The sequence below is a fragment of the Haliotis asinina genome, chromosome 9, assembly GCF_037392515.1.
Source record: "Haliotis asinina isolate JCU_RB_2024 chromosome 9, JCU_Hal_asi_v2, whole genome shotgun sequence".
Taxonomy (NCBI): Eukaryota; Metazoa; Mollusca; class Gastropoda; order Lepetellida; family Haliotidae; genus Haliotis; species Haliotis asinina.
In genome coordinates this window covers 32,122,153-32,194,241 of record NC_090288.1, presented here as the reverse complement: position 1 = coordinate 32,194,241, position 72,089 = coordinate 32,122,153, and the positions used below count along the sequence as shown (strand labels likewise).

Genomic DNA, 72,089 nt, shown 5'->3' with positions numbered 1-72,089 from the left:
TCAAGCTATATGGCGGCGGTCTGTAAATAATCAAGATTGTGAAAGCAAGATGAAAAATAAGCATCAAGAATCACACTTCTCAAGTGAATAAATTTTTGTGTGCAGATTTGTTCCCTTTTGTTGCTTTTAACAACATTCCAGTGGTGTCTCACGTAGTATCTAAGTGCCATGGCATGACATGGCGAGCCAACTTTTAAACCACTAGACTAGACCTACACCAGGAAACACTATCCAACATTCAAATATCTGCACGGGTGTATATTTTGAAGGAATGAGTTTGCTAAAACGTCATATCCCATTGTCATATACACGCATATTTTCCTCAAAATATAGGTTAGAAACTTACCTGCCTGGTTGTCTGCTGACTTGTTGAGAGTCGTCCACTCCTGTCAATGGAATGTCTTCTTGACAGTCGTCCAGCCTCTGGTGTCCAATTCTGCCCCAAGGATGATGGCGTCCTCAGTCCTAATAGTAAAGGTAAAGAATATTTCTAATCATTAATACTTACTACACAGATTATGAATGTGAAGCATATCCTGAATTGTGATAAGAAGGGCATAGTATCTCCTTTGCAGGACTTAGTGTTTCTTACGTAGGACTTAGTATTTCGTACGTAGAATTTAGTATCTGCTACATAGGCCACAGTATCTCCTGCGTGGGACATTTTAAGTATCTCCTATGTAGTATTTAGTATCTCCAGAATAGTATATTGTACGCTAGGCAACGATATGAGTCCTATCTCCTACACTGATCTTTTCACCATATGTAGGATGTATGAATTGCGGGGTAGGAATTGATAGCTCATATTATTGCCTACATACGACATAGTATCTCCTACATTGTACTTAATCTCCTCCACAGGACTTGTATCTCATACTTAGGAGCTATTAGTTCCTACATAGGACATAGTATCTCCTATCTGCGGCATATTATCTTCTATGTTGTACTTACTATCTCCTATGAAGGACTATTTCCTACGTAGCACTAAATACCTCCTGTAGATGATCCATGTATGTTAATATACACTGATCTGAACTGGTCAACTTATAGCCCTAGACATGCAAACCGTCTCCTGTTTTATTGTTTCAGTCTACAGTTATGTGTTTCATTTACAATTAGAGTCTACTACCATATGTTTGCATTTGCTATCAAAATCTACTGTTTCCTTCACTATTAGAGTCATACGTTCAACTAATTGTTGCACATTGCTGTCATGTGTTGGACCAACAGATAGTGAACTGTGGCAAAATTTCCACTTGCACTCACTTGATAGCCATCCTTAATAATCTGAACCTTAAGAGGTGGCAGACAGATATGTGCTACGTAGGTTTCTACTCCTACATAAACCACACATATTATGCATGCAAAGCAAATAAGTCAGATCATAGAAAAGAAGATTTAACCTGAATATCAAACTAAAATATTGCAATACTTTACCAGCAGGTGGTCCCAGTCGGCTAGTACACTGCCCTCAAAGTGACCATGTGGGACTTGCTCTGTCTAGGAACTACCTATTGAAGGAATTAATGGTGGGTAAGCACTAAGTTATGCCATCTCTGTGACAGCATCATGCAGGGCATGCATGAGGGGGCCCTATCTACACTAACCCCTAAACTACCAGTCAAGTGCAGTCAGCATTGGGTCTACTGGGGGTGCTGAAAAGACTGGGGCACAGAGTGTGCCAGCCCTAACTAGCTGGTCTGTTGCTACAACAACCATCCTGACTGTACAATCAGGCCCTAGCACCGAACCTACTCCACAGTACCATCGGCGGGGGGCTACGCGAAAGCGGAGACACTGTAGAGCCACCATTAGACAAAAACTCATCCCACTGGTCACTTGGAAAAGCAGTGTACTGAAGTCCGTGTAGAGTCCAGAATGTGTCAGGGTTCCTGGGTCTGAAAGAAACGAGTCATGCATAAGCATCAGGAATCACTCTTTCACCTGTGCAGATTTGTTTAATAACAGTGAAGTATATGTGGCTTTAGCAATATTCCAAGGGTGGGCATCAGAAGTGTGTGTCACACATAAGATATAAGTGGGGAATGGAGTCCTGGAACTCGGCATAGTGAGCGAACGCTTCAACTACTACATTACATCTCTGTTTACATGCAGGAAATAGTATCCATATTTCCCATCCATCTCTGCATAGGTCTATCATTTGATTGTTTGAGAAACTTGCCTCTGTTATCTGTAATATAACTTAAAACATTGCACAAAGCGTAGAGGTGAATAAGGGTACATTTGATGTTTTCTTGAAAAGATTGTTTGAAAGTTTTGAAACACTTGCCCATCGGGTCCTCGGTTGCCTTCTTGGCAGTCGTCCTGCCTTCAGGAGAGCCCTTGGTCCACTTCGGTCCATGAGATGTCTCCTTGGCGGCCGTCTTGCTTCCTAAATGTAAAGAAAGATTAAATAATTAACATCACTGATACTTAGTACGTTTTTAGTGAATACCAAAAGTATATGCTGAAATGCGAAAAGAGCTCTAACATGAAATATGCCATATAACCGTGCACAGAGCTTCAAGGTGAATACGGGTACATTTGATGTTTTCTAGACACTTACTACATTTTCAATGAATACCAAAAGCATATACTGAATCGAGAAAAATCTCTTATCTGCAATTTAACTTACAACCTTGCACAGAGCTTCAAGGTGAATAAAGGTACATTTGGTGTTTTCTTAAAGAGATTGTTTGAAACACTTGCCTCCCGGGTCCTCGGTTGCCCTCTTGGCAGTCGTCCTGCCTCCAGGAGAGCCCTTGGTCCACTTCGGTCTATGGGATGTCTCCTTGGCGGCCGGCCTGCTCCTAAATGTAAAGAAAGATTAAATAATTAACATCATTGATACTTACTACATTTTCATTAAATACCAAAAGTATATGCTGAATTGGGGAAAATGTGTTATATGTAAGATAACTTACAACCTTGGACAGAGCTTCAAGGTGAATAAGGGTACATTTGGCATTTTCTTGAAAAGATTGTTTGAAACACTTGCCTCCCTGGTCCTCGGTTGCCTTCTTGGCAGTCGTTCTGCCTTCAGGAGAGCCCTTGGTCCACTTCGGTCCATGGGATGTCTCCTTGGCAGCCGGCCTGCTCCTAAATGTGTAGAAAGATTAAATAATTAAGATAATTGATACTTACTACATTTTCATTAAATACCAAAAGTATATGCTGAATCGGGAAAAATGTGTTAACGTAAGATAACTTACAACCTTGCACAGAGCTTCAAGGTGAATAAGGGTACATTTGGTATTTTCTTCAAAAGATTGTTTGAAACACTTGCCTCCCGGGTCCTCGGTTGCCTTCTTGGCAGTCATTCTGCCTTCAGGAGAGCCCTTGGTCCACTTCGGTCCATGGGATGTCTCCTTGGCAGCCGGCCTGCTCCTAAATGTAAAGAAAGATTAAATAATTAACATCACTGACAGTTAGCACGTTTTTAATGAATACCAAAAGTATATGCTGAATCGGGAAAAATGTGTTATCTGTAATATAACGTACAACCTTGCACAGAGCTTCAAGGTGAATAAGGGTACATTTGGTGTTTCCTTGAAAAGATTGTTTGAAACACTTGCCTCCCGGGTCCTCGGTTGCCTTCTTGGCAGTCGTCCTGCCTCCAGGAGAGCCCTTGGTCCACTTTGGTCCATGGGATGTCTCCTTGGCGGCCGTCCTGCTTCCTAAATGTAAAGAAAGATTAAATAATTAACATCACTGATACTTGGTACGTTTTTAGTGAATACCAAAAGTATATGCTGAAATGCGAAAAGAGCTCTAACATGAAATATGCCATATAACCGTGCACAGAGCTTCAAGGTGAATACGGGTACATTTGATGTTTTCTAGACACTTACTACATTTTCAATGAATACCAAAAGTATATACTGAATCGAGAAAAATCTCTTATCTGCAATATAACTTACAATCTTGCACAGAGCTTCAAGGTGAATAAAGGTACATTTGGTGTTTTCTTAAAGAGATTGTTTGAAACACTTGCCTCCCTGGTCCTCGGTTGCCCTCTTGGCAGTCGTCCTGCCTCCAGGAGAGCCCTTGGTCCACTTCGGTCCATGGGATGTCTCCTTGGCGGCCGTCCTGCTCCTAAATGTAAAGAAAGATTTAATAATTAACATCATTGATACTTACTACATTTTCATTAAATACCAAAAGTATATGCTGAATTGGGAAAAATGTGTTATCTGTAAGATAACGTACAACCTTGGACAGAGCTTCAAGGTGAATAAGGGTACATTTGGCATTTTCTTCAAAAGATTGTTTGAAACACTTGCCTCCCGTGTCCTCGGGTTGCCTTCTTGGCAGTCGTCCTGCCTCCAGGAGAGCCCTTGGTCCACTTCGGTCCATGGGATGTCTCCTTGGCGGCCGTCCTGCTCCTAAATGTAAAGAAAGATTAAATAATTAACATCACTGATACTTAGTACGTTTTTAATGAATACCAAAAGTATATGCTGAAATGCGAAAAGATCTCTAACATGAAATATGCCTTATAACCGTGCACAGAGCTTCAAGGTGAATATGGGTACATTTGATGTTTTCTTGATACTTACTACATTTTCAGTGAATACCAAAAGTATATGCTGAATCGAGAAAAATCTCTTATCTGCAATATAACTTACAACCTTGCACAGAGCTTCAAGGTGAATAAAGGTACATTTGGTGTTTTCTTAAAGAGATTGTTTGAAACACTTGCCTCGCTGGTCCTCGGTTGCCTTCTTGGCAGTCGTCCTGCCTCCAGGAGAGCCCTTGGTCCACTTCGGTCCATGGGATGTCTCCTTGGCGGCCGTCCTGCTCCTAAATGTAAAGAAAGATTAAATAATTAACATCACTGATACTTAGTACGTTTTTAATGAATACCAAAAGTATATGCTGAAATGCGAAAATAGGTCTAACATGAAATATGCCTTAGAACCGTGCACAGAGCTTCAAGGTGAATAAGGGTACATTTGATGTTTTCTTGATACTTACTACATTTTCAGTGAATACCAAAAGTATATACTGTATCGGGAAAAATCTCTTATCTCTAATATGACTTGCAATCTTCCACAGAGCTTCAAGGTGAATAAGGGTACATTTGGAATTTTCTTCAAAAGATTGTTTGAAACACTTGCCTCCCGGGTCCTCGGTTGCCTTCTTGGCAGTCGTCCTGCCTCCAGGAGAGCCCTTGTTCCACTTCGGTCCATGGGATGTCTCCTTGGCAGCCGGCCTGCTCCTAAATGTAAAGAAAGATTTAATAATTAACATCATTGATACTTACTACATTTTCATTAAATACCAAAAGTATATGCTGAATTGGGGAAAATGTGTTATATGTAAGATAACTTACAACCTTGGACAGAGCTTCAAGGTGAATAAGGGTACATTTGGCATTTTCTTGAAAAGATTGTTTGAAACACTTGCCTCCCTGGTCCTCGGTTGCCTTCTTGGCAGTCGTTCTGCCTTCAGGAGAGCCCTTGGTCCACTTCGGTCCATGGGATGTCTCCTTGGCAGCCGGCCTGCTCCTAAATGTGTAGAAAGATTAAATAATTAAGATCATTGATACTTACTACATTTTCATTAAATACCAAAAGTATATGCTGAATCGGGAAAAATGTGTTAACGTAAGATAACTTACAACCTTGCACAGAGCTTCAAGGTGAATAAGGGTACATTTGGCATTTTCTTCAAAAGATTGTTTGAAACACTTGCCTCCCGGGTCCTCGGTTGCCTTCTTGGCAGTCATTCTGCCTTCAGGAGAGCCCTTGGTCCACTTCGGTCCATGGGATGTCTCCTTGGCAGCCGGCCTGCTCCTAAATGTAAAGAAAGATTAAATAATTAACATCACTGACAGTTAGCACGTTTTTAATGAATACCAAAAGTATATGCTGAATCGGGAAAAATGTGTTATCTGTAATATAACGTACAACCTTGCACAGAGCTTCAAGGTGAATAAGGGTACATTTGGTGTTTCCTTGAAAAGATTGTTTGAAACACTTGCCTCCCGGGTCCTCGGTTGCCTTCTTGGCAGTCGTCCTGCCTCCAGGAGAGCCCTTGGTCCACTTTGGTCCATGGGATGTCTCCTTGGCGGCCGTCCTGCTTCCTAAATGTAAAGAAAGATTAAATAATTAACATCACTGATACTTGGTACGTTTTTAGTGAATACCAAAAGTATATGCTGAAATGCGAAAAGAGCTCTAACATGAAATATGCCATATAACCGTGCACAGAGCTTCAAGGTGAATACGGGTACATTTGATGTTTTCTAGACACTTACTACATTTTCAATGAATACCAAAAGTATATACTGAATCGAGAAAAATCTCTTATCTGCAATATAACTTACAATCTTGCACAGAGCTTCAAGGTGAATAAAGGTACATTTGGTGTTTTCTTAAAGAGATTGTTTGAAACACTTGCCTCCCTGGTCCTCGGTTGCCCTCTTGGCAGTCGTCCTGCCTCCAGGAGAGCCCTTGGTCCACTTCGGTCCATGGGATGTCTCCTTGGCGGCCGTCCTGCTCCTAAATGTAAAGAAAGATTTAATAATTAACATCATTGATACTTACTACATTTTCATTAAATACCAAAAGTATATGCTGAATTGGGAAAAATGTGTTATCTGTAAGATAACGTACAACCTTGGACAGAGCTTCAAGGTGAATAAGGGTACATTTGGCATTTTCTTCAAAAGATTGTTTGAAACACTTGCCTCCCGTGTCCTCGGGTTGCCTTCTTGGCAGTTGTCCTGCCTCCAGGAGAGCCCTTGGTCCACTTCGGTCCATGGGATGTCTCCTTGGCGGCCGTCCTGCTCCTAAATGTAAAGAAAGATTAAATAATTAACATCACTGATACTTAGTACGTTTTTAATGAATACCAAAAGTATATGCTGAAATGCGAAAAGATCTCTAACATGAAATATGCCTTATAACCGTGCACAGAGCTTCAAGGTGAATATGGGTACATTTGATGTTTTCTTGATACTTACTACATTTTCAGTGAATACCAAAAGTATATGCTGAATCGAGAAAAATCTCTTATCTGCAATATAACTTACAACCTTGCACAGAGCTTCAAGGTGAATAAAGGTACATTTGGTGTTTTCTTAAAGAGATTGTTTGAAACACTTGCCTCGCTGGTCCTCGGTTGCCTTCTTGGCAGTCGTCCTGCCTCCAGGAGAGCCCTTGGTCCACTTTAGTCCATGGGATGTCTCCTTGGCAGCCGGCCTGCTCCTAAATGTGTAGAAAGATTAAATAATTAAGATCATTGATACTTACTACATTTTCATTAAATACCAAAAGTATATGCTGAATCGGGAAAAATGTGTTAACGTAAGATAACTTACAACCTGGCACAGAGCTTCAAGGTGAATAAGGGTACATTTGGTGTTTCCTTGAAAAGATTGTTTGAAACACTTGCCTCCCGTGTCCTCGGGTTGCCTTCTTGGCAGTCGTCCTGCCTCCAGGAGAGCCCTTGGTCCACTTCGGTCCATGGGATGTCTCCTTGGCGGCCGTCCTGCTCCTAAATGTAAAGAAAGATTAAATAATTAACATCACTGATACTTAGTACGTTTTTAATGAATACCAAAAGTATATGCTGAAATGCGAAAAGAGCTCTAACATGAAATATGCCTTATAACCGTGCACAGAGCTTCAAGGTGAATATGGGTACATTTGATGTTTTCTTGATACTTACTACATTTTCAGTGAATACCAAAAGTATATACTGAATCGGGAAAAATCTCTTATCTCTAATATGACTTGCAATCTTCCACAGAGCTTCAAGGTGAATAAGGGTACATTTGGAATTTTCTTCAAAAGATTGTTTGAAACACTTGCCTCCCGGGTCCTCGGTTGCCTTCTTGGCAGTCGTCCTGCCTCCAGGAGAGCCCTTGGTCCACTTCGGTCCATGGGATGTCTCCTTGGCAGCCGGCCTGCTCCTAAATGTAAAGAAAGATTTAATAATTAACATCATTGATACTTACTACATTTTCATTAAGTATGAAAAGTATACGCTGAATCGGGAAAAATGTGTTAACGTAAGATAACTTACAACCTTGCACAGAGGTTCAAGGTGAATAAGGGTACATTTGGCATTTTCTTCAAAAGATTGTTTGAAACACTTGCCTCCCGTGTCCTCGGGTTGCCTTCTTGGCAGTCGTCCTGCCTCCAGGAGAGCCCTTGGTCCACTTCGGTCCATGGGATGTCTCCTTGGCGGCCGTCCTGCTCCTAAATGTAAAGAAAGATTAAATAATTAACATCACTGATACTTAGTACGTTTTTAATGAATACCAAAAGTATATGCTGAAATGCGAAAATAGGTCTAACATGAAATATGCCTTATAACCGTGCACAGAGCTTCAAGGTGAATAAGGGTACATTTGATGTTTTCTTGATACTTACTACATTTTCAGTGAATACCAAAAGTATATACTGAATCGGGAAAAATCTCTTATCTCTAATATGACTTGCAATCTTCCACAGAGCTTCAAGGTGAATAAGGGTACATTTGGCATTTTCTTGAAAAGATTGTTTGAAACACTTGCTTCCCGGGTCCTCGGGTTGCCTTCTTGGCAGTCGTCCTGTCTCCAGGAGAGCCCTTGGTTCACTTCGGTCCATGGGACGTCTCCTTGGCGGCCGTCCTGCTCCTAAATGTAAAGAAAGATTAAATAATTAACATCATTGATACTTACTAAATTTTCATTAAATACCAAAAGTATATGCTGAATCGTGAAAAATATGTTATGTGTAATATAACTTACAACCTTGCACAGAGGTTCAAGGTGAATAATGGTACATTTAGCGTTTTCTTGATACTTACTACGTTTTCAATGAATACCAAAAGTATATACTGAATCGGGAAAAATCTCTTATCTGTAATATAACTTGCAATCTTCCACAGAGCTTCAAGGTGAATAAGGGTACATCTGGTGTTTTCTTGAAAAGATTGTTTGAAACACTTGCCTTCCGGGTCCTCGGGTTGCCTTCTTGGCAGTCGTCCTGCCTCCAGGAGAGCCCTTGGTCCACTTCGGTCCATGGGATGTCTCCTTGGCGGCCGTCCTGCTCCTAAATGTAAAGAAAGATTAAATAATTAACATCACTGATACTTAGTACGTTTTTAATGAATACCAAAAGTATATGCTGAAATGCGAAAAGAGCTCTAACATGAAATATGCCTTATAACCGTGCACAGAGCTTCAAGGTGAATATGGGTACATTTGATGTTTTCTTGATACTTACTACATTTTCAGTGAATACCAAAAGTATATGCTGAATCGGGAAAAATCTCTTATCTCTAATATGACTTGCAATCTTCCACAGAGCTTCAAGGTGAATAAGGGTACATTTGGAATTTTCTTCAAAAGATTGTTTGAAACACTTGCCTCCCGGGTCCTCGGTTGCCTTCTTGGCAGTCGTCCTGCCTCCAGGAGAGCCCTTGGTCCACTTCAGTCCATGGGATGTCTCCTTGGCAGCCGGCCTGCTCCTAAATGTAAAGAAAGATTTAATAATTAACATCATTGATACTTACTACATTTTCATTAAGTACGAAAAGTATACGCTGAATCGGGGAAAACGTGTTATGTGTAATATAACTTACAACCTTGGACAGAGCTTCAAGGTGAATAAGGGTACATTTGGCATTTTCTTCAAAAGATTGTTTGAAACACTTGCCTCCCGTGTCCTCGGGTTGCCTTCTTGGCAGTCGTCCTGCCTCCAGGAGAGCCCTTGGTCCACTTCGGTCCATGGGATGTCTCCTTGGCGGCCGTCCTGCTCCTAAATGTAAAGAAAGATTAAATAATTAACATCACTGATAATTAGTATGTTTTTAGTGAATGCCAAACGTATATGCTGAAATGCGAAAATAGGTCTAACATGAAATATGCCTTATAACCGTGCACAGAGCTTCAAGGTGAATAAGGGTACATTTGATGTTTTCTTGATACTTACTACGTTTTCAATGAATACCAAAAGTATACACTGAATTGGGAAAAATCTGTTATCTGCAATATAACTTACAACCTTGCACAGAGCTTCAAGGTGAATAATGGTACATTTAGCGTTTTCTTGATACTTACTACCTTTTCAGTGAATACCAAAAGTATATACTGAATCGGGAAAAATCTCTTATCTGTAATATAACTTGCAATCTTCCACAGTGCTTCAAGGTGAATAAGGGTACATTTGGCATTTTCTTCAAAAGATTGTTTGAAACACTTGCCTCCCGGGTCCTCGGGTTGCCTTCTTGGCAGTCGTCCTGTCTCCAGGAGAGCCCTTGGTCCACTTCGGTCCATGGGACGTCTCCTTGGCGGCCGTCCTGCTCCTAAATGTAAAGAAAGATTAAATAATTAACATCATTGATACTTACTAAATTTTCATTAAATACCAAAAGTATATGCTGAATCGTGAAAAATATGTTATGTGTAATATAACTTACAACCTTGCACAGAGGTTCAAGGTGAATAATGGTACATTTAGCGTTTTCTTGATACTTACTACGTTTTCAATGAATACCAAAAGTATATACTGAATCGGGAAAAATCTCTTATCTGTAATATAACTTGCAATCTTCCACAGAGCTTCAAGGTGAATAAGGGTACATCTGGTGTTTTCTTGAAAAGATTGTTTGAAACACTTGCCTCCCGGGTCCTCGGGTTGCCTTCTTGGCAGTCGTCCTGCCTCCAGGAGAGCCCTTGGTCCACTTCGGTCCATGGGATGTCTCCCTGGCGGCCGTCCTGCTCCTAAATGTAAAGAAAGATTAAATAATTAACATCACTGATAATTAGTATGTTTTTAGTGAATACCAAAAGTATATGCTGAAATGCGAAAAGAGCTCTAACATGAAATATGCCTTATAACCGTGCACAAAGCGTAAAGGTGAATAAGGGTACATTTGATGTTTTCTTGATACTTACTACGTTTTCAATGAATACCAAAAAATACGAAACGTATGTGTTGAGTTTTTGCAGAGCTTGTGTCCTATGAGTATAGGTTGTTAAACAAACAACAAACAAAAACAAACTAGCATTAAAATATTGACACAGTTCGCTATTTGTTACGAGGGTGGGGTGCAGAGAAAGGGAGAGCCAGGTGTGAAAGACATGATGGAGACGGCACAGCACGGGCTCATGAATCAATAATCTTGTCGGCACTTATGCGGGTGCTTCTCGAACACCTTGCTGTCCTATTCTCTACCCCCTCGTAACAAATAGTGAACTGTGTCAATATTTGCACTGGCTTGCATTTCTACTATCTATCCTGCCGTATAGCCAAACATTTCTCAACTTAATAACCTTATTTAATTCATAATCGGAACCTTCAAAGGTAGGAGATAATATGTCCTACGTAGGTCTCAACTCCTACGTATGCCCTACGTAGGAAATAGTGACACACAGAAACATTTCACCGTGGCCCTGCTACCCTCCCATAGATTATGACTGAGTGAGTGTAGATTTACACCGCTTCTAGCAATATTCAGGCAACATCACGGCCGGGAACAACTCAGAGGCTTCACATATTGTACACATTTGGAAAATCGAATCACGTTCGTTTTAGGGAGCGAACGCTTTAACCACTTAGTTGTCGCACATTCCGCCATTTTGAATGCAAAGCAAATATGTCGGGTCGTGGAAAATAAGATTTAAAATGAATATCAAAATGAGATAATGCAATATTTTACCAGAAGATGGTTCCAGTCGGCCTGTACACTACCCTCAAAGTGACCATGTGGGACTTGCTCTGCCTGGGAACTACCTATTGAAGGAATTAATGGTGGGTAAGCACTAAGTTATGCCATCTATAGACAGCATCATGCAGGGCATGCACGAAGGGGGCCCTATCTACACTAACCCCTAAACTACCAGTCAAGTGCAGTCAGCATTGGGTCTACTGGGGGTGCTGAAAAGACTGGGGCACAGAGTGTGCCAGCCCTAACTAGCTGGTCTGTTGCTACAACAACCATCCTGACTGTACAATCAGGCCCTAGCACCGAACCTACTCCACAGTACCATCGGCGGGGGGCTACGCGAAAGCGGAGACACTGTAGAGCCACCATCAGACAAAACTCATCCCACAGGTCACTCGGAAAAGTAGTGTACTGAAGTCCATGTAGAAAGGGGGTGGAGGGACGTAACACCAAATCCAGAATGCGCCAGGGTTCCTGCGTCTGAAAGAAATGAGTCGTGTATAGGCATGAGGAATCACGCTTCAAATGCGTGTTCAATAACAATGTAGTGTGGGTGGTTTTGAGCTTTCAGCAATCAGAAGTGGGCACCACACATAGTACCTAAGTGGAGAAGGGAACCCTGACATTCGGCATGGCGAGCCAACACTGGACTACATCACCTCTCCATTTACATGCAGGAAATAGTATCTACCTATCCCATCTATACCTACGTTGCTGTAACTGTGAGGGAATGAGTATGCACAATACATTCAAAAGTCATTATCGTAAACAAACATGTTTTCTTCAAAGTAGAGTAGAGTTTGAAGATGTTACCTGCCTGTTAATCTGTCTTCTTGGCAGTTGTTCTGCTCCCAGCACCATTGCGTCCACGGTCCTAGTGAAATAATGAATATTTCACATCACTGACGCTCAATCACTCATCATTGACACTTACTACACGGTTTACGAATGCGAAAAGGTATGTTGCATTGTGAAAATAACCACTAACCTGGTGTATTCTTGGTCGTCCTCGGAAACCTGGTTGAGAGAGTAAGTACGTCCGCGATTTGTGCAAGAGTCGGTGCAAGTGACTCCAAGCGTGGGTCGGTCACTCGCTTACAACAAAGAGTGCAGTTGTAGATCACAAAGGGCAAATTAGACATCTTACATAACCTAATCCCAGTCGCCAAACCCGAAACAAAGGGCAACAATTACTGAAAAACACCTCAGTGACAGGCGTCTGCACAGACATTTTTTTCCGATTTAACATGAAGCCGAGTAAGATCTGATAACAATTTCCCTTATTATTAAAACACAAGACAACAACAACAACAAAAAAATGAATTTATGAATTTATGTAAGCAAATGTAATTAACACATAAGAAACAGTTAAAAAGATACAGGTGTCATGTATTCAAAATTTAAATTACAATTCAAAACAAAACTGACATATATGTATTGCTGATTCAATACGAATGAAATAACGGTACCTGCGCAGAAATGTCGCACCGAATGCAGTAAAGACGTTGACTGTCCATAGAACTTAGAAATGTAGCTGTTCACTATTTCCTGTCAAATACTAGTATATAGTCCCAAGACCGGTTTAAGAATCACAGTGAGTTTAGTTTCACGCCACACTCAGCAATATTCCAGCGATACGGTGGCGGTCTGTATATAATCAAGTCTGTACCAGACAAGCCAGTGATCAACATCATGAGCATCGATCTGCGCAATTGTTAATCAATGTCAAACAGGTCAGCGAGCCTGACCACCCTATCCTGTTAGTCGCCCCTCACAAGCAGAGTCGCCTTTTGTGGCAAGCGTGGGTTGCTGAAAGCCTATTCACACATAGTACCTAAGGACCTTCACGGATCTTAAGAATCACAAATTGATTTTCCCCTAAATAGACACCTAAAAGTACATTTTATTTCATTTCTAATAACACTGCAGAAACAGAGTTCATCGAAAGTATTCGTGGTGGTTACGGAAAGGGGCGGATGGTGACGAATGATGGAGTGCGACGAGTCTTCTTGGAGGTTACAATAAAGGGCGAGTGATGCCGAATGCGCTCGTTGCACCATTTCCTACTTTGGGGGCGATGGGGTCACGCCGAAAACCCGGGTTCGATTCACCACGTGGCTGAAGCCCATTTTCTTGTGTCCACCGCCGTGATATTGCTGGAATATTGCTAAAAAGCGGCGTAAAACTAAACTCACTCACTCACTCCTACCCGGAATAACACGAGTTGGTCACGAATGTTCTTGGAGGTTACAGAAGGGGGCGTGTGATGACGAATGCATGGCGTGCGCGCTTGCAGAAACGAGTTCGTATTGTTCCAGATGAGATATTTGACATGAAAGCATATATGTATGTATTTATATGAAAGCTGTAAAATATTCTTTTTTTTCAATTTTACTGTCACTCTTTTGAGATGGAAAGGCCTGTTGTACCATGACAATGAATATGTATGCTTATTTTGATGATGTTATACTCACTTATAGGCAATAAATCATGCAAAATTTGTATAGAAAGCAAGACAATTTAAACAGTATTGATATGGTGCTACCAGATTGCCATATTGTATGTTGTAAATATATGACTGTCATCACCAAAATGGATGGACTGGATACCATCACAGAACTAGAATACTAAAACATATTTTTTTGAAGTGCCGAAGTATTTTTGAAATGTTCCTAACCAAAATAAACGGCTGAAAAGATAATGTTCAGTTTTTATCTCAGGGTGTGTGTCTTGCAAATATAAGAACGTTTCAATAATTTTTTTCATATGAAAATGAGAGTGTTTTGTTGTCATTGAAACTTCATTCTAGTAACACACCAAATTCGGTTGAAAATTTCCCATAAATAAAAAAACGACATATTACACTTATTTTCATTTCGACACCAACATGTTGTTCAAGGAATACAATTACTAGTGTTCCCGTAGAGAAACGGCGTTCAGAAAGTCGTTTGAAACGAAGTTAAAAATCCGATCCGCTTTCCGGCCACTGCACAGTGTCCAGTCCTTCACCAACACACAAGGCGACGACCAAGTGCACTGGTGGCGTGCTAAACATAAAGGGTACCCGGTACTACCGATCATCTATCTTTACATCAATTCCGCACCTCCGAGCTCCCATGCGTTAACAGTAAAGAGAGGTACGTGTCATTTGAAGTTCCGTTAGAACAGCAGGGGTAATGTATATCATTTGACTAAATATACCATAAATAAAACAAAAATACTTTTCTGAAACACAAAGCGGAAAATACTACCTACTGAGAGGCAGGGTGCCAATTTTATTTCCAAGAGCTCATGGGTACCTTGGACGAGCAGAGAAGGCAGTGGTACGCGGGCTTGCTCTCTGCCATGCCTTCCGTTTCCTCCACCAAACTTCGTGACACAACTTCCAGCCATCGCATGCTGTCGTGAAGGTCTCGTCGTGAGCTGACCACGCTTGCAGGAGACGGGCTCCATTTCCTTTCATTTTCTGAAGTTTTCTTGGCCTTTCGCAATTTCGATTTCTTTCCTCACCAGCATATCCACTTCTCTTCTTTAGAATTAGGGGTATGCTCCTTAGCCCTCTTCCTAGGACCCAACCTTTCTACATTGAACCAATTCATCGTTTACTTTCGAAGTTTGTGAGTGAAAAAAGTACGTGTATTAAAAGTCGAAAATAACAAATGGTCATCCATCCTCTATATTCGATACCCTAAACCTACCTATAATTGGTGGAAAACATCTCACTAAGTGGAATACATTTATCGACCTGGCACAAATGTGACTGACGTGTTCAGTGTAATGCAATCTTACCACAACATTACATTTCGTCGTCAGGGTATCAATGATTAATGACAGGTTAACGTAAATTTCATTGTATAGCCTAATACAATACTTATATTAGATCACATACCTCAGATATTCTGCCTGTTTGCCTTACGGAGCTGAAGTTTGGTAAATCAAATGTATTTTCTGCTCCCTTTTTTCGTGGTCTTGTCAGTAGCACAATTTAATCTTGTTTCGTTAATATGTATTTAGCATGCACATTTATGCCCATTCATATGCCCAACTTTATAGACTACTTTTTAATATTTACCTTCTATGTTTAAACTGCAGTATTTTGTTCTCCCTTAATGTTTTCCAGCTCATTGCAAATCTGAAGAAAGCTCATGAAAATAAACGGCAACCACCCTCACATTTTCAATTACAACCAAGGGGCCTAGTGATTAAAGGTTTCGTTCGTCACGCTGAAGACGTGTAGATATCCGTCAGAAAAGCACTTAGATGTAATCTCGTAAAACAAGATTTCCCAAATGTTTCAAAATGACAGTTGATTGTGGACATTATGAGTTAAGGAAATGTACTGGTCGATCTTCTGATGATGACGAAACTCAATTCCATTTAGATTCATTTCCATTTAGATGGGCCTACAGCGACATGGTTTATGTCCCTACTACAAACACGTGCACGGAGGTTCAACTGATACAACGTTTCTACTACCTATCACAGCAAGTACATTGATGTTGACACGAATGACAATCATGTTATGATTGCCTAGGCCGAACATTTTGCAAACGTGGAATCAATAGGTGTGTGAGTTTAGTTTTACTCCGCACTCAGCAATATTCCAGCTATATGGCGGCGGTCTGTAAATAATCGAGTCTGGACCAGACAATCCAGTGAACAACAACATGAGCATCGATCAGCGCCATTATGAACCGATGACGTGACAACCAAGTCATCGAGCGTAACCATCCGAACCCGTTAGTCAACTCTTACTACGAGCATAGTCGCCCTTTAAGGCAAGCATGGGTTGCTGAAAGCCTATTCTAACCCGGATTCCATTCAAACCTCTTGAAAAGGGAGATTAAGCAGGTGTAACTGGGACAACTAGGCTACGCTCCTTGTGGGCTACCAGAAAGATTGGCTTTTTATGTTAACCCTATCAGTCTATCGAGCTGGACACCCTCTCAGTAGTCACCGCAATGGGAGAGGCTTATGGTTACAGTTCTTATACAATCTTTCCACTGTTTTCAAGTAGTGTTTTGAAATATACCATCTGGTCAATGCAGGTGACACCACTCAGGCTATGTTTATGTTGTCAGACACCCTTCAGTTGGAGGATAAGAAACAGATACAGTAAGAAAAGACGTGAAAGCGCTTTCTGAGACTATGCATGAATTTCAAGTCAGCACACAATCGCAACCACTATCGGTCGTCATAGATATCAGGAAAATGGTGGATCAACAAATGCGTCCACCTTGCACTGGTACTTGTTTCAAGTGTCAAGGAACAAGCCACACTAGTTCACAATGTAACTCACCAGAAAATCTCAGGGGACGATCGGATCTCACTTGCCAGGATTGTCATCAAAATGGACAGCAAAGAAGTACAGGCTTGTGGCTGTCAAAAGACCTCGGACATTGAAAACTAGACAGTCCAAAGGAAGCAAACCAGACGCACACCACTGCATGGCATCTGCGCAAGCGCCAGTTCTAATCAAGGTCAATTTTACGAGTTATTCTGTTCCAAGGCTGAATAATGCCTAACCAGGGTGTGACCAAAACGTAGCATTTGTTTGCGGTTTGTTTTCAGTGGATGTTGAAATAACTTTGTTAGGAGTTATGTTACTAGTAATCACTTTCAGAATAACCATATTAGTCAATATATATTGTTCGGTATGCAAGCTGACCCGGCAAGTGATACAGCAAGGTGTCGGTGTCGGGATCGAGCCCATCTGTGACCGGGTGTGAAAACCTTGGAGTCATCTTTGTGTGCAGACTCTTTCAGTGTATGACCAGATGGTGGCCACATGAACACATGTATACACCTTGTTGCTGGTACAGAAACGTGTAGTCAACTTGGACAAAGTACTGTGACTATGTGTCTCAGTCCACCCAGCTGTGAATTGGGTACCTCATTAGGATGTGAGAGCCATAATAAAACACAGTGCGCTTAGTGGCAGCAAGAGTTGTATACTCCCCAGGGAGTCGAGATTGATAATACCATAAGACGCTGAAGCGGACATCCAGTGATCGAGGGAAACAAATACCAGCGCCTTCAGCAAGCAATAGTTGCATGGATATGTGCGCTATATAAATAGCTAACAATAATAATAATAAATAACGATATCTTAAAGCAGGAGCCACGTTAGCCCCAAGTAGGGTTGGGTATTGCGAACATTTTGCGATATATTGCTATCTGTGTTGGTATATTGCAATATTTATTGCAATATATTGTGAAAGTGTAACATGTGGTTTAAGGTCATGAAATTACTGTTACTATAATTTGAAATGACGCCACATGCATTGTCAGGACGAAGAGGTGATTGTACAAGAGACCAGAGTTCCAGATAAATGTTTCTAGCAATTGGGTATTTACTCCCATGTCTGTTTATATATGAGTAATTGTATTTTTTGAGGAGTAACTATCATTTTGTGTACTCCCACTAGTTTAAAGAATTGAGTACTTTTACATATAGTGTATTTTCCTCATTGGGTAATTAACACTCCTGAATATGCAAATATAAATGCTTCTCAACAGACCTAAGTTTTCAGTAATTCTTATATTCCCAAATGTAGCTGGCAGCCATTTTTGAACCGACAACATGAACGTCACGTAACTACTTCAGTGAACTCCAAACAGTGGCTACGGCTATAACAGTATATGTATATATATAGGCATGACTTAACATTTGCTAACGCTGTTGTAGAGTTCGGGCTCCACGACGAATTAGTATATGTAAGCCTATTTAGTTCATTGAGTAAAGTACGCAAGGTATTATAGACCTATTGGGTTTTAAGTAATTCTTATGCATTTTTTGTACTCACAGATTTGTAATTAATTGAGTAAATGTGGTTTTTTTTGAGTAACATAGGCAAATATGAGCCTTATCTGGAGCTCTGAGAGACCAATAAATAAACATAAATATTTGTGACTCATTTTATCCGGTGATTATTACTTTGAAAACTCAACAGTCTAAAACACTTTCCATTCTTTTATCAAGCATTATCAACAATAGACGGTGAACATTACATTACTCCTTTCATGGAAATTATGAGACGTCTTCATGTAAACATGCTGAACAAATTCTTCATTACTCAGAGTGACTGACTATTAACATGTAGCGTTTACACTATGCTCGCTCTATATTTCGCCGTCTTCAACGTTTGCCAAAACTGATCTGCAAGCTCTCTATGACCAACTCCCCAAACCCTGTATTATAATGGGAGATTTAAATGGGCACAACCCACTCTGGGGTAGTGTAAATATAAACACTAAAGGGGAAATTGTTGGAGGACTTTTGTTCTGACAATGATTTATGTATTTATAATGATGGTTCCAGCACATATTTACATCCTGGTACAGGGACTTATTCTGCTCTCGACTTGTCATTGACAAATTCTGAACTACTAAATGACTTCGAATGGTCAGTCCACGATGACCTATGTGGAAGTGACCATTTTCCTACTATATTAAAAGCTATAACTCCATCTGATGTTCCTCCATCATCAAGACGAAATTTTAAATAGTCTAACTGGGCTTTATATGAAACACTGTGTGCTGAAAAACTTACACCTGAAAGTTTTATTGACGTTTCCGATGCTATTAAATGCTTTTCTGATGAACTGAATTCCATAGCTGATGAGTGTATACCAAAGTCCTCTGTAGTTCCACACATAAGGAAACCATGGTTCAACGACGAGTGCAAACAAGCTAGGAAGGCAAGGAAAAAAGCAGAACATTATTTCCGTCGCCATCCTATGGTGCATAATTTAAATAAATTTAAGATTTTAAATGCTAAAGCACGGCGTACTTTTAAACAGAACAAACGCGAATCTTGGCAAAATTATGTATCCAAAATTAATTCTCGGACACCCATGTCCAAGGTATGGAACATGGTCCAGAAAATCAAAGGTAAAGGTACTAAATCTAGTGTCCATCATCTTAAACATGGAGATCAATTGCTTACTGATAAATCAGATATTGCTAATAAACTGGGTGAAACCCTTGCTAAACATTCTTCCTCTTCAAATTATGTACCAAAATTCCAGCAATATCTAAAACAACAAGAAAAGAAAACTATTAATTTCAATTCTGATAATGGGGAAGATTATAATGAAACGTTTTCTATTCATGAACTCGATACTGCACTTGATCAAGCTCATGATACTGCTACAGGAGCTGATAACATACATTATCAACTCCTGAAACATTTACCAGAATCCTGTCTGGAAACTCTCCTAAATATTTTTGATGGTATTTGGACATCGGGTAACTTTCCTCCTTCATGGCGTGACGCCATAGTAGTACCAATACCTAAACCTGAACGTGATCATACGGATCCATCCAATTATCGTCCGATTTCATTAACTAGTTGTGTTTGCAAGACCATGGAACGCATAATAAAAAATCGACTAGTTTGGTACATGGAAACAAATAACCTTATAACTGATATACAGTGTGGTTTCCGCAAAAACAGAAGTACTGTTGATCATTTAGTGCGTTTAGAATCATTTGTTAAAAATGCACTAATTAATAAACAACATGTTGTGTCTATCTTTTTTGATCTAGAAAAAGCATATGACACAACCTGGAAATATGGTATTTTAGGAGATGTACATGACTTCGGTTTGCAAGGTCGTTTACCTCAATTTATAGCCAACTTTTTAAATGATAGACAGTTTCAAGTTCGAGTGGGTTCTACCCTGTCTGATCATTACAATCAGGATCAGGGTGTTCCACAAGGCAGTATTTTGTCTGTTACACTTTTTAGCATAAAGATAAATAGTTTATCAAAAGTTTTAAACGATTCAATTGATGGATCGTTATTTGTGGGTGATTTTAATATTTCTTGTCGTGGGAAAAACATGCATACTATTGAACGGCAACTGCAGTTGTGTTTAAACAAAATAAATAAATGGTGTCTTGAAAACGGCTTTAAATTTTCTAAATCCAAAACTAATTGTATACATTTCTGCAGAAAATATAAACCACATAAGGACCCTGAACTATCTCTAGATGACACTCCCATCAAAGTTGTAAAGGAGGCCAAGTTCTTGGGACTAATCTTTGACTCCCACTTAACATTTCTACCTCATATTAAGTCCCTTAAAACTAAATGCCTGAAGGCTCTTGAGTTCTTGAAAGTTGTTTCCAACTCAAAGTGGGGAGGGGATCAAGCAGCCCTCTTACATCTATATCGATCACTGGTCCGTTCGAAACTCGATTATGGCTCCATCGTATACGGTGGAGCCTGCAAAAGCAACCTTAAACTTCTTGATTCTGTCCACCATCAAGGCTTAAGACTTTGTCTTGGGTCTTTCAGAACTTCACCTATTGATAGTCTCTACGTTGAGGCCGATGAACCATCTCTTACTCAACGTCGTATAAAATTGTCTTTACAATACATTACTAAATTATATTCTAATGAATCTAACCCTGCCTTTAACTGTGTGTTCAATCCCCTTTATGAGGATTTGTATAACAAAAAATCTTCTCTTGTTCCACCTCTTGGGCACAGAATTAAACCATTTATTTCTTCTGCCGGCATTGAGCTGGAAAGTATATCGCCTTTCCGTCTTCTTTCTTCTCCTCCTTGGCAATTGGTTAGGCCACAAGTGGACCTAACATTAACATCATTTAAAAAATCAGAAACAAATGACTTACAATATAAACAAGAATATCACCATTCATACACACACATACTGCATGATACATTTATCATTATTCGATGCTAAACAAAGCTTCCCGTCATGTGAAGGGATAAAATATCTCCAATGTAACGCATTATATCTCAGTTACTCATTATATTGGCTGATACTTTGACCAATCGTATCGTGAGAACCTATCACATAGGAAGGGCAAGGTGATGGGGCGTGGCCTAAATTTCTGAAGAGCACGTTTGGACACTCAAAGTGATAGGGTAGAGATTGATTATTGGCTTTATCGTTGACCAATGACTATGTTGTGTTTCTGCTGTATCAACTACCATGCAACAATTTGTGTATTGTAAACATAACATCAGTTACTTGATGATGTATGAAAGAAACACATAAGACATATGGGAGTAGACTGACACTATGATGAGTGTATTCGTTCTCAGATGGTGAACACACATGTCTTAGTATTTTGGAAATCTAAAGTTCCCGAATAGGACGTTTTGTATCTTAACTGTTCAATATAGTCCCTGATTTGTTATCTATGACCAATCGTATCATGAGATACCTGTCACATTGGAAATGACAGGTGATGGGGCGTGGGCTAAATTTCTGAAGAGTACGTTCGGTCACTAGACAGCTTGGATACAGATTGACTATTGGTTAGATCGCTGACCAATCGATATGCTAGATTTCGGCTTTATCAACTCTAGTCATCATGAAAAACTTTGCGTATCGTGAACATACATAATCGTAAGGATGCCTGAAATGTACACTTTGACGAGTCTTTTTGCTAAGCGCTCAAAGCGCTACAATCCGATTATTTTTACCCCGGATAACCCAATCCAATCATTGAGTAGAGATAGTATTTATTTGCGTATACTTTTTGCGCACACTACTTGTACATCAAACATAATGGCTTGCTGAACATTTCAATATAATCTGTACATTGTTTTGAATAAATATCATAATTCAAGTACATGTATTATAGAATTCAAAAAAGTAACACGATACTGATTTATTGTGATGTATACACTTGTGAGTGAGTGAGTGAGTTTAGTTTTACGCCGCACTCAGCAATATTCCAGCTATATGGCGGCGGTCTGTAAATAATCGAGTCTGGACCAGACAATCCAGGGATCAACAACATGAGCATCGATCTGCGCAATTGGGAACCGATGACATGTGTCAACCAAGTCAGCGAACCTGACCACCCGATCCCGTTAGTCGCCTCTTACGACAAGCTGAGTCGCCTTCTATGGCAAGCATGGGTTGCTGAAGGCCTATTCTACCCCGGGACCTTCACGGGTCTGTTACTTATGTTCTCGTACAGACGGGACTAAAACATTTCACAGAAGCCAGTTTGGTTTGTCATGTGTTCGAACTTAAGAACAAGTTAACGTGTGTCGGTATTACTTGTTAGATATCACCGTATAAATATTACACTGCAGTGTCTTGAACGAGCGAGTAATAATAAGGAAGATCCCCATGTTGTGTGAATATTTAAATCTGACTGCAAATATGTTACCTATTTATGTTGTTACGCTCAGTTTAAACGCAATGTATACATTTCAATATCTCATCACGATGTGGCTGAAATTCTGCTGATATGACGATAAATATTAAATCACTTACAGAAAAACAAATCAAAACCCACCATACCTTACAAAATTTATTTTACAGGCGCTTCCAAATATTTTGGTCTCCCACAGAACCTATCGAATAGTCTGAGGTTTTATTCTTCACCAGAGAAAAACATGATTAGTTACTTTATTGTACGCTGAAACCTTTTTCACCCAGATGTGCCTCTTATTCACCCCAAGGTAAACACTGATCAGCTGTGCAATTCAATGTAGAGAAGGGTGAGTGACGGTCCATTTTCATGCACTGACATTAGTGGAATCGTCTGATAACAACTGTTAGGAAAAGACTGAAGCTAAGTTCTGTAAGCTTCTTTTCATAGTAATGTGTTTTTACCGAAGGTTTGCATCATACACTTCTTGTACGTTGATAGCGTGGAAACCCTTCCTGCACACTTACGCTGACTCTTGTCGCCGGATGGTCTTTATAATGGGTAAAAATGTGCCATCAATGGCACCTTTAACTTGGAGCTTGTCGGCGATCTTTTGTAAATCCGACATTAAGTGCCAAAAGGACGCAGGTTCTAAATTATTTATCCAGTTATAATGCATTTTGGCTCCTAAATGGGTAAGATATATCAATGAAACTGGAAGGGAGGAAGACCAAATGGATACCATTCACTTGAAAGAGTTGCTGCCTCTCCTACAGGAATCATTGGGACGGCGCACAGTGAGACTCGACTCTCTTTCATTGAAAGAAATTAAACAACTCCAGCAAGTTTTGCTGATATGTGTATCTACAGACAGCAAAAGACCACAATATCGATTAGAGTATTATATTGGATCTTGCTTCTAAACGTTTGGCGAGGCAAGAAACCGACTCGCTTGAATTAGACAAAGACCGCATGTTCCTGAATCCAAGTTTTGCGTACATGGGAACTGATATTTCAAAGTGTAAAAACACTCTGATATTAAAGTCACGTTTCCTAAAATATTTCAGATCTCAGGAAATACTACAGTTATCGTTCTCCTATGTAAACACGAGTTTATCTGGATTGCTTAATTATATACTACCCATCAATAGTTTTGGCTCGCTTAAAGCACTCACTATCTGGTCCCGGGGTAGAATAAGCCTTCAGCAACCCATGCTTGCCGTAAAAGGCGACTAGCTTGTTGTATGAGGCGACTAATGGTATCGGGTGGTCAGACTCGCTGACTTGGTTGACTCAGGTCATCGGTTCCCAATTGCGCTGATCGATGCTCATGTGGTTGTTCACTTGATTGGTCCAGATTCGATTAATTACAGACCGTCAATTTCTGAGAAGACCTTCCCTTAACCCTTGCCCCTGCATTTCTTGCGTTTATAATGGGTTAGCTGACGTTTCCTAATCGCTCCACTTGGCAACTCGTAATACTTCTAATTTCTAAATCTCATTACTTCAGCAAGGAAAACATCAAACTTTGTATGACAACATATCAGGTAAACTTTTAACAAAAAAAAAAAATATTAATGCAGTAACATATTAACACACATACAATGTTGACAGCGCTTAACTAACTACCCTAACTCAGCTAGCGCATCTCGATCTTATAAATACTATAGTACCAGCTACCAGAATTTCTAACCCCCAAATTGTTATTAAAGGTCTCTGGAAGTCCCAGCTACGTTTACAAGTTAATTATATAAAATAATCTAAGTCCTGGTGAATGCTCTGCCATCCTCACCTTCAGTATTCCTTGCTGCTAAATATGTCTCCCAAGAGAAGTGCAGGCAGACGCACTGCAGCGTCATCCTTTTATCCTTAATTACAATGCCTAGACTGCTTGAAATGGAATTGGTCTCTTTTGGCATCAAAATAATCACTTGAATCCGCAGTGAATGTGGAATATACTGCTGTTCTAATCAAACACAACAGGCATTTTTTGTTTTAACATACTTAATTCAACATGAATACATACGTGAGACATGTTTGGCATGTGCCAGAATTATTTCGTGAATTCAATTTTGTATGTGTATAACAAAGAACCAAAACAAACAAAAACAAAACCAATATTATTAACCCGCTGCCGTCCCAGCGCTGTTCCACGATGTCCATATTAGGACCGATAAGGGCATGCAACCTTGGATAGTTTTGTGGAACCAGGAATATACAATTACGTTACTTGCTATATTTTAAATTACATTGTTTAATATTTTAAAATTATGTAGATAATTTTTCCATTCCAGATCTTTTTCAGTATTAGATATACAGAGTTAAGATGCAATATTTAGATCTTCAGCAGCATGGGTTTTTTTTTTTTTAAAAATCTGTAATGTTTAGTACAAATTAAACGGAAAATTTATGCTGAAATTAACTCAGTGTCTGCATAATTGATAAAACTGATTGATATCTATACTAATAAAATTACATATTACGAGTCGTTGACGGGTCGTATGGCACTTTAGGCCTAAATGGTCCCGCAAGGTCTAGTGGGAGTAGCAGTAGCTGAAGTTGATATTGATATGGCCATCGGGACGCTGGTCGCCAACGCAAAACAGTCTTCATTGTGATCATAAGTCATTTTGAAAGGGGGTGGCGGCTCGATATCCCTGAACCTCTCCTTGGATCCACGAATGGACTGTGTAGCTATTTATAACAATGGGAAAATAATGGTCCATTTGAAGACATCATGCAAGAAATTTACTTATTACAGGAACAATCTGAACATCAATTACGTGGAGTAAGATACTCCAGGAGTAAATATACTTTCACTTTTCCTCTGGAAGAGGTGTAAATTGACTCTAGGTGTGTAAATACGTACATGAGTATATTCCTTTTGTGACGTTTACAGGGTCAATTTACGTACCAAAAGTAAATTTACTTACATAAGCTAATATGAGAGACGTTACACTCACCAGTGCAGTTGACATGATAGAGGTTCCATGATACTCACTGAAGTAAAAACTTTTTATTGCATTCTTTCAAAGATATTACTAATCGTCAAACTGCCATTAAGCAATAGTAATGGCACATATAAAGGATCTTTAAACCGCATCTCTGGTGGCACATGTATATCTGGAAACAGTCCACCTTGAAATCATTTCTCAATGGACACCAGTGCACACCGGTACGTCAAGGTTGATATTGCTCGACTTGAATGAATTTATTAACCCTTTTTTCTTTCAAATTTATTATCATACCGTATTTTCGTGTCAATGCCTCTTTTTATAGCCGCAATAAAATACACTCGCTAAGTCGCAAAGTGTTCGATAGTAATATTTATCAAATATCACATTGCACTTTCACTATGTTTTCTGGACGTGTCATCCGACGCACACGTTGACCCAGGCTTGGAAAGAGCGATAAGAATTAAAGAAATATCTCGTGCCTGACGACGCATACTGTTTATTCAATGTCTTGGGTTCAGGTTGCTGTGCATTCGGCATGCATCACGTGACGTAGACTTCGGCAGCCATTGGTTGTGAATTATGGAGAACCAATGAAATCAACACTTACAATCAGCGCTATTCAATGAATACGAGACGGCATAAAGGAAAGTTTTATTTGATATTAATTTACTTCAACAATTCTTTTCAGAAGTATTTACTGACAATTGACTAATGCAGATAATTTCAGTTGTTTAAAGTGATAGGTTATGACTAGATATACTGAAAGAAATCATATGAAACAAAAAGAGCAATGTCTATGTTACATTTCCAATTGTTTAATGTGTAAAGATTTGAGATTTATAAGATTCAAGAATAACACCGCAAATGTATTCTTCACATTTTAACTTTCACTCTGATGTTTGAACATCAGAGGATACTGACAAACAAATAAATCACTTTGTTCACGTTGTTGAACATCAGAGGATACTGACAAACAAATAAATCACTTTGTTCACGTTGTTGAACATCAGAGGATACTGACAAACAAATAAATCACTTTGTTCACGTCAACCAGTTCACCTGTGCGTTAATTATATAAGTTAACAAACCACATGTGATGCATGAACTTGCCTATATATACGACTTAGGATGTGTAGTGTTGGCAACATTAATGATTAATTAAAGAACAACAGCCTCCATATTTTCTGAAATATATCAACCTAAGATGATGCAAACTTCAAAAAGATTAACCAATGACTCACATTTCTCACGTGTCACAAATGTGGAAGAATTCAAAGAGCATTAGCTATGGAAGTTATATAAACTCAGGTAGAGTTGTAATGTTGACTGACAAACGCCGACAACAGGTGTAACGGGTAAATTGTTAGTCATGTCTTTGAAGTCGAAGTGTAACATTATTTTACGTCTTGCTGCATAAAAAATGTTACTACAAATGGAAACTGGAACACCTTCTGTGACTGGTCTTGTCAACTTTCACAAAATAGAACTGCCTTTATTAAACCCGGACCCCGGAAAGCCGGATCTGGCCAGCGGTGAACAAAATATTGCAGAGTATGGAAAGGAAGCTTTGACAAATTGTCCGCTTTAATAAATCTTTCTTGGTTTCAAGCGACATGCTAGTAGTAACGTTACTCTGTTCACGTTTGCAACTATAATGTAGGCATCGGTTTCGATAATGGTGTAATATGTGGCAGTTACATTGATAATGAATTGTTAATCCGGACCAGACCGGCTTGTAGGCTGTCTCTGTCGATGCATATTGCTATATATTAGATGTACGAGCTATCAATACCAATCATGCATAATCAATACCATCATCTGAACCTCATCTAAAAAGTATTGCCGTTATCAGTCGCTAAAATGTTGAAATATTTTTTTGAGATCGCCTCGACGGTGTCCTGTTTCTCTGACGCAGGCGATAACAGGAAGTAATATCCAGTAAATACAACATGGCAGCGCTGAGCCCGTGTGACCCATGCAGTTATTCCAGACCAGATCAGTGTGCTGTTGTTCACGCTGATCTCGATATTGCCGTGAATTTCGACAAGAAAATCATCAGCGGAACAGTACATATTACTGTTGAGAAGAAACAAGCAGCAGTTGAAACAATAGTAAGTAATTTACCGGCTTGAGTGACGATGCGGGGTGATGGGCGCAGTTAGTTTAAAAAACGGGTTGTTGTGCACGCTGGAAACAATACTGAACAATACTGATAGCAAGTTTGTGGTAAGATTGGCAATTTTAGAGGCGACTAATATGATGTAAATGTCAATTACACTGGAGTTCGACACATTCTGTGGCATTTTTAATTCAATTCCCTTAGTTTTATGTCAAGAGAGAAATTCTCCGAGTTGTAGTGCATTGCCCACTGTAATTGTCACGGAATTATCATTTTGAAAACAAGAGCTACGTACAGTACTACTACTAATGTAGTTCGTGAAACTTGAGTTTTGTGTGCTTAACATTTAATTTATGCAAATAATTGCTTTCTCGTCGCACTGTTTTCTATTTTATTTTAATTGTGGATTTTTCGAAGTGTACAATCTTTGAAATTCTGAGTTTATGATGGAATTAATGAGAAGAAACTCAAAATTTGAACAATACATTTAGTTATATATAACAAAAGATAAGTAATGACAGAAAAGAAAATGGTTTTATTTTTGTTTCTGGAATGAACTTGAAGTTAAAAAACAAGTCACAGAAATTACAAAAACTACATTATATGAAAAAGACTGGTTTGAGAAAATTTCATTTATGCTAAGTTGCACCATATGTTTTCGTAAATTTAACAGCAAATCCTGTATATGTTCAACATACTTCTTCTACATTCTTGGGTGTCTTAATGCTACACACAGTTCAATTCCATTCTTTTCACAGTTATAAGTCCTGCTATCAGTGATATACAAGTCACCTCTAGATAGGTGAAATGTCAGTGAGGACTATATATTGACATGAATTGGGAAGTTGTAAATTCTAATTCTGAAACTGACAGTCCATGACTTAGATCCAAGAGTTGACCTTTCACAGCTGTAAATTCCTGACAGACAAATTCCTGCCTTATTTAATACGCCTTACATGTTAACATGTCAGTTGTTTTGATCACTTGTGAGTTCATGACACCCTATACAGTTCCCTGCTATGTTTAGTTTTTCAAGGTGTGTTATTGCAGTAATATGTAGACTGTCAAGTATAAAGCTTGGGTTCGATTTCTCACATGTCCGAACATGTGAAACCCATTTTAGATCACAGCTGTCATTGTATTACTTGAATATTGCTAATTGTGGATGAGATTCATGATTCTTCACCAAATACCAGTGGAGACATTGAAACCAGGAGTAGCTTTAGTGAACTTGGTAACTAATCCTGCTTTTGAGTTTTGATTGCAAAGTTTGTAAAATTTAACTTTACTAAACTGAAACAACAGGGAAATTTCAGATCAGAGTTTGAAGTAAAAAAATATATGCCTGGCTTCCATCAAGACCCACAGACTGTAGAAGCTGCAAGCTCATGACTTAAAATGTCTGCACCTGATTTTAACAAAATGGTTGACAGTTACATTTACATCAGGGCCCCGTTTCACAAAACTCTTGTAAGGCTAAGGTCTCATAACTTTACTCGTAGCATTCGTACCTCCTATGCTGTAACATAGGAAGCAGGGATGATACGAGAAAACTTACGAGACCTTAGGCTTACGAGAGTTTTGTGAAAGGGGGCCCAGGACTTCAGAACTCGTACAACCTTGAAGAAATGGGCTCCACATGAAATGGACATGCCATGCACATATTTCAAACACAGACTGGGATGCAACAATTACTGTAGTTGATAAAATGTTACCTGTCCCAAGTTATAAACGACTTCAACATGACGCTTATTGGGTTACATTCTTTTTCCTATGCGGTCTGTTCCTGAGGAATTGAGCCTATGCAGTCTATTCCTGAGGAATTGAGCCTTCCCTGAATGAGAACAAAGACCGAAGCTAGAAAAAAAGCAGCTATGGATAATGACACCATGTGACTGTATTTGAACACTTCAAGTATTTTGTGCACGCTCGTGACAAAGGAAAAGATAGAGGTTATTGTGTGTATTTTCCAGTATTAATATCTTGGTCCTTGATCAAAGTCAGTCTTAGCGGACTTGTTGTTTTTGTTTACCCGTCAACAAGGTTATAAATAATAGCTATTTTTCTTAGCATGTGCCCTTAATAGAAATAGGTGTGCAGGTATCGTTTGCATCAGGGAGTGGTTTATTTCTGAAACTGACTTGTTTGAAGGTAGAAGGTTACACATTGCTTTTGTTGGTGTAATTTTGTGATGATTTTATACATGAGACACGATTGCATGTCGGAGTGGTTTGTCACACCTAGTTGATTGTGTGTCAGTTCCCTGATGGAGGGGAAAGTTGCTCATGATATCAGTCACTGAATTGTCCGGTTCAGTCTCAGTTATTTTTACCATCCTATAAATATTATATTGCCTAAAGATGCTTTAAAGTACAAAGGAAAAAACAGATGTACATGAAATATTTTCATGCCTTGGCGGCACACCAAATATTAAACAAATAATACTTACTATGATTAATTTGACGAACTCAGATGATTCAAGATACTTTTTGGCACCACCCACTATTTATGAAGTTCATGCAGGTAGCAGAGGCACTGTAGGTCCCCATGGTTCCTTCTATGGTGATCTACCTTCAGTTGTTGGTGATCACTAACCCATTTATATTTTGTATTGTTTAAATTAGTTTTCTGCTTTTAAAATACATGCTTGCCTGTTCTAACTCTTTTGTGATACTTTAGTTATTTTACAGTCTATTGATGACTGGTTGTTTAATTGCATATATTTATAGTGTATGTACCGAATTTCTCGTCACTATATATAGTGCCAAGGTGACATTAACTTTTAACTCACTCACTATTAATGAGTGGCACACTCAGTCCCACAGCTTAGCATTGGCGTTTTGTATGTTGGTACTCATACCAGGAAATATTTTGGATAACATTGTGTATGGGTCATCAGATGATAATGTCTGTCAAACCATATCAGTGTCATAGAATTTTTATGATAAGGGTCTCGGGTCCCAATTAGGTTTCTGGTTGAACCCCTATTCTAACTGGCGTGCATATCTGGTTGTGGGGAATTAGCTAAGCAAAGAGTCCAAAGTCACAAGTAGCGAATTTTATAATGTTATTTCCAAGCATTGAGTGGCCACGAAGAGTGGGTACAACCCGCTTGGCTGAAGGCAAGAGTTAACCAGTTTTGGGAGAGTTTAAACCCTACTACCTATAGTCTTTTCGCGATGAAAACATACTGATGAGTTTCATTTAAAGCAAAATAGTAAATCAAATAAAGTGAAATTAAGATGCGGATCTTCATGATTTTACCTTGCCAGTTTCACATTTAAATCTCACAACTTTATTCAGATTTGGTTGAAAGTTGTTTAACAAATGATCATAGTTTCAAATCGCTATTACTCATTTGTATTACAAGGGGGTAAGTGCAATATTTGAAACAGTGAAACAAATGCATGTGAAGTGCGTGATGAGCGTTAACTTTGACCAATTCTGCTTGTTCTCGATGTTTCGTTTGATGTGCATACCTCCCTCCTGACACTAAAAATATGTGAATATTTGTGAAATAAAGGAACGTTCTCACTCACCCACCCACCCAATCACTCACCCACCCACACACTCACTCAGCTTCTCTGTTCACTTATAAGCTTCTATTTTTCTGTTTGCAGCTACTGGATGCAAAGGATTTGACCATCTCTCAGGTCTCAGATAAGGATTCAGGACAGGAACTGACCTTTTCTCTTGGTGAACCCACTGAAATCTTTGGATCAAAGTTGGAGATCAAACTTCCCACTGGAAATGGGAAAAAGTAACTGTTTTTTCCATGATGTATATCTGTGTGACTTAAGCTTAAGTTCAATCAGCTTTAAACTCACCTCAATAACGTACTGAGAACAGAGCTGATCTACAAAACTGTTGATATCTTCACGTTTAACTGTAAAAGATTGATCAAGGGGAGCACGTGTATTTTTTTACGAATGGATTGTCTCCCTTTGACCTCATAACATTTCCTCAATATTTCTGTTGTTTCATATTGATGTATGGGATCTGTGACATGTCAGCATTGCGTTTATCTCATGATAACTTCTAATAACAATGTGCAATGTTTATTAAGTTTGGAATAATTATTCATAAGTATAATTTTTACATTTTGCGTGCATTGATGTAATTCAATATGCCAAAACATCCAATTACAGTGAGATGTGTGAACTTAGCAGCAATGTTCAGAGGAATTTGTCATTTCAGATATACACTGTCAATCAAGTATGCCACCTCCCCCAAATGTTCTGCCTTACAATGGCTCCGCCCAGAACAGACAGCAGGGAAGAGGCAACCGTACCTGTTCAGCCAGTGTGAGGTAGGGATCGCGAGGCAAGCAAATAGTCAATGTAATCTTGTACTGCTCAATGTATTTTCTTTCTTTTTGTATCTTTTTTGATGCTGATTAGCACTAGACCTGTTTTCTTATGACTGGGATTGGGTTTGATGTCTAGAATGCAGGCATTACACAGTTACACAAGTGGACAGGTAGCCAGTGTTTTCACAGGACAAGCCAGTCAGTAGCCAAACAAGCCAGTCATTGGCAGAACTAGACAATCGTTAACAGGATGGAATCACTTATATTATTCATGAGTTGGACTAGACAATCACAAGCTAGACTAAACTACTGTAGGAATACAAAAATATATTGTGTTTTTTCACATTTGTATTTACAATTTTTTCTAAGTTTTGCCCGATTTGGGAAGAAAATAAACTTTTCTGAATATCCTATTTGGCATCTCACTGAATGCCCAGTTTGGACATTAGCTGTTTGCAGTTGTGTAAATTTTTAAGAATACAGAATAACAGCTAAAAACAGTTGTTGTTTTCTCTATTTCCAACAGCCAGTTACTAATCACAATATTAAGTTGTTTCTTTTTTATGAAAAAAATATATGTGTTGACTTCCCAGGGGTTCAAAGTTATTCTTAAATGCCACTTGCCACAGGGCAAGTGACTTTTAGAAAGTAACTTGTCCTGACTAGTTCCCCGTTTGTCCTGATTTTTATAACATAATCATAATAATGTATTAATGAAAGATGAAATTAACATGGTACTTGATGTTAGTGTTTAGCTGACTGCTTGTTGAGAAGTTATCAGTAGCAAAGAAAGACATCTCAACTTTATATGATCATTGTGAAATTTAATAGGTACATTTTGAGCAGATATGTAATGAAATCCAAGTGTATTTGCTGTAGGAAATTGTAAGCAGAAATTTCTAGTAGCCCACAGACAAGTAAGATGCCATTTTATTTGATTGCCTGAAATGAAAATTGACATGTCTCAGGCATCAACGATGGGATTTTTTAACCCCTGCTGTTGCTTACGTTTATGATCTGATTTAGTTGACAGTTTCTATGAAGCTTCAAATGCAAGCAAGGTTTTTTTCCTCCTAAATCGGTCTTGGCAATGCTCTGCTCATAAAACTGTTGCATGCTACTGCGGTACAAGTGGTAGATAGGTATCCAGTATTCTGTACCTGTTATTTGTTACAGGCAATACATGCCAGAAGCCTGTTCCCGTGTCAGGACTCACCTGCTGTCAAGTTTCCTTACACAGCCAAGGTAAAGTATGGCTCACAATCTGTTTGTAACCTTTTGATCAGTATCTGTCTGTCAAGTTGTTAGAGAGTGAGTGAGTTAAGTTTACACCACACTCAGCAGTATGCCAGCTATGTGACAGCAGTCTGTAAATAATCAAGAGGGGACCAGACAATCTGGTGATTGACAGCGTGAGCATCAGTCTATGTAAATGGGAACCGATGACGTGTCAACTCAGTCAGTGACCTGACTACCCAATCCTGTTAGTCACCTCTTACGACAAACGTGCATTACTGAAGATACCGGTACATTCTAACCTGGATCTTCACGGGTCTTCAACTTTTTAATTCTTGTTCCTGTGACACTGAACCATAGGCACTTGAAACAGTCAGGAGTTAATGTTAAAAATATTTTGTTACTATATGGAACTGACCATTAACCATTTTAGTTGACTTTTGTTAAATCTTACAATCTCAAGGTTTGTATTGACATTGGGGTAAAATTTCACCTTGAAAATATAACCCTTGATGAGATGCTGCAGTTGCCAAGGTAGGCAACTAGTTCTCTCCCATAGCATGTGTGGAATTTATAGTTTGTGTCAAATCATTGAGATATTTCTTCTTTCAGCGCATAAAGACGTACATTTTAGGGCTGCCAAAAACATTCTATTTTGTCCTAACCTAAGAGGCTTCATGTTTCAGTACCTATGTTGTGTTTTATGGTTTTCTAGACAATTGTAAGACAGTAGGACAGATTATTATTTTCAGTTAATGTCAGAAATAGTGTGTTTTTCTTACAAAAGTCCGAGCTTAATCAATGTCTTTTTTGGCATTTAGAAGCTGTTACAGATGTCGAAGATATTTTATGGATTTAAATTTCTTTATTCTTTCTCCACACAGAAAGAATTAAGAAACTTAATCCGTAAAATGTCTTTGACATGATAAATGTCATCTAAAAATGTCATCCTGCACATTGTCTATAGTATCAGTGTGTGGTGTTATCAGGTGACTGCCCCACGAGAGGTCACAGTGCTGATGAGTGCAGTGAGGCTGGGGTCGGACCCCTGTGCTGGTGACAGCGCCAGCCTGGAGACAAAGTTCCTGCAGGAGGTCCCCATCCCCAGCTACCTGATGGCCATTGTGGCAGGCGACATTGAGAGCAGGTGGGTCACATACAGCATGATGTACAATAACATTGCAGTCATATTTATGTGTATTTCCCTTACCACTATATCTCTGTAACACATGTATAACATCATGCAGGAGTGCTATGCATCAACCATCAACCATCAAACCAACACTAACCTCTGGAACAGTTCCTGGGTTTTTGCAATTCTTGAATGATCTACCCTCTATTTTTATTCGCTTCGAAAATCTAGGCCTAGATTCTACTTGTGCCTTAAAGTCTCTCTTCTTTCTCCCCTCAATATCTTATGTTAGGTCTCTGAAATTTGAATAGGAACAAGTTTAGTGTTGTCATTCAACTGCAAAAAGGGAAAGGATAGAACTTGAAAGAAGCCTGATTTAATAAAAATGGTCGTTACAGAGACATTGGTCCGCGGTCGAAGGTGTGGTCTGAGAAGGAGTTTGTGGAGGCTGCTGCGTATGAATTTGCAGAGGTGAGTCGCAGTCGCAGTTCTTGAGGAGAATTCAGTGGTTTGGTTCAGAGAAACATCAACCATTCACAAAGCTGTACTATGTTTATGGCATACATGCTTATAAGAAATGTATGTGGCGGAACAAACTGTTTTGGGTGTTGAGCACTTTCTAAATTTTCTGTATGATGAACTGTTTTATTTATGGTTCCTAAAACTATAAGATGCTGTATTTGTTCTGTAAGTGTCATAATCTGATCATCTGTTACTGTGAGTTCACTGTAATATATAATGCAGATTTATGTCCATGGTACAAGGTGACACAGCCTTCGGAACTAGTGACCAACGGACCAAACAATCAATCACATTTTGTCATAATCAAACAGAAGTAGTTTTGGAACTGCTGTTTTCATGTTTGAAACACATGATGATGGACGTTTCCTCGCTTACTGAAAAGGCTTCACTGGAAGACTCCAAGAAGTGTGTGTACATGAAATATTTGTCATCACTTTAAAGTAGTAGGTTGCAACGTGTTATTCTTGTCTGCAATAACCTGAATAAACTCTTTATAAACAAGAACAACCTGAATAGGAACATGTGAAAAGTGACGCTAATCGATTTTGTTTTCAGTTATTGCTCATCAGTTGCGAGATTTCAGCTAATTCCCATCACTGATTTTGATTGTCCCCTTTGTGGTAATGCTGAGACTGCTTTTCGTGAGGGAGACGAGTTCCTTGTGTCAAATGGACTCATCTTGACAATATGACTTTCAAAAGTTTTGTTTCAGTTAATGCATTTGCTTATCACGCCAAATACCCAGGTTCAATTCCCCCCTTGCTTACAGCTTGTGGACTGCTTTTTTGATGAGTGAGTGAGTCAAGTTTAACGCTGCTTTTAGCAATTTTCCAGCAAAATTACAGGGGGGAAAACAAGAAATGGACTTCTCACATTGTGCCCATGTGTTTGGATGCTTGAGAAATGGTGACTGTGATAGTTGTACAGTTCTATCTATTGTAGAGGAAGACAAAGTCTTGTTGCTATGTGCCATTATAGATTATCAGTGCTGAGGGAATTAATTTTCATGAGGAGCTGAAAGGGCAGGAACTCTTTCCATGACATCTTTTATGATGTATTGAAACCTGGATCACACCAGTAACTTCTAGTGTCAGAAATTTGATTTCATGATTGATGATTGGTACATTACAACCAATCAATCATTGAAAAATATTGGTTTGCTTAATTTATCAAATTTTCCTGTTAAGTTTGTTAATGCACAGACATTTTTGGATGTTGGTTTGTTTTTCAAATTGTACAAAATACATTTGCAAATTTCAGAATTAGTAGAATTATTAATACATAAGGAACATAAATTTCCTGGCGTCTTTAAGATAAATTCAGTCATGACTTGGAATGAAGTTATAGTGCTTATGAAATGTAACAGACAAGACAAAGCCTGTGATAAATGTTATTAATGCTAACAAGTGTTCCAAACTTGTTTGTGTTTGATTGTGAGAAAACACGATCGATTGCTTGCTCATTTAGTCATTGCATCATGAATTCAGTCCATCAGTTCACTACAGTAACTTAAAGCAGTGCAAACCACGCATCATATAATGAAACTTTTGTGAAGAGTAAAACAAGTGGAACAATCCAATAAGCATTAATCATTAGGATATGATTCACTCACGTATTCCCTTTATGAATTCAATTTGTTAATTACAACTGCAAGAATTGACTTTTAACCTTTTTTAAAAAGGTTTATTTCCTTGAATTTGATCTGTATCAGTGTAAAATGTATATACAAGCCATGCATTAATGTATAAGGGTTTGGTCATGGAGTGCTGTTCACTATTTTGTGCGTGCGTGCGTGCATGCGTGTGTGCGCGCGTCTGTGCCTGTGCCTGTGCCTGTCTGTCTGTTATTGCATAGCATGGTGTCAGGACACTCTACATTATTTCAGACAGAAGACATGCTGAAGGCTGCGGAGGCGCTGGTGGGGCCGTATGTTTGGAAGCAGTATGACTTGCTGGTGCTTCCCCCATCTTTCCCCTTTGGAGGGATGGAAAACCCCTGTTTGACATTTGTCACCCCAACGCTGCTGGTGAGACTCCTGTTACCATGGTGACAGTACCTGCCATTTGTGCGGACCCAAATGTTTGGGGCATTTTAGAAAAAAATTGCAAATGTCATCTATGAAGAAAATTATGATGACCTTTGTTTGGTGAAACGTAAATAAATAAAATACTTTACCCTTGATTTCATAAATTGTTTAAATACAGTACAAAGTCTTTTAGTTGTGATATTTATTAATCTCTGATTGTGGGGAATGAGAATTAGGCCAGACCTGTTTTATGTCATTTTTTATGGATCAGCCTGTCATATTTTTTCACAAATGAGAACAGAAATACAAACTGATTTTTCCCTGCTCAAAAAAAAAAAAAAATCCTAGTGTTGTTATTGGCCAAAAATGTAAACTTAGGAGAGGGGGTACATTATTGTTTTTTGCCCCATATACAGTTCATAAATTTGCCAGAAGTAAAATACACTCAGTATTTTCAAGGAATATTACTTTGATTGGTGGGTTTGTTTTTATTTCTTTTCTCTCCGTCCTTTAGTTTTTCTGAGGACAAAAATCTGTAAAACAAGAAATAAAATTGTTCTGGCCAAATAATGTGTTACCAGGACAAAATATATTCTTGATTGATGATGATTATTATAATGTTTGGATTGGTAAAGGATATGACACATTCTTTCTCGACTTATGTGTTACACAGGCTGGAGACAGGTCACTAGCCAACGTAGTGGCCCATGAGATTGCCCACAGCTGGACCGGGAACCTTGTCACCAACAAAACCTTCGAACACTTCTGGTAGGATTTTAAATCATTTTATAGTTATAGTTGTGTGAAAATGTTACTGTTTGGTCTATAAGAGCTATGTTATGATGACGGTTTGAGTTAGAACATTAACTGTACGTTGTTGGTGCCCCTTTAGTTTGTCTCTTTGGCCAAAAGAATGAGTTAAAAAGCAGGCAACTGTCTAGAAGGCCTTGTTGTAAGTAAGCCTAGACTCAGTATTATTCGTAACACTTCCATACTAAGTGTGACAAACCCAAGTAGAAGGTCCTGTCAGTGACCAATGACTGCCCGGTCAAATGCGAGATGGCTGAACTGAGTTAACCAATCAGACCACAGCTACTATTTATTCAGTTTGAGACCCGTGAAGGTCTGTGGTAGGATAGGGCTTCAGCAACCCATACTTGCCATAAAAGGCAACTATGCTTGTCGGAAGAGGTGACCAACAGGAACGGGTGGTTGACTTGGTTGACACGTCATCGGTACCCAATTGCGCAGATCGATGCTCATGTTGTTGATCACTTGATTGTCTGGTCCAGACTCGATTATTTACAGACCACTGCCGTATAGCTGGAATGTTGGTGAGTGCAGCGTAAAACTAAACACACTCACTCACTATTCAGTTTCAGTTTCTGAGTGAAGTGTTGGTGAATTTTCTCTTGCCAAGTAACTGACACTTGTCTCTCAGCAAACTTTGAATCTGCATAAAACACAGATATTTGGTGTGCAGTAAATATGTTTAGGGTCTTCTTCTGATATGGTTACTATTAGCAAAATGACATCCTGGAATATTGACAAAAGCACTATATTTAGCAACTGTTTACTTATGATTGTGAATAATGGCACCCTCCATCTGTATTACCACTTGGAGGCAGTCGTGTGTAAAACAGCATTCGGAATCATTCAAATACGAATGTTTTCTTAGTGAAAGTTCAAATGATATGTGCGAAAGTCAACATTTGCGATTTGGTAAGCTTTGCTCTGATAAGTAGGTTAAAAAATTACCTGACTTGACCTGTTACTAATGTTTGTTAGACTTAGTATGGCAGTGTAACGAATCATTCTGAGCCTCAGTTTACTTAGACTGAGGTTGCCTCAGTTGTAGGCTGAAACTGGAAATTGTTCTCGACCTCTTTTGATTATCCTTATTAATTTTATGGAGTAGATACATGTTTTTAGGAAAACAGAGTCAATTGGACATTAGTTAAAGATGAAAGATTATGATGAAAGAGTCCAGCAGTCAGAAGTAGTCTTGTAGTCATAAGCCCTCTATCTTTTCAGTGAAAGTTCTCAGTCATCAACTATGTCCTGTAATAGTTTCTTGTCCTACAGCAGATAGTGTGATATCATGTCTATGATATCACTTTCAAACCCTCTAGTCCAGAAACACTTCTTTCCAGAGGTGAGACACTGTGATGTACACATTCTGTTTGAGGATGTAAGTTTGAATTCATTTGATAACAGAAACAAGCTCACATAACACCTTTTGACTCACAAACAAAATTAAGAAAACACCCTGCAGTATCAGTTTGTGAATATTGGTTGGACATTAATTATACATGTATTTTGAAAGAGGCTTTGATTCATGCTGGATACAGTTCTCAAAATCACGATTAGCTTATTGCATTGGGCTTTCGATGGACAAACAGATTCTGTCCAGCACCGGATTCAACAACCTTTCAGACCACATCCTACTCATAATTTTCATACCTGATATGTATTTTTCAGATCTTGTATTTTATGTATTCCAGGTTAAATGAAGGCTTCACTAAGTATTTAGAAAGGTTGATTGTTTGCAAATTAAATCAAACACCAGGATATCATCACTTCCTGGCTAATGAGGGATTGGTGGTGTTGCGAAATGCTGTAAGTTGCTGTGTTGGAAAGTCATCTTTATCCTTCAGTCTTAGCTCTGGGATCTCGACTTCTGAATGCTTCACAGAATTGTATACATTTTGTTCATCCATAATCCCTGAGTACGTTTCACATGTCATGTGTATTGTTAGAGAAATGAGGCTGCTTGTAAATCATCAATGTCAGGTGAGATGTTCTGAATGCACAAACTTTGCACCAGCTGCTCAGTTGCTGATATTGCAGTAGAGGGATGGGAAGGTGTCCTCTACTATAGGGAATCCCTGTGGTTCAAGCATTCACTCATCACCCGAAGACCCAGGTTTGATTCCCCACATGTACAATGTGTGAAGCCCATTTCTAGTGTACCCCATCATAATATTGTTAGAATATTGCTAGAAGTGGCATAAAACCATACTCACTCGTCCTGGAATTATTCTTGTCACTTGTCAAACGGGGATGCCAGAGTAGATGTATATACTGAGGGGGGATAGATTGTATACAATCCTGTGAAGGTATTGTTCATGAAGTCTCAAATCTGTTTTGTATATGTAAGTCAGAAAAAGAGAATATTCCAAAAAAGCATTTTCTTTTCAATAATCTTTTTCATTCTGTATGATCATAATGGCAAATGCTATTAATCAACACTAGCAAACTAATATTACAACCAGGTAGTGACACTTCTGTAACACTTTGACCATAAAACTGATGATTATGTGGTGATCTAGTTAAGATAATTTATTGTAAAACCATTTTCAGTAAGTCACCAGCCGATCCCAGTAAGTCACAAACCAATCCCTGTAAGTCACAAGCCAGTCCCTGTCAGTCACAAGCCAATGCCATAGGTCACCAACCAATCCCAGTAAGTCATAAACCAGTCCCTGTCAGTCACAAGCCAATCCCAGTAAGTCACAAACCAATCCCTGTCAGTCACAAGCCAGTCCCTGTCAGTCACAAGCCAATCCCTGTAAGTCACCAACCAATCCCAGTAAGTCATAAACCAATCCCTGTACGTTAAACCAATCCATGTCAGTCACAAGCCAAACCCTGTATAGCAAGGGGATATTTTTTCTGACAGCTGAATTCTATTGTGGTTTGTGTGTTTGGTATGCATCAGCGAGTGTGGAAATATGCCACACAAAAGTTATAGAACACTGGAATATTGTTTATTTGACAGTCTCTAGGTGATTCAGAGATTACTTAGATATCTTTTGCATCTTCTATATCAGAGCATCAATACATGGAATACACAAAGAACCAACTGAGACACAAGCCACAGTGCTTGAATCCTGATGTGTGCAGTTGTTACTGTTAGTGAGGTTATGGTCAGCAGAAGTTATTGTCAATGAGTTTAAGGTCAGTTGAGGTTATTGACAATGAGGTTAAGGTCAGTAGAGGTTATTGTCAATGAGTTTAAGGTCAGTTGAGGTTATTGACAATGAGGTTCAGGTCAGTAGAGGTTATTGTCAATGAAGTTACGGTCAGCACGGTCTAATGTCAATGAGGTTAAGGTCAGTTGGTTAATGTTAATGAGGTTAAGGTCAGTAAGGGTTAATGTTAATGAGGTTTAGGTGGGTAGTGATAATGTTAACGAGGTTAAGGTCAGTAAGGGTTAATGTTAATGAGGTTAAGGTTTGTAGGGTTAATGTTAATAAGGTTAAAGTCAGTAGGGGCTAGTGACAATGAGGTTATCAGCAGGGCCTAATTTCAATGAGGTTGATATCATTTGGGGTTAATGTCAATGAAGCTAAAGCCATTCAGGGTTATTGTCATTGAGGTTCAGTTGGGGTTAGGAGCCATGTGGTTATGTTCATTGGGGTTGATGGTGTGGTTATTGTTTACAAATGGTTAAAGGCAATAAGGTTATGGTAAGGTGGGGCTAAAGCAGTGTGACATGCCTAGTCAGTGTATTGTTGCTATTGTTTGGTAGGTTGAATGAGGGCCACACAGTGTTTTTGGAGAGGAAGGTGCAGTCTGCCCTGTTTGATGGAGATAAAACACAGATGATGGAATTCAGTGGCTCTGAGGGACTGAAGGATTTACAGTATGGTGTGAGTGGCATTTTCATATCAACTTTAAAACAGAAACAACTCATATTACACATAGGTGCATAAAGTTCAAGCTAACTGGACTCACTTTAATGTCTACTCAAATTGACTAGTACAGGACATCAGCCAGCAAATGATGGTGTGCTGCATCCTGGATTGTAAGGCTATGGAACATGAGTGATCAGACCAGCTGAATTGTTTGAAACATGTCATCACATGACAATTGTGTTGATCACTGGATTGCCTTGTCCAGAGTCTGATATTTCCTCATCCTCGATATCTCCAGGGTATACGTTCCGAAAGGTCTCCACTATACCCTGGTTGCATCTACGGGTCGGCCCGATAATTTTATTACCTCCCTTTGCTGACTCCGCTTTCTCAGTTGAGAAGTTGAGAAGTTTAATGGCATATGATAAATGTTACATTATTAACTATATGCAGTGGTCTCTATGTCACATTTAGAAGTGATACACATAAAAACAGAGATTTAACGGATGCCAACTTCTTTATTATGAGGAACGCTTCTATGTGATGTGTTCCTCTTAATCGAAGTTGTCATGAGTTATCTCCTCCTTATAAGACCGGGAGGGGGAAAATAAAAGATCAGAAAAGGTAAGGGATTTGGCATCAATTTTTTTCCCCATTACACACAACTTAAAATTAGCATACGTTAAAGATATAATGGAGACCATTCAAAAAGCAAAATGTGACAATCCAGTGAAAATGAGCATGGACCAAGCTGTTTGACTGGCATTGATAGACAATCTTTGAGCCTTGGGGATATGAATTTTCATAAAATGTCTTCTTTTGCTAAGCACAGGACTTACAGTATGTTCAAGAATGTAATATGAAATAATGGCAGCTTGCATTGTCTAGAGACACGATATCACATTTTCTTCCTTTTATGGTCAAAGCTAACTTTATGTGCATGGATTCTCATTTTTGAGTGCCGATGTTCTGTATCAGACAAGGCTATATGAAGATGAATTTTGGCCCCTTTTTCTTTTCAGTCTGTATCACCAAATGAATTTATGCTAAATAAATGTTCATCATGCTTCAAAAAGCTGCTATCTGTACTGCTCCCTTTATGATTTTGTTTGTAATTGTTATAGTTTTGTTTTTCTTATATTTGTTCTCAGTTCTGATTGAAACAAACTTTGTTCTGTGTAGGTTAAAACATTGAATAACGGCCCATACACTTGCCTGGTCGTTGACCTGAAGGGCGTTGACCCTGACGATGCGTTTTCCTCAGTTCCCTATGAGAAGGGCTTTACTTTGCTGTTCTACCTGGAAACGCTGCTTGGGGGACCAGGTGAGGACATACAAGTGTTATTTGTTAAACAATATTTTGTTCACAGCTGATTTTAGTTGTCTCTGTTATGTGCTACAAACAAAAAATATGTGATGTGAACACCACATAATTGTATAAAGTTAAACATCGTGAGGTCATTTATACCCTGAGGTACTTGTAACTTTTTGTATGCTTAATCGGAATTTGCATGTTAGAACTTCCAGTGAAGTATCTGATTCAGTATTTGTTGAAATTGAGTAAAATTGAACATTCTCCAAAACAGCGAAAAACACGCCTGCCGCAACACACCACCACTACGTTTGATTCCAAGGCCCAAACACAACAAGCAGTTACATGTGGAAGACAGATTTGTGGCAACATGTGACCATGCAGTTTGTGGCAACATTTCGAGAAAGAGTGAAGCCCATTTCTGGTGTCCCCTGCCGTGATATTGCTGGAATATTGCTAAAAGCGGCGTTTAACCATACTCACTCACTCACTCACTCCTTTAAAGAAGCTACAGCGAGTATTAAAGCATCACAACTTCACCATGCCACAGCACAAACCATGAAGTGCCAACGGCAGAGGCAGGAACATTGCATAGTTACAGGATGGTGAATCCATAAGAAGTGTTGCCATCGTCTCCAGGTCTCTCCCTCTGTCATTCACATGTACTCTGGTAGAGAGAGTACAGGACAGATTTCGCTTTGTAAGACCCAGAAAAACATCTAGGGCAGATGGCCGATACAGTGTGCTCCGAGCCCTTCGGAAGTGATTCACAGGTGCCAATGCCCAGGTGCCACAAGTGGCTTCGGACGTCTGTCTTCCACATGCACTAGTCAGTTGGGGGTTGGAAGATTGACTCATACATGGTGTTGGTGTTATGCACCCTTGTTTTTGCTGATTTTGACAATGTTTCATTTCACTCAAACTCAACAATATTTACATGTTCTAAAATTTCGTCTAAAGTCCCATTAAGCACACAAAAAGTTGAATTTACCTTTGACTATAAGTGACCTGACCAGTTTTAATTATATGTATGGCTATCAAATGTTAGGGCGTCCACATACTCTTTGTTAATTTATATATACATGACTGAATTACAGTATGGCCAATAGGCTGACAGGAAAATACAGTAGGTGAGCATGATGATGAAGATCACCCAAGTGTCGTATACATTTGACCTCTGTCTTTTCATTTTGATTGGATAACCATGACCTAGGTCACATTGGAACTTCTTTTTTCCTTTATGGAAAATCATAAGACGTCATTCCCTTCTTACAGCTTTTTACTACTAACTGAAGGAATCTCTTGAAAACTAGACAGTCTCATAACAGTTCTATGCACCTACAAATATGAATATGTCCTACAAGACAATATGAGTATATCATATGAGACTTATATTCCTGACAATATAATATCCTTCTGGCTGAGTCATATAAGCTTACAGCAGTATATATATTAAGACTTGTGTATATCCTTTAAATGCTATGGTTATATCTTGTAAAACTATAGGAGTATACATAAAGGCTGAATGTCCTATGAAGGTTATGGGTAGATCATATAAGAAAGTGTAATAATGTCTGCTTGTGCATGACAGGGGAGGGATAAAGCTTTTCTTCTCCATTCTTTCATTGTCACATTTTGTTCACATGAATTTCAACTTATTCAGTGACTAACTATATGCCGCCATATAGCTGAAATACTGCTTAGTACCATTTGAGTTCTGATTTACTGCTGCTGTTTATTTCATAACAGTTCTGTTTATTTCATTACAATGCTGTCCATTTCATTACAATGGTGTTTATTTCATTAGAGTGCTGTTTATTTCATTAGAGTGCTGTTTATTTCATTAGAGTGCTGTTTATTTCTTTTCAGTTGTGTTTGAGAAGTTCCTTCACTCCTACATCGAGAAGTTCACCAGGCAGTCAATAAACACCCAGCAATGGAAGGACTTCCTGTACAGTTATTTCTCAGATGAGGTAGGGAGGATAGGCAGTAAACAGGGTTCAAAAATCCCATTGCCTGATGCCTGGTTCAGTTTTGTTTCGGGTGATCAAATAATGGTATCTTACTTGTCTGTGGGCTACTAGTACTAAGTAATTAATTTCCACTTATGGTTTCAAACTGCAAATAAACTTTAATTTCATTTGATGTCTGCTCAAAATGAAGGCATTAAATGTCTCAGTGATAAAAAATAAAGTATCACTTTTTTCGATAAATAACATCAAATACTAAGTTGATCTTTTCTTTCATAATTAACCATAATTATATCATAAAATCAGGGCAAGTGGAAAATTAGTCAGGACAAGTTACTATCTTAAAGTCACTTGCCCTGTGGCAAATAGCTTTCAAAAATATTTTTTAACCCCTGCCAATCTTGTCTATTCAAATTTTACAAAACATTTACAAAATGACCTTTAACCTTAAACGTTGTATACATCATCTGCCTTCTGCTGTTGACCCAAAGATGTTTATGGTAACCACGGTAACACTATATATCATTTATTAGTGGGAGGAATACATAGCTTTTCCGTTTTGCAAAATCCCATGGGTGCTCTTTTAAAGAATGTGTTTATTCATTTTTTAATTGTTTGTTATATTTTCTAGAAATCCCAGACAGCCCTGAACACAGTAGACTGGGATGCCTGGTTCAACAGTCAAGGAATGCCTCCAGTGATACCAGAGTAGGTCAAACCAGTCTATCTCTTCAAGTCTTTGGGGGCTTTATTAAGTATTTTAGTTTCCTTGCTTCCTGGTATTTGAGAAAAATGTATTTATCCGCTCCCAACAAGTCCAAAGGGACATGGTTGGTAAATGGATTGGTTGATCCAAGGGAGGTAATTACTTTGCATGTAGAGTTCTCTCCCATTGGCCATTTGAATCACCTTTGATGTGTTAATGGCAAAATCTTTTAAAACAGTTGAGAACCAGTGTGAAGTGTGCATTCTATGACCTATGTGAAACCTTAAATCATCATTATCATCAGAATTAGAAAAATTTTGTTTATTCTATTTTTCCATTTATTACATGAGAGTCAACTGTATCTGTCAGTAAATAGGTCAGGAGCAACAGCTTGAAACAAAACTCCATTGTGAAATCAAGGGGACAGAAGTTTGTTGTTTTGCTTGGAAACACAGAGGGTTTATTGCTACCTTCTGTATCGTTTGTTTTTGCAGCTATGACACAACGTTAGCAAGAGCATGCACAGAGTTGAGGGAGAAGTGGTGTGCCGCCTCGGATGCTGATCTGTCTCAGTTCAGTGCTAATGATCTCGCATCTCTGTCATCTATCCAAATACGAGAGTTTCTCAGTCAACTGCTGGAGCAGGTAAGTTAAGGTTTGGAATGTCTGTCAAGGCAGTGACAGGTGAGCTGTGGGATGGAACGTCAGTACGTCAGTCAGTCAGTCAGTCACAGGGGAGCTGTGACAAAGGAACTCTGTCTAGCAGGGGAATTGTGGGTAGATAAGTCAGCACTCATGTAAGGACACTTGAAGTAATCAGTATTGCTACAGGTTACTTCAGTGAACCTGGCCAGTAGTGTATGACTGTGAGCTTGGTAATAGCCTATTCAGCATTTGAAACCTTAAACTGTATGTTCATTTTAAGACAGTATAGTGTTGTGATATCCTCAGCAACTCTTCATTGAAAACATGCTATGTCTTGAATGAGGCATCACTACAACTGTCTGTGTTTCAGGAACCACTGTCTGTAACTAAGCTGGAAAAGATGCAGGAACTGTACGACTTCAACAGTGTCCGTAACTCGGAAATCAGATTCAGGTGATTTTTGTTCAAACAGTTGTTAAGTACTTAAACGGTTTTCTAGAAGTTGTTGAGTCAATAATGAGGCTTGATAATGCTGATGTAACTATGCACCCAGCTGTCTCATGTAGACCGTCATTCCAATACAAGTCTACAATGTGTATTTCAGATGGCTGAGGCTAGGCCTGCTGGGCCACTGGGCTGATGCCATCCCAAGAGCAATTGAGTTCGTTACAGAGCAGGGGAGGATGAAATTTGTCAGACCACTCTACAGGTAATGTGCATGGTACATCATGACTTTGTAGATTGAGGGTCACTGTTACCTTGTGGATTGAGTGTCATTGTCACCTTGTGGATTGACGGTCAATGTGATATTTGGAGACAGAGTGTCACTGTGACCTTGTGGATTGATGATCAGTTTGACCTTGTGGTTTGAGGGTCTGTGTGACCTTGTACATTGGGTGTAACTATATTCTTGTGGATTGAGGGTCAGTGGGATTTTGTAGACTGAGTGCCACTGTGACCATGAGGATTGAGTGCCACTGTGACCTTGAGGATTGAATGTCACTGTGACCTTGTGGTTTGAGGGTCAAAGTGACCTTGTACATTGAGTGTCACTGTGACCTTGTAGCTTGAGAGTCAATGTGATTTTGTAGATTGAGTGTCACTGTATCACAGTGTCCTTGTGGATTGAGGGTGAGAGTGACCTTGTGGATTGAGGGTCATCATGCTTTGACTGAGGGTCTGAGGATCGTTGATTGGGGGTAACCATCACAACTATATTTGCAGGTCACTGAGCCTTACACTGTTGTTCAGCACTCTTGTTATCAAATACTAGTTTGCTTGGCCATGATCATTTCATGGTGTAGTTTCATTTCAGTGTACATTACTGAAAAGTCTTTATGCCTAGTGGGGTATGCAGTCACACTTCATTTCATAGCAGGTTTATCACCATTCTATGTAAGCCACTAAAAGAAACTACGTTGTAATTCTTTTAAAATTTAAGAATGTAGCAACAGTGAAAAGTGTTTGTGGAAACGTTGACATCAAAAGAACACTGCAAAACAGCTGGGCTCTATGACACTGTTTAATATTTATGATATTGAGTCTGAATGCTGAGCAGTGTGAAGCACAATTTTACAAACTCAACAATGAACATTGAGAACACTGATGCATAGTCTCATGCAGTTGAAGATAAGGTCAAGGTCACCCTAATCAACTGGTGTGCACAATTTCCCAGTCATGGCTGTCACCAAATTTGAAGGCATAGGGTACAACTGAAGATCAGTTCTGACCCGGATCTTCATGGATTTGATCAGCGGAATGGGAAGTCAAGTCAGCATTCCTGACCACCCAATCCATTCAGTTCCTTTTCAAGATATGCATAGATTGCTGGTGGTTGTGGTGTTTTTTTGTGCATAAAGCCTTGTACTGAAATGATAGTATGGACAGTGCAAATAGTGGAAAGCATGATAACATGGTGAAATTAGTCGACAGGAGAAATCAGACTGTTTCTAAATGACAGCGAGGGTGTTAGAGACGATTATTCATCCCTGGAATCACAGTATCTATGATACATTTTTTACATGGCCAAACACACCAAAAAATGTTATTCCTGCTTAAGGACAAAATACATCAAGATAGCATGTTTCTACATAAAACTACGTACTGCACCTTGTTATACAAAAGCCAGTTTTAGAGAGAGGCCTCCTTTTTCAAATTAATGACATACACAAAGATGACACTATATCCAGCATTGTCATTTTCTTTGTAGATACAGTGTTTGTATAAATGTCAAATAAAAACCATTGATGCGCAAGAGATGCGTATTTAATATTGGTAATATCCTCACACTGTCTGCACAGTGGTTGAAATCAATTCAGCATACTAAAAACCTGAACCAGCAAAAGGTTATGAGTCATGAAATATGTTGGCTTTCAAATTTCCGTCTCTTATGCCATAAGTACATTCAGATATTACAGAAATCAGTGTATTTATGAACCCAGTGATAGCATGCGGTATTTAAAAAAGAATTTTCAGATGTCTAGTGAAGAAATTGAGAGAACTGTAGACAATGGTTAAGATACCAGTTTAGGATTTTTTTAAGGATTTTTTAAATGTTAGGACATATCTGCTAACTGTGGGCCCATGAGTCCACATTAACTTCTATCAATGCACATTTCTGTACTTTGAGATTGGCCATATTGTTAGATAATCATATGGTTCTTCTCTAAACAAGGAAAAGATATTGCAAATCTTTAAAATTATTAAATGTAATCTGTTTTTGCCAAGATTATCTGTAAGAATAAAAAGAAAGAGTCTGTCAGTGACTCTTGCTACTGCGTGAGCTCATCTCAGTAGGCAAGTATACTCTGAGTCAGTGTAAATAGTACTCGTGAGGATCCCTGTTAGAACTGATCTTCGGCAGTCCATGTTAGAACTGATCTTCGGCAGTCCATGTTAGAACTGATTGTCAGCAACCTATGCTTGTCATTAGAGATGACTGATGGGATCAGGTGGTCAGGCTCACTCGTGGTTGACACATATCAACGTATCTCTTTTGTGTAGTTTGATGCTCATGCCATTGATCAGTGGATTTTCTGATGCAGTTTTGATCATTTACAGATCACTGCCATAAGCTGGAATATTGCTGAGTGCTGCAATACACAAAATCCAGCAGTGTAAATAGGCTTGAGTGTATGTTTGATATATAACCATAAAGAAACAGCAGCTTTTTGTGATTATATGAGTGAAATCTACACCTTTTACAGAGATATGTATGCATGGGAAGAAGCAAGGCAGCCCGCTATCAACAACTTCCTGGCTGTCAAAGATGAAATGCACAACACAACTGCTAGTCTTGTGGAGAAGGATCTTCATCTGAAAGAGGCAAGCAGTTAGCTCTGAAATGGCCACTCCACACATTGATAGTTTCACCCAGATGAACACAGAAAGAAGAGAACAGTACATCAACTTTATCTATTGATGACTGATTTTACAGGAGCTTCAACAATTAGACATCTACCAAATTATTTGCCACAATCTCATGATTAAGTAGTTCAACCTCATTGATTTATTGTTACATATCAGATATTATGGCAGGAATAAATGTTAATTCAACAATTAAGTTTAATATGTATTGGTGTAATTTACACCAGTAGTGATCAAAACGTGCCGAGATTTGTCAAAGTCATAGTATCATTGGACTGGTAATTTTTTTTATGGGGGAATTAATTCCTTTTGACAAATCACCCTTTTTGTGATATAAAAATTACCCCTCTGTGTTGTAAGTGACCAATCACTTTGCAGTTTAAATATTTTTTTTAACATGGAAATATTGTAAAAAATAAAACTGTGTCATATTTTGTGCCCAAATAAACACATATATTCCACCCTGCTTCCCCTCGGAAGTAACTGACCACTTCCAAATCATGCATTGCTTATATGTTCGAAAAATAAACAAAATTGCCATGGTCTGTCCCCCTTAAGGTTGTGAAAATGTGGTAAGAGTTTCTTTTGTGATCATCATTTTTGATCATGTCCCACCCCCAGTAAAAAATCATAGAAAAATATGTTTACCATGTGACAATACTCATGGCCCAACTAAGTTTCATTTTTGTTCTATACTTAGCTTTGGAGAAAGAATATTAATGCTTGTAGTGTAATTTAATGGAGAACGTTTTTTTAACCATGGCTAGTATGTATATTTCACTCTTGAGTGACAGCAATAAAGATAGTTTTGATTGATATCAAAATGATTTCTTGTCAGCTTTCATGTTTCACTGGAAAGGCTTATATTCATGTTCCCAGGTTTCTGATATGGTCAATGTGATGGTTGTTCCAGTTTATGATTGATTTTCAGAATAATTTTCATTTAATACAGGTAATTGGTACTTGTTTATGAGAGTTAATTTGAAATAAATTATTTTGATCTACTGAAAATGTTTGTGTTGTTTCGGTGAAGTTTGTTCATTGCAAGTGTTCATGGCATCAACCACTGGTATGGTACTCTAGATGCAGTCAGCTGGATTTGCAGTTAAAAGATCTACACGTAATTATATACTCTCTCTCTCTCTCTCTCTCTCTCTCTCTCTCTCTCTCTCTCTCTCTCTCTCTCTCTCTCTCTCTCTCTCTCTCTCTCTCTCTCTCTCTCTCTCTCTCTCTCTCTCTCTCTCTCTCTCTCTCTCTCTCTCTCTCTCTCTCTCTCTCTCTCTCTCTCTCTCATAATCACAATGAAACCTCTCCGCATGCATTTATAAGCCATACTGCCGCTGGTAATCTTTGGTTATGACTGGGAAAGTATGTCGTGTTTTATTTTCGACGGGGATGCTTGAAATTAAGGAATTTGTGTGAAACGCCATATATGGGCTTTCCACATTGTACCCTTGTGGGGAATCGAACCCGGGTCTTCAGTGTTACGAGCGGACGCTTTAACTGTTAGGATATCTCACCGCCTGTGTTCTCCAAAGACAGAGAGAAGAGTATATAAAATTTAACAATAAATGAAATCAATAAAATACTTGCATCGGTGATGCCATATTTCCTAAATTAAGGGCCTCGTGATTCACACAAGTTCATTCATGTACGGGAGTGAATGAGTGTTTAGGTTTTCATCGTTAATAACAATATTCCAGCGATATCACGACAGGGGACACCGGTAACAGGCTTCACACATTTTGCTCAGGTGGGGGATCGAACCTTGTCGTCGGCGTGACGAACAAACGCTTTACCCACCAGGCTACCCCACAGATGCAAACTGGGAAAAAATAACCAGGGCATGATGAGTCTCTTTAAATGAGTGAGTGAGTTGGTTTTATTGCTTTATTGCGAGGAAATATATCACGGAGGTCACAAACATACCATCAACGTAGTTTACTCATTGTTCTTATTTTGGGAATTGAACCTGGGAGCAGTCGTGTTTTATATATAGTTTGCTTTGATGTTTAAGACTAGACAAACACACGTTAAATCATGATGGGAAGTTGTATATTTCATGCATGTGTTCGCTAGCAGAGTCCCGTGATATCATTGCTACGCATAACCAATCAGAACCCATTTCTGTTGCACGAGTTTTTCAAGCGCGTTAGCTCAACACTTCCTGCTCAGAAGCAGACGTGACATATATTTCACAAATGAACCGTCGAAAGTCAAATGTATTCCAACAAACTGGTAAGAATTCATTTAGAATCGACGTCAGCATGAGCTCTGACACTTCCTATTATGTGTCTTCTATTTGGGCGCAAGACAAAACTTAAATTCTTTTCGATTTGATGTGTCATCCATCTTTTAGGAAAACGATGTAAATTAGAATATCGAAAGTGAATAAGTATATGTACTCTTCTTCGCAATATTTTCTCCCTTTTCTTACTGTCTGACAGTGTATTATACTCAGGAATGTCTGAAGAACGTTTATAACCCCTCAGTGGGTGAAATAGGACTGTCACAGTTTGTCAACAATAGTCTAGGATTGAAACGGGCCGCCTCCCGTTAGTGATTAGAAAGTTCGCCCGGAGAGCGGCTGTCACAGGTTCAATTCCCGAACGCGTCATACCAAAACACGTAAAAATATATATGGTACTGGGCCCAGTTTCACAAAGCTCTCGTAAGTCTAAGATCTCGTAACTATTCTCGTAGCATCCGTGTCTCATGTTACAGTGTAGGAGCTATGGATGCTACGAGAAAAGTTACGAGATCTGCCTGAGGTCCCTGCCTGGCATTCGGCATTAATGGGTACAACTAGGACTGGTCGGCTCGAGTGAGTATAAAGTGACAATGTAGTATTCATGCTTAACTTCAGCATTGTATCTCAGTGAGCTGGCACTATAAAACCAGCTTACGTGTGGGCTAATACAAGCAGCCACACGCACGCACACGCACAGGCACACGCACACGCACACGTACACGCACACACGCGTGCTCGTCGTCCTACGAGCGAAACATTCCTTTATAAGTGCGATGTGAATCCCCATTTCACCTAACCTAGGATCTGGAAGGACAATGCAATGCAGTTGCTCAATGCAACTGCCTTCACAATCGTTCATGTAAGGTACATGTGAAGAACATGCACAATTTTGTATCATGATTTATAAGAGGGTTTGATTATTCGGACTTGTTATATCGTCGGTCCCATTTGTTTTGTGGAATTTTGACTTAAAATGGTGTAGAGGTATATGGTGTTCGGTCCTTTATAGCAGTATATGACTCATTCTAGGCAGTTGAATAGGCCCTTATTGCATTAAAGATGTGCAGCACGAGACGTATTACTCTTGGCTTTACTTTGGTTAAAATTCTTGCACAATATGAATCAGCAAGCTCTTGGACAAAAGAGCGCGCACACGTATGTGTACTGGCTATAACCAGAACAGGCCAGGTTATGCTATGCACTTGAGACGGGTATAATAGTTGTACTAACGTTTGTAGTTTTTCGGCGACAGCAGACGAGGATGCTATCATCAACTCTCCACTCTACGAGCAACCGAGCAAACGCTCCAGCTACTAGACCACTTGTTCATTAAACGTCCATTGAAACTCTCATGTGAACTGAAGTGTGCACCCATCACCCAACCCCACCCCAACACGCGCGCACACACACCACACGCACACACACTCACACTAAAAACACACCTTAATTTGTGCACCGCCCTGTCTCCAAGACAGGTGTAGGTCGTGCGCATGTTGTTGATCACAGAATTGTCTGTTCCAGACTCGATTATGTAGCTGGAATATGGCTGAGTGCGGCGAAAAACTAAAGTCACTCACACACTCCCTGTCTGAAAAGGCTGCCAGCATTACACTACTTACATACTCCCATATTCAAATGAACATTATACATTAACTGTATATCGCTGACCAGTGAAATAAATGAATCTTGTCTTTGTCCATATGTACTAAATATTTATGGTTCTGTTAGTTCTTGTTTGTGCGCTGTTAGTAAATAATCTATTTTTTAAGTATTCAAATCTTTATCAGTCATAGTCCTACATCCTATTGGATGTTATATGAAGCAAAATTTGATAAATAACGATTTACGAAACATTGTCATGACAAAGGACACAATTTGGCATCGCGTGCGTGCGTATGTGGTAAGCCGTGCCCACTAGCTCTAGTCTTCTTTAATGACGTTAGTGGGACAACTACTGGTAACTCGTCATATGTGGCGTCACCTCTCCTCTGGCAAAATATGTACCCGTGGTTGATGAATTTTGTTTATGGTAGGTTGGAACCCGTCGTTTCTGACAATACCTATAGCGGCAAATGATGACTGTGTATTTTTGTTTTTCTGATACATTCTATAGCTAGTTGTCTGTTTGTATATGGTGAGTGAAAATGAGTGTCATGCCCGATATTAATTGCATAGGTTAGTCGCTGAGACGGTGAAACGGGTTTTTACCAATCATGTGCACTCTATCAGACATGGAAGTTTTTCTCTCCTTAATTTCCATTTTTATTTTATAGAAACCATAAACACGAGCACATGTGCAATTTGCAAATCGTACTGATATTTGTAAGTAATGTTTCAACGGTAAACACTATATTGCCTTTGTCTATTTATCCGTTGTTCATGCGAACAACGTATTTATTGTTGTAATGTATATTAGAATTATGAACAGAAACAGAACATCACTTCTCATCTCTGCTACTTTCTTCCTCCACATTTATGTCAAAGAAATCATAATAGGATAAATAATAAATCATAATCAATATTTACGTGCATTGAGCGCATGGTTGGAACTTGGCGCCTTTGTGTATATAGAGGAGGGAGACATGTCGCTTGTTCCTTATCGGACCAGGGCCTCGTTTCACAACATTCTCATAAGCCTAAGATCTCGTAGGTTTTCTCGTAGCCATTGTACTCCCTATACTGTAACACAGGAGCTACGGATGCTACGAGAAAAGATACGAGATCTTAGGCTTACGAGAACTTTGTGAAACGGGGCTCAGATAGATAGCTGTGTTTGTGTAAATTTATAAATCGTATTTTTATTGAATGTGCATTAGTAATGCTTTGGATGAACGCTCTCTGTGACAAATGTTAACACAAAAATGTTTAGATAATATTTATAAAACAGTTTACATTTATCGACGAGTTTTATTGTGGTCATGCTATGATCTTTCCATAAATTAAAAGGTGATTAATGTAACACTTGACAAGTTAACGAAACTCTAGTCCACGTATCTGAATCAGAATATGGGAGGTAATTCTGGTAGGCTTAAAAAATCAACATTACCACATCAAGAGTTATCTCCCTTGCTATAGCAGACGGCTTCCTTAGTTGACAAATGGTAGATTTGTCAGCAGAGGAGAAATGAAAGCTGTTTCTAGATGAGTTTGAAAGGGTGTGACTAAGACAAAAGAGTTCAGTTGACATTACTTTCCTCTGTCTACAGTATGGAGAACTTTGAAGAATATTCAAATAGGAGTTGGGATTGAGCACAAGACAAGGGCAGGTAGGCCATGGATATTCAGTACTACGGATCGCCGGCGATTTGGTCAGATTGTGAGTAGAGAAAATTGAAAAGCGATGAGAATATCAGAAATGAGATGATTAATGGAGGAAGTCCTAAGGTATGTCATGAAACCTTAAGAATTACCATGACCAACTGTGTGAAATTGCGGAATTCCCCCACCATTGATGAAAGATGCACAAAAAGAAAGACGTTTAAACTGTTGTAGGGCTCACGAAAATCAAGATAGGGATGATATTTTCTTTTCTGATAAAAGTTGTCTCTGGCGTTTTCGAACTTTGTGAACATTTCGACAAAAGATAATGTAAAGCCTATCTACCAACGCCTCAAAACATAGCCCGCATATACCAATGGAGAATTTAATATCTTTGATTTGTCAATAAGAAACCAATCGGGGGTGGCGGTGTTACTGGTGGATTTTAAGTATGAGTATGGCCCACAGTATTTTCCTATTGTTTGTTTCCTATGCCCACTTCTGACACTGTCCTCACTGACCTTGGCCCTGGTCTTCATCTGACGTCCATCTATTGTTATTCATTCATAAAGAAAATAGACACAGAGTAATCAAATAAAGATGTCTTTCAGAACCCGATCACTTCACACCGGCATCCCTGCTTCAGGGTGTAATTTGACAGTAGGTGACACATAAAGTACACTCAGTCTACAATACTGAGACGCATCAGTCTGTGTTGTCCACACGTTAAGACCAAGACGAGCCAAACGACACCATGGAGACCCCAACGGACATATCCGTGGGTGTATTGTGACCCCACAAGTGCTAATTAGGAGAGAGACCAAATACGCACGAATGTGAGCGAAGTCTGACCCACCGGTGGGGCGTGTCACAAGCGTTTTGTTGTTCTTAGTTACAAGGTCGCACTCACATTCTAACTGCGTGAGGCGGTAAGACATGCGGCGATGTAATCCTGTGTAGATCATCACTTGTGACTGACACCTATGATCATCGATGAACGCAGCTGGGATAGGAAGACTTGCATCGATCAGGTCAGCGGGCCTGAACACGCGGCCGCCTGTTACCGCATCCGTGACGTTCATGTCGAATCTTCACAAACACTTCCAATTGTTCACCTGAGAAAACAGTATGAATATGGCACATGACGCAGGGAAAAGGGACAAACAGACAGACATTTCATTCATAAAATAATTCACCCCATACATATATTTAAAACATAAAGAAAACTGGCATACACGTGCATGAGCCACCCTAAAGATGGCATTATAAGACTGCGACTAATGTTTCATATTACAACGATGCATTTAAGGTTTGATATGACTATAAATAAAGTACAAAATACATAGATATACTGTCCACTGAAAATACATAAATGTTGCAGCAACACGTTTGCATACAAATACAAAGATAATACATTATCGTTTGAACATGGAAAAGCCAGTTTTTAAATAAAACTTTCCGATGTTCTGAAAAAGTTTGCAGATTCTGGTACTTTCTATGAAAGCTCATGAGCTAGCTACAATAAATGATGAACGATGGCATATTGATCAGACATAATTCACTGAGGCGTCAATTTCAGGAATCTCCTCCATGTGTCGTTTAATAATGAAAGTAATTCTGAATATCCTTGTACTGAATCACTCTGAAAACGCATATTCGGTTTTCGATGTTTATTTAAAAATCGCACAAAATGAAATCTCCTTCCTCTGCGTTTGCTTAAGCATGAGATGACATTTTGATAGTGATAATTCTTTACGATGCCAGTAAATATATCTTGTGAAGTCGTTTGCTGTCCTTCGAATTACAATTCAGGTGTCAAACTCAACTCTTGATGATTGATTATGGAACTTTCTCTAGACATGATATTTTCACCAAACTGTAAAATCTGAAGTGATTGTGCTAGCTTGAGTACTAGTATATGCTGGCAAATACGGTGAACCAATCGTGTCAATAATGATTTTGTTTTCAACCAGCACTGTGTCACAGCGCTAGACGGTCAGATCCTCAGGTTGATCAGTCAGATGAATTTTCAGTCCACAGGACCGTATATCACTGGTTTACTCGTCTAGAAATTGGCTTGACACATTATCGCTTTTTGTGATTTATAAATCCCCGATTTGGCAAATAACAACGTTAGGTATTCTGTAATCAACAGTGTTAAGTTCACGGCCAGACTGGATATAACTATTCACATTTCTAATACAGCATATCAACAGGGATTTGTAGAAGCTGTCAAGTTTCCAGTGTAATCAATAGTGAACAGAGTTAGTAATTCCAGCAGCGCTCTATGTTTTTCCCAGTGACTACTGCATCGTGATAAAACAAACAGTTTTCAAAAAGTACCCGTTCCCGTTGCTAAGAAATCTTTGCCTACTCTCCCAGACCAGTACCAGCGGATACATCTGATACAGCAAAACATAAATGGTAACACAACTGGTGTCTGAAACAGCAAAACGTAATGTGAAGTCCATCTATGTCTGATCAATTAAGGGATTGTAGTTTAGTGTGTCAAAGATTTCATCTTCTAGCTCATTAAATCTTAAATATTATACCTTCATACTAATATCTAAAACTCACAATAACTTCTTGACACAGTTTGTCATTAGTTTTGTCATACATCTGGAATATATTGGATTCCTGTTTGAATTCATATGTTTCAAATCAGGATAAACTCTGACAGCCTCTTCACCATGAAATCATCTATATCATTAATATATAATAAATGTTTTGTCCCTGACCTGAAGATGGTTCTAGTACAGTAATTATTATCACTCACCAGGCGCTTCAGTTAATGCTGAAAATTATGTGTCCGTGGCAATAATGTAATAATTAATCATTTAAACAGACATATAATTCCCGTTTCTGGGATAGTTAAGATTGTCAGTTTCTTCTATTGGTATGGGGAATTGGGTTAATCATCGACATGTTCGGTTATTGCAGTCAAAACCCAGGTCAGTTTCATGTAACGCGCGTCTGATTCCCACCACAGTGTTGAAACGATACAGGCGAATCATCATCGTTTAGTCGATATATAGCTCACCACTTAAGGACGTATGTCCGACGCATGTTGTTGGGAACAGCCAGTGACTATCGGCAGTGGCTTTAGGTAACGTGAGCGGTAAATCATTGAGTTGACAGATCTGTTTCACCCTCACTGAACATGAAGAGGTGATAGGCATGTTATGGGCCTGTAAACGTTTGTCACCTACATCGTTGCTCTAGGGTGTAAAATCATGCAGACGACTACATGTAATTAGCACCTGTGGTGATACCGATTGGTTATCTCAACACAAATACTGGGCATCCGGGTCAGGGATGGAATAACAATTTCGTCAGAATTTGCGAATTGAAAGAGTCAGTGTCTATACATTGCATGCTGTGCTTACGACACATTTATGTCGTAAGATGTATTTTATGACATATATTTCTCAGTAATAAAACATAAAATATCCAAGTTACAACAATCTGCTGTACTGAGGTTTGGAATTACAAGATGCAGTAAGATAGTTCCAGAGACTGATTTTCTGAAATCATTTAGACTGTAATATCTCTCTATATTTACCAGGAATATTCTTTGACGATGATTCTTGATCCAGGCTATCCTACTGGGAACTTCGTCTTCCTGATAACGATTCAATGATGTGTGAAAAATCAACATGTTTCATGTTGTTCCTGTCGGTTTTCATGTCATTCCTTTATAAGACCATATCTCTCGCCTGCTCTTGCGATGGAACTTAACTCAGAGACTTTATGGTATAATATTTCATGTTTTACAGGTACAACTGAGAAGGTGGTTGTCGTTTATACTACATTTTCAAGTGTGCATGAGACACGCAGCTTTTCATATCTGCATGCAAGTCGAGTCACTCCCTACTGATGGCCTTTTTTCGAGTAAGTACAATACTTTATTTTATGATCATTAATTACACATCGTAGACACCATACTAGGGAACAATTCAGCCCTGGTTTGAGCTAGTGGTATGTGGCTCAAACAAACCTGTAGTCGTACATTGATGGCAGGGGTCGATAAAGGAAATGGGAGATATTATAATTGTAAAGTAATAGACAGTCCTTCATCAAATAGAGCCGTGAAGGTCCCGGGGTAGAATAGGCCTTCAGCAAACCCATGCTTGCCATAGAAGGCGACATAGCTTGTCGTAAGAGGCGACTAATGGGATCAGGTGGTCAGGCTGGCTGACTTGGTTGACACATGTCATCGGGTCCCTATTGCGCAGATCGATGCTCATGTTGTTGGTCACTGGATTGCCTGGTCCAGACTCGATTATGTACAGAGATTTACGTATATCAAGCGAGTTTTGTGGACGCCCGCACGTTTTCAGTCCCGCCATGGTATTATGACCACACTCTTCTTACGCCGTAGTTAGTCATCATTGACCTCGTCGTGATCTTGGTCAGAAACTCAGCTATTGTTATTCATTGATAAGACATAGAGTAATCCAATACAGATATCGTTTAGAACGTGATCACCTTACATCGATATTCCTGGGTATAAGTTGACGGCAGTGGACACAAAGTACACTCAGTCGATCATTTTGAGACTTATCAGTCTGTGTTGTCTTCACACCAAGACCAATACACATAGGCACAAGACATACAAGGGCATCATGAGGACCCCCGTAGACATAGCCATGGGGGCTGATGTATCTATCACGGCTAATTACGACTAAAGTAAAGTTGAGCAACACAAATGTTCGCTGTGTTTATAGTCTGGTGTCTGGTAGCAAGTGCCAGTTTTGTCTACAGAATGTTTGCTGAATCACCAACATCTGCCAATTAATGATGCCCATCTATCGTCATACAACAAGGTCCTCTGTTGATACCGATACTTGTGTAACTGTTTTTTACCTCTATAGTTGAAATTGGGAAGGTAAATGTGTAAAAGTTCAAAATATTGTTTTTGATATTCAGACCACTCTTCTAAATCAGAATTCATTGAAACATGTCATAATTTAGGAATCAATGTTGAATATTTATGACCCACACTGGTCAAATTTTGGAATTTCCTCTAAATAGACATCATTAAACTTGACGAACGCTATACTGAGACCTTAAATGTTGAATCCTGACCAACAGATATCGCCCATATAGGAGGACGGAGGGTGTTATTTGCATCATATTCTTTATCACCCATGTTATTTGCACAATTCAATATCTAGTCTTTCCACATCATATTGTGTTCCCTTCGACCATCTTAGTCATTTATGCACGAAGCTGTATTTACAAACAGACATATACTGAAACACTGAGAACGCACAAGGTTTCCGGCACTTTCAAAATGACATCAATTGATGAACGTGTTTGCGTCGGCATGAGATAATCCAACGTCTTCCTTTAGTAAGCGAATAAATATAAACGGTAAATCCGCGTCCTTGTGCTTCGAGGTAACAGAGATAATACGTTTTCATAGTTTGTCGGTATATGGATGTAACACCTTCTATAATAGTATATTGGTAATACGCTAAACATGGTGCTGATGTCCAACGGACGTAGTCCTATTACTCGGTAAGGTGAGTAAAACTCAGTAAATTTAAACCTGAAATGAATTAATCTGTTAGTCGAAGTATATTTTTATATGCATTGTGTGTCCTTCCTGTCTTTATTTCAAATCCAGCACTACGTAAAACGATAGAACAGATCAGGGCCTATGTTTTCGGAGCTCTCTTAGCGCTAAGATCGTCGTAAGTGCCATACATTAACAGTGATTTAAGACGATCTTAGCGCTAAGAGAGCTGCGAAAATCGAGGCCCTGGCGCCCAAATTGACCAGACAGTTAAGCATTCAAGCCAAACTGGTAAAATATGTACTCAAAATATGATCTTATTTGATGCGTGATCACATAATCGTCTCTGTGGGCTGTTATTGGTAAATAACACTTTCATGCATACCGTACTTACCAGTGTTAGTTTTATGGCGAGAAACTGGATACAGTCGTTCAGATGGCATATCAGTAGGGCTTTTAAGAAAATTTCCGTTATAATCATTTCGACCAAACTAGGAATCCTGTCATCTCTAAAATACTCCTTCCCGTTGCAAAGGGGTATCCTTAACCTCTTAACTTTGTCGCTTTCACATATGCTAAAGCTGAAGATGTCAAACCATTCCAGTCATGTGTCTTTGACCAGGTGGTATAAAAATATGTATGGATGTGCTTACATTCGCCAGCTAGCAGCTGATGGTAATCCACGTGCTTACAATAATAATAATTTAAATAATTTTAAAACAAGTTATTTTTGTTAATGGCTAATGGGTCTTGGCCATATTCTGCTATTTGCGATGATCATGGCAGTCAGTTTACTGACATCTATGTCGTTGAACAGTTGATAACGCCATTCATTGGTGTAAGCTTCATGATCCAATCCAGTATCTACTTTCTGTTTTTGTGAACAAATGGACATCTATGAACACAGTTCGATTAGATTTGCAGTGCAGCGATGTCACAGCATTGTGACGTCATCGACTTATAGATGTCCGAAACATTTGAGTTCCCTACCTTTGTTAAGAGTGTGAGAAACCAAAGCCTAAATGATGAACAGGAAACAGATTCAATGCTTCTTATTTGTGAGGAACAAAGACATGAAAACACTTGATGTGAACTTGATATCCAACGTCTTTATTACACAGTGCAAGCGAAGAGATGAAAGTCTGCCAAGTTAATTCGGAAAGGTTACCCTGTCTGTCTCTCTGCGTTCTGATGCAGTATACAGTGTCTGATTTTCATATCCGTGTTAAGTATACCGAAGAGGGCATAGTATCTTAGTAAGCTGGCAATCTAAAGCCGGCATTGACTGGGCAGACTGGACTTCCCACACTGTGCAATAACCTTGAACCTAATTTCACTTTATCTAATGGGAATATATTTTCTTGAAGAACATCATTTCGTCAAACTAGTTCAAGCAGTGCCCTCACTCACCTCTGACCTTCACCTTGGGAACGTTGTGATCTGATCATCCCGATTCCACACGGGATAGGTTTTTACAAAACTAAACGGCGAAATGAAGAGGTAGTCTAATCCTACATGACGTTTGATGCCACTTGTAATCTGCTTTGTTGCTCTAGGGTGTAATATTGTGCAGATAGCCACATGTAATCAGCACCTTAAGGCCTGTGTTGATACTGATTGGTTACCTCAATACAAATAGACTGCATCTGGGTCAGAGATTGTACGTCAAGCATCTCGGGTTGTGAAGATTGAATGAATGGGTGCCTGAAGTATGTCGTATTTTAGACAAGTTAATATCTTATCTTTTACAGTAAAACTGTGTTGATCTGGATACGCCTTTCTGAAAGCCTGGATTTCTGTATGATGCTGGCATTAATATATACGATATTTACATAAAGAAAGTCTTTGCCAATGATTCTGAAACAATGAACAGTATCAAGATAAATGTTGTTTGGACAGGAAAAGATGCGTAAAAGGTCAATATGTTTCATTTTGCCCATATGCGTTTCCATGTAATTACATCATGAAACGCATCCTTCTCTCACCGGTCGCTTGGTAGGGCGCACAACGTGCGTTATTAGCCGTTGTAGCAGTTTCAATAAATAAAACCTTTGATGAATTGTGAATAAACCAGTTGTCATGCTTTCTTTACCAATTATCCAGCAATGTTGACACTAAGCGACATCAGAATTTGGTGTAATGGTTTTGGCCCATGTGTTGAACCCAACACAGAAAACTACCACGACCAATCTATCAAAGGTGAACAATAATTTGAAGCTATCAAACAGAAACAATGTGTGAGAGTTCATTTTCAGCTGCTATTAGCAATATTCCATGGCGGGGAACACCACAAATGGGCTTCACACATTTTACGTGTGTTGGGAATCGAACTCGAAGCTTTCGTGAAGAGCGAACTCTTTAACCAATGAGGTCACCCGAAAACCCCAGAAACAGTGTGAAAGAATCTAAACAACACACCATTGAACATCATCCGGATGAACTTTGACACTGTGGGTGAACCGAAACTGTTTGAAAAGCCAGGAACCAGAATGATTAAGAATAAAGTGAAGAACACTGTGTTGAATAGGAACACCGCCTTGATCTAAAACAGTGATAAAACGGAACATAAAGACGATCCAAATCTCCATGGGTGAATCGAAACAAACTGAAGTTAAGCCAAAGTCAACTTAATGATCAAGATCACTGCTTTTGAAAACCATGGATGAACCAAACCGCCGTAGATAAACCAGAATACTCTGATGAACCAGAAGATAATGAGGAACTAGAACACTATTGATAAATTGGTACCGTAATGACATAGAATGTCTTGAGAAAAGATTTTTTTGAACTGAAGCACATGACAACAAAACCACTAACACCGAGGCCATGTCGATCTAAACTTATCAAGTTTAAAATGAGAACATTTATTAAATAATCTACTAAAACGACGAAATGAAGCAAATTAAACGGAGACAGAAAATGTGTTATATATAATTTCAGATAAATGAAATGAAATGTAAAAAATTGGACAATATAAACCTACTTTTCATAAAAAAACATCTGACAGTATAACCAAATGGGAGATCTTACTATGTTCAATGAGGCAGTGAAGTAATTTTAAGTCAACTGCCGTCTGCATAGCGGGATACTTGTCGAATGCAAGCCGACGATTAATCCAGCCTTCTCCGATATTTAATGACCAAGTAGAACGATGAAGTACGACGGAACCATTCAGTTACGCATCCCTTTGAGCTTCGACAGTTCTCAAGAGGTGACGTTAATTACACCAATTGCAAATTGCACTTCGTCAAATATTTCCAAATCAGTATCTTTGCTTTACTACGAAATGAATGCAATTTTCGTTTTCGTGAATATCGCCGTGTGTTTCTCCTGAAACACTTGCCAAGGACATTGTAGTGATATATATGAAAGCAATGTTGTTGGTGAGAACATTAGGATGGATTTGTGTTTGTGCTGACACGCTGGGTCAGGTACAGCACTATGACTTCCAAGAAGTTTCAGTACAATTTCAGATGAAATACATGTTGTGAAATTGGATTTGGATGCCTGTTTGTTTGAGAGCACCAAAATGTGTTAAACGGTTGCTATTTGAACACGGAGTTTAAAAATCCCAATCAATAATTGTTCTGATTCGTCCAAAACACCACGAAAGACTGTCTGTTACAGGTGTAATATGACTGAATGGAGACAAACTCTTTTCACAATTTCACTATAGATATGTATTCAGTTGGAGTGAGGGTGTATTGTGAGATTTATCGCTGCTAAAATTATTCTAATTAGTAAAGTCCCCTGGAAATGTTCATATGTCGACTTTAGCCATACAAAAACTATTTATCGCCATAAATTGGCAGTAAACATATGCTTAATTTCACTGAGACTGTTCTGTTAGTTTATATTATTTTCAATAAGCATAACATTGTAAGTGTACAACACAAAGGTAATGATCAATGGAAAATGTGCTCCTCTGTATGTTATTTGTTCGTTGCCTCATGAGTCGAAAATATGTTTTTGCGATATTCTGTGCATAAGAACATCCCAGTTTGGGAAAAGCGCAGATTTCGTGTTTGTTTTCCTTAATACGTTCATCTTCGAAGACGTGATGATAGGAACTCAAGCTGCCGCATGTACGTGCTTCATGTACTTCAGACAGTGTCCATTTGTGACCACACACCAGAATCCGACCATTCGTCAAGGCCAATTAGGTACGGTTATTGAGGTCCAGACATCGAGACATTGTCCGCTGAAATATCGACAGTGTGTTGATTCAAAATACCTTCGTTGATACAGGGTTGGTTAAGGGAAATGAGTTAATGGTGTTTTACTCCACAGTCGACAATGTTGGGCGAACAAGTTGAGGTAATGTTGCTTGTCCAATAATGTTTTAAGTACTTGCTCAAAGTCTTCACGTAACCTCGTGTTTCTTCTGTAGTGAATCAGGACAAAATATAGTACGAGAGTGAGTGTATCAGCAGCTGACTTGTTGAACTGTCAATACTTGATAATTCTTGTCACCCATTCTATGGTTTGATTTCCCCATATGGATACAATATATGAGGCCGATTTCTGGTGTTCCCTGACGTGACATTGCTGGAATATTGCTAAAAGACTCATAGGCAACAATGGTTGATCAGATTTCTCTGATTTCTATCTAAAAGAACATCAATAAATTGTCTTTGCGGCTTTGGTAGAGATTCCTCCTTTGGGATATATAAAACCCTGAGTTGGCAAATAGCACTGTTAGAGTAAGTGAGTGAGTTAGTTAACTCAGCCATCTCGGGAGTAAAACATGTTTTGATTTCACTGTAAATACATGTAAATTGATTATACAAGGCTGTCAACGAAGGACAACCAAACCAGCTAAATATCACAGTATCAAGAAATAAGACTAGCATTTCTCACTACAATTAGATTTCAAGACAATTTCGGACAAGACAGTATAACAATGGGCTATAGATCGCCAACAACTGAAGGTAGATCGCCGTACAAAGGACATCGGGGACTATCATTGCTAACTGCATAGACCTCAGTTGGAGTTACACCATCCCGTCAGCCGCTGGTGGTACATTTTATTCAAGAACAAAAATACTACGTTTAAAATTCTGGTAAGCATACGTTTCACTTTTGGGACCTGACAACCCATGTAGGTGATGAAAACGGAGGATGTTCACGTTTCAGTAGGTATTCTTGAGTATATCTTGTGTGGCCAATACAACATCGTCGCATGATGACCTCTTCAAATCTGGACTGACAACCCAAGTAGGTATAACCAGTATACGGTTGTATTGAATGTACTTTATTAATTCCGACTTGGGTGTCCCTCTTCTTCTGCATCTGATCACGGATATAACATCTAATCGTAGCTTAATAATCAGAGTAATAAATAAGAATTGTTGAGAGCTGCCTTTGCAGCAAGAACGGCCATTGTATACCCAGTGGAATTGTTCTGCCAGCAATGGCGTTTAGAACATCCGAAAACTATCTGATCGGCACTGAAAAGGTGCTTCAAGCGTTCAACACACACAGTCCTACACAATGACCAGTCAGCCCGGCGAAGTTCCTTCTTGATCATGTTGATTAACAAGATCATCACCAGGGTTGACATTGGTGAGGACGTAATCGCTCCCACACAGATTATCAAGGACCATCCATTTTAATTCATTATCTAAGGTTGAGTTATTAACTGATATATCCAAGGAAAAATATTTTCCCGTAGCTGGGTGTAAAGAGGTGTTTGAAACATCATTGAAACTACATAGTTTATTATCTGATATAAATTCTTCAAGGATTTTACATTTATTGTTAGTATGGACACTTCCCCAAAGCGGATTGTGTCCATTCAGATCGCCCATAATGATACATGGTTTGGAAGCTGATCATACAGATTTTGTACAGATCCGACAGACTGATATCAGGAGATGGAGAGATAAATACATTGCACAGAGTCAATGCATTGTGCAGGGTCAGTCGAACAGCTATGGTCTGAAGATTGGTATTAAGTTAGACAGGGCTATGTATTATACTCTGCCGTAGTAAGATAGTAGCACCTCCACTTAGATCAGATTAACGAACATCAGAGTTAGCCAGGTGACTGTATTAGACGAATCTAGATAACGTGTCGACAAGGTTACTCACATGGAGAACCACATCAGTAAGAATTATGTATGAGTTGAGTTCATCAAATGTGACAGAGTGTCACAGTTTAGACGGTGTTTCTTATCTCCAAAGAAGTACCGACGACAAAGTCTCCTTTCAACAGAGATAACATTTAATCGCATTACCATAAATTTTGTTTGATGATTTCATCTGGTATACTTCTCGGCCTCACTTATGTCAACGAACATAATTCTGCAGCATTAAGAGAAATAAATATGAACAACATATCAACAGTTAAATATGCAACTGACAAATACAAAGACATAATTGGTAATACAACTGGACTTTGATAGGGAAAACGTGATGTGAATTCACGAGTCCATCAACGTCTGATGGGAATTCGTTTTGTGTGTCATATATATCTATTATATTTCTCATTCGTACGTGTAATAATTAACCACGAACTAAAACCAATATTTCAGATACGTTTTTGTCACACAATTTGTCATTAGTTCCCTAATGCATTTTGACCATTCTTGATTCCTGTTTGAACTGATTCCTGATTTGGTTTCAAATCATAATGAACATACTCACTCTTTGCTGTCAAGGGCAATTTCAAGTAAATCGCGCCAGTTTCGAACAACAGTGTTCAAACCGTACAGGCGGGTCACCGTCGTTTAGCCGGAATATATCTCACCACTTAAGGACGCATGTTGGATGGATGTTGTAAACAGTTCAATGACAACAACATCGGGGCGGCAGGCATCATGGTAACGCGAGAGGTAAATAATGAAGCTGGCAGATCAGTCTCATCCTCACTGACCTGTAAAAGGGTAAACCATGTGCACACAGGTCGAAGTGATGTTCTAAATTTACATGTACATCATTGCTTTGCCATGTAATATAATGAAGAATACCACAAGTAATATGTACCTTCAAGTGTAGGCTGATCCTGATTGGCTACCTTAACATTGATACACATCATCCGCGTCAAAGGTGGAATAACAGTTTTGTCAGATTTTGCAGACTGAGAGAGTCGTTGCCTGGGGGCTACATCTAGTATTAGCGTCATTAATGATCCACAGAAGTATCCAACTGAAGTTATAGAATTGTGGACTTACAGGATACGGTAAAACCCTCTTGGTCTTGAAACGTGGCTTTCTGTATTATTCTAGCAGTATTGTGCACCATATTTACTTATGTTAGTCTGTGACGTTATCATACACATGAATGCGTCAGTGCCCGAAGGCTTCATCAGATATCTCCGAAATATTTACGTCGTAAGATATATCCTACGACGTATATTTGTCATTAATGGCACACAAATATCCAGCTTACAATGTTTTCTTGTGCTGTATTGCTGAACATGCAAGATACAGTAAAACCTCGTAGAAGCGGACATCGTCTTCAGGCGGCAATCTATAGTTACTACAAATTATTCTTTGACGGTAACTCTTTATCAAAGCTTTCCTGCAGGGAGCGTTGTCTTCCGTTGTCCTCCACTACTGTGTCATTTCTAACGTGGGGTAAACTCAATGAACATGATCGTCAACGTCAAAACACTCCTGAGACATTTCAACAACTGGCCATCGCTTTACAGGAAAAGTGGAGAAGAATTCCATAACAGCGACTTGGTCGACCTTTCCAGTCTGTGCCGAGGCGGTGCCAAACAATAATTGTTGTCAGTGGTGACCATACAAAGTACTGGGACCATATTGTATATTCAAATAGAGGGAGACACAACATTGTCAATAAAGCTGATGTTGTGCTGGCGAACACTTTGTCTATGAACGTAAGCAACATAATTTTTTTTTCAAACTGACTTATGCATTTAATTTTTGGAAGGTCATATTACCATGCTTGTTTCATTATTCGTGTTATTGCCAACATATCTAGTCTATTAATTTTCATCCTATCTTGTCCCATTAACCATCTTGGTCATTTGTGAGTACAGCTTTAATCCCGAAGGCTCTTGTGCTGAAACAGACTTTCGGGATTCAGCATTCAAAATATAAAGAGTTAGTGAGTTCAGTTTGACGCCGCACTCAGCAATGTTCCAGATGTATAGCAGCGGTCTGTAAAATTCGAGTCTGGACCAGACAATCAAGTGATCAACAGCATGAGAAGGAATACGTAAATTAAGGGGTTTCAATCAAAGCAGTTCGATCTGCAGCTTTGTGTCTCTGTATCTTGGCCACATAAGTTGCTTAATAGCAGCTGTTAAACATGTAGTACTCTACACTTTTAAGGTATTGATAGGCTGACTTTAACTGTTTACATTATTTACGTGACAACAATTGGGATATACACAAGCCATAAGGTACCATATACAATTCATTTGGAACAGAGTTAAGGATTCTTGTAGCTCTTTATATTTTTTTCAATAACTACAGTGTCATTTACTCATAAAACATGCATTTCCCTACATCATGTGTCACAACGCTGTATGTAACTCTCAGGTATAAGGGCCGGTGGCCTAAAATACAACAAGCGATTATCTTGTCTTGTCTTGCTTTCCCGGACCAACGTACCTGGATAATGACAAAGTGTGCTTTCCATCACAGTTTGAAAACATAAGCAGATAGTACTGTCACATCTGGCTACTGCTGAAACTTTGTTTCGAAAGACCATAAACAGTGAAGAAATGTAGTTTGGATGTTGCAACAGGAAGACCAGATTGTCAATCTGCTATCCACCTCCAAGCCATGTCTAGACGTTGCAATTAGTACCATATGTGAGACGAAGACGCTGTCGGTATTTATTCGGCGAACCATTTCCTATTAGACTTACTTGGATATGAAACTAAAGTCAGGAGAAAGACCGTTTTGTTTCAGTGTTCAATACTGTAGAGGCGACATACACAGGGACCTTTCCTGCCAAATAGTCTGATATTTCACAGTTTGATATCACATACCTCATTAATAGAAATAAGTACGCTATATTTGTAAATACCTGTGTCGGACAGTCTGTGTTCAGCGTTAACCAGACGGTATACAACCTTTCCAGGGAGAATATTTGGCAGTCTTCATGTTTTTGCCCAGACGGACCATGTATACCTCGCTTAGTAGGAAGGTTTTCGTTTGTTTCACACTGAATACTTTTCGATATTGCTATCTTGTTTACGCTACTGCTTCAAGTTGGAATTCAACGTGTACCACCGTGTACAAATATGATATGATGTTTCTTCACTGAATTACAGATGTCTGACTTACTACATGAACACTGCAGGTCAGGTTAATCTGACGGGCAGCCACTGACCATTGCAATTGTGTGACCACAAAGCATTGGCCATCATTCAGAACCACTTAGATCACATTAACGAACACCAGCCATTGACAGGTAATGCGATTACCCGAACCTTGGTAACGTGTCCACAAGGTTCATGAGATTGAGGAAGAAGTTTGACAGTTTAGTTAGTCTTTCGTCTTACTGGAGTTAGTGAGTGAGTTTAGTTTTACGCCGCACTCAGCAATATTCCAGCTATATGGCGGCGGTCTGTAAATAATCGAGTCTGGACCAGACAATCCGGTGATCAGCAACATGAGCATCGATCTGCGCAATTGGGAACCGATGACATGTGTCAACCAAGTCAGCGAGTCTGACCACCCGATCCCGTTAGTCGCCTCTTACGACAAGCTGAGTCGCCCTTTATGGTAAACATGGGTTGCTGAAGGCCTATTCTACCCCGGGACCTTCACGGGTCCGTCTTACTGGAAATATTTAACCCAAAGTTTCCTTTCAACAGCAGCCAAATAACAATGTTCGATAAATAATGTTCACATTACCATGAATTTCATTTGGTTATTTGTCTCGACTTTGCTGCATTTGATATCCTAGAAACATTTCTGTAGCTTTCGGAAAACAATGCACCGAAAATGAAATAAACAGGTGACACAGACAATATAACTGAACTGATGCCGTGTCAAGTAATTACACAGGCGCATCAACATCAACATCTCTAAGGATTAATTTCGCTTGTTTGCAAGGCATTTTATCAAATTCCTATTTCATACATGCACGCTTTTGAGTAACTTTACGGAATTTAAACCTACATACCTTGAAATATATTATGGACCTACCAGGTACATTCCCATATGAATAAGTATTAAGTATAATGTCAGCCCCAGGTGACAATCGTTATTTCCATGAGTATATAATCACAAATGGTAATCTTCTTGTTCTTATTGACAATGCGCTAATGAGAGGGCGGTTAATACAACTCCGAATCTCTGAGACACTCAGATACTGACATATTTGTGGTTGAACTTCTGTATAAACCTATGTCAATTACACGTGCCCGTTTTTCTACACACTGGCGAAAATATGTCGATATCGTTTAACTGATGTAGAAGTTCACTAAGAACTGGCTTTTGTTGGAAGTATCTCATTGACCGCATCGGGATGTCAGTGGTTCCTGGCAACGTGGGCGGTAAATACTCATTATTTTGTTATTGAAGACGATGAAGTTTCCCAACATAGGTTCTTAGGTTGTTTGGTCAAGAGGAGATTACAACATTCAAATTCAAAGGTTTGATCGCGGACATGTGGATGACATTTACATATCTCATCCATCATTTTCTGGAATGCGTGCTTTTTTCTCGTAAACAAAACAATTAAGTGTCCTTTGCATGCTTTTATGACGGTACCCACATTGGGACAAATGTTTTTGAATAGTTTGTTTTTCCAACCTATCGGGTAGTGATGATACAGACATTATATTGTCAGAAGGGACTCTGTCTTTATAAATCATTTCTCATGATTATGGAGTGGTTATTGTTGCATTCTTACATCACAAGGGAACTGAAACAACCTGTGTGGGACTGTAGGCAGTATCTAGAAACACCAGAACTTAGCAATGGGTTTGGTAACATTGGAAATGTGATGAAATATTCTCCCTTTTCTGAGTAAACGGAATATAGGTCACCCATTCAAGTGGATAGATATACCGAAAAAGGCATGGTATCTTGGCAGTCCAACAATTTGAAGGGTTGTGCGAACGCTGCCCCACACAGTGAAATAACCACGATCGCTCCTTCAAATAGTTTCCACACTCACCTCTGGCGTTCACGTTAGGACCACCTTGACAGGTCTGTCTCATCCTCACCCCACTGAACATGACACAGCTCCTATACAAGAGCAAGTAGAAGGAGGCAGACTTTCATACATGATGTAGGTTTTGAACAGGATAGTATCCAGTCTGTATTGACGTTTGGAGGTGTAATACTGTCAGGAAGGCCACATGGAATCAGCACA

General features: G+C 39.1%; 2 protein-coding genes and 1 long non-coding RNA gene across 4 annotated transcripts in view; 2 read left to right on the top strand and 1 right to left on the bottom strand.

The window, feature by feature from the left end:
* Positions 1 to 1,957, top strand: part of LOC137296751 (uncharacterized) — a 2,485-nt gene extending 528 nt beyond the window's left edge. The window contains exons 2-3 of the long non-coding RNA XR_010957662.1: positions 334 to 477; positions 1,441 to 1,957. This is a non-coding gene — a long non-coding RNA (uncharacterized lncRNA). The remainder of the gene's footprint in view (positions 1 to 333; positions 478 to 1,440) is intronic.
* A 136-nt stretch (positions 1,958 to 2,093) lies between these two features.
* On the bottom strand, positions 2,094 to 15,127 carry LOC137297206 (serine/arginine repetitive matrix protein 3-like). The gene is made up of 9 exons (XM_067829219.1): positions 14,964 to 15,127; positions 10,619 to 10,720; positions 9,654 to 9,755; positions 5,698 to 5,798; positions 5,336 to 5,510; positions 3,283 to 3,387; positions 2,999 to 3,099; positions 2,291 to 2,392; positions 2,094 to 2,101 (listed from the first exon to the last, which is right to left on the bottom strand). Exons 1-9 carry the CDS (start codon positions 15,125 to 15,127, stop codon positions 2,094 to 2,096), a joined length of 960 nt encoding a protein of 319 aa, XP_067685320.1.
* Positions 15,128 to 27,470: 12,343 nt separating this feature from the next.
* Positions 27,471 to 50,763, top strand: LOC137295590 (leukotriene A-4 hydrolase-like). Of its 2 annotated transcripts, none has more exons than XM_067827013.1 (16): positions 27,471 to 27,880; positions 31,509 to 31,648; positions 32,086 to 32,197; positions 33,374 to 33,442; positions 34,423 to 34,580; positions 34,964 to 35,036; positions 36,973 to 37,113; positions 37,787 to 37,881; positions 39,618 to 39,732; positions 42,936 to 43,077; positions 44,935 to 45,038; positions 45,667 to 45,743; positions 46,236 to 46,386; positions 46,757 to 46,839; positions 46,991 to 47,095; positions 49,593 to 50,763. In XM_067827013.1, exons 1-16 carry the CDS (start codon positions 27,719 to 27,721, stop codon positions 49,720 to 49,722), a joined length of 1,857 nt encoding a protein of 618 aa, XP_067683114.1. In that variant the 5' UTR covers positions 27,471 to 27,718; the 3' UTR covers positions 49,723 to 50,763. The 2 variants fall into 2 exon arrangements, with proteins under 2 accessions (XP_067683114.1, XP_067683113.1); XM_067827012.1 differs by lacking the exon at positions 39,618 to 39,732 and adding an exon at positions 41,648 to 41,768 and having other exon boundaries at positions 27,479 to 27,880.
* The last annotated feature ends 21,326 nt before the right edge of the window (positions 50,764 to 72,089 follow it).

Bases quoted from the DNA above. Each gene is read 5' to 3' on its own strand.
- LOC137297206 (XM_067829219.1), bottom strand. From the start codon at position 15,127: ATGAAAGGAAATGGAGCCCGTCTCCTGCAAGCGTGGTCAGCTCACGAC. The intron at 10,721-14,963 runs GTACCCATGAGC...CTTTACATTTAG, and splicing joins GCCTTCTCTGCTCGTCCAAG to GAGCAGGACGGCCGCCAGGG. The intron at 5,511-5,697 runs GCAAGTGTTTCA...CTACACATTTAG, and splicing joins GGCAACCGAGGACCCGGGAG to GAGCAGGCCGGCTGCCAAGG.
- LOC137295590 (XM_067827012.1), top strand. From the start codon at position 27,719: ATGGCAGCGCTGAGCCCGTGTGACCCATGCAGTTATTCCAGACCAGAT. The intron at 32,198-33,373 runs GTAGGGATCGCG...TATTTGTTACAG, and splicing joins ACCTGTTCAGCCAGTGTGAG to GCAATACATGCCAGAAGCCT. The intron at 46,840-46,990 runs GTGATTTTTGTT...TGTGTATTTCAG, and splicing joins AACTCGGAAATCAGATTCAG to ATGGCTGAGGCTAGGCCTGC.